Raw genomic sequence first — 72,089 nt, 5'->3', positions numbered from 1 at the left:
TGATGATGATTGTTCTAATTTATGGTCCCAGAGAACTGGTTCGTCTTGAACAGCAGTTAAAAATTTTTCCGTATTCAAATGCACATTAACTTGCCTACTTAACATGTAGCAAATTATTAAAACAAAACTAAAAACAAGGCACCTGTGTGTGGCTCGCGTGAACGCTTCGATTCAAAACAATACTCTGCTAAAAACAATACGGTGTCCGGTGGCCAGCCTGGTGACGAAGGTGTGACACACATCGGTGACTACTGAGCCACTAAAAGCAGTCAGAGACTAAAAGTTGCTCGTCTGTACTGGTTCATTTAAAACATTGCATTGCGGACACTGGTGTCCGACACCAGTTGCTTCGTCTAAAAGGGGTACTTATATCCACTGTTTTTTGTATCTCTGCTGTCCTTAGATCGTTTTCTACAGTGAGGTTGTTTTTGAACAGCACACCGGTACTTCTTTTATTCACAACTTACTGCCACGGTTGTACAATGGATAACAATAGAACATAATAATTCGGACGTTTCTTGGCCGTGTTCTGTCAGTGTGGTCGGAAAGTAATTCTGAAGCTTTCTTTACGAAGCACATTGCTAATTCTGTCTATGACAATTAAAGGTACATGGACGTGTAGAATTTGGATTTTGATGAGAAATCGTTTGAGATTGTGGACTTGGAGTAACATTCTCGGACGGTTCTTCGATGAAGATGGATAGTTTTTTTTTGAGGTTGTTAGAATAAGAAATAGTCCACTGAATGAGAGAATTTGTCAACGTTTGGGCTGGATGGTGGTGTAACTAACAGTGGAAGAAATAATGACTTGTATTAGTCGGCTTTATGTACACTGAATGATCCCATTGACCATTCGGCCTACGTGTGACGATTATATCGAGAAAGGGAAGGGGACGATATTTAAATTGATAATGCTACTCTGGCAGTGAAAGGCTTCGAATTCCTAGGGCTTTTGTTTTTTGACACTTTGGTTACCATGGTCTTATACGATTATCCTATTTGTTCATATTGTGATGCTTCTTCTTGTCTTAGGATAAAGATATATTTATTCGGTCATCCCAGCTACTAAAATGCTCGCTTCTAGCTTTCTAACTTGCTGTCTGCTAGTGTTTTTATTGCAGGTTTATCTTTTATAATTTATTTATTATTCTATTTCGGAGTTTTTGCTAAGACTAAGATTTACTCTTCTTGTTATTTCTGCACTTATATTTACGCTACACTTATTTTTTAACGCTATAGAAGCAACGAATGGACTTTATAAAGTCAACTAAAATATTAAAAAAAACATGTCAATATGCTTATGGTAAAAAACTTTGTAATTAAAAATATAACCAGTTTTTTTTTTAAATAATCATACAAATTAAACCTAAAATTCGAAACGCAATTTGCAATTAGTACAAAAAGTGCAAATAATTTCGAACTGAGTAAAAGCGAAAAATTCGAATAATTTTATTAAAAAAAAATTAATGCTACGTACCATGGATGTGGGCTGAAGTGCAGCGTGGAAAGCAAAAAGCAATTTTTAATAATAAGCTAATCTCTACAAATCTTATCATATTTTGTATTGAGGATGCCTTTTGATTGAAATCAATGCATTAAAGAAATTAGTACTTAACTGAAAACTCTAAATCTGGTTAACAAAAGTTGTACATAGAAAGAAATTAGAACACGACAGTGAACAACACAGCAAAAAGTTTTAATAAATATAGATAGCGGTTTTTATACATACAGGTGTAACATCAAATTCGTTTTTTATCTGAAAATGTAAGACACCCACCACTATCAACAGCGAATTTTTATATGATCCACTCCATAGCCATCTCTTTTCTTGTTTTTTTTTTGGTTAATATACACAGGTGTAAAAAATTCGATTCTTTGTTATATTTCTCATTGTGACATAAGACTTATGATTTGTTATATAACATACTTCCTCTGTCCAAAAATACGGTATACATTTGGATTACATTACATTTATTTACAAATTGTTCAATAATTTAAAAAATATACAAAAAATGATAAGGTACTAATGGTGTTAATAGCTTGTGTGAAACATGTTTCACTCAGCTTCGCAACGAAGCTTTTCTTTGTTAATGTGGGGAATCATGTTACGAGACCCACCTTTTCCTAACATTTTTTCTTCTAGACAAGATTGCGTATACTACGCCAAATACGAGTGTGTATCAAGCTTTTCTGTCTAATTCGTTAAATGTATTTTGTACAGATTCAATTATAGGTGAATCAGAATAGCAATATAGTGAACATACTGTGCGCGCTAGCGGATTTCAAATTATGGCACCGAACGATCAGTTGATCGAGAACCGTTTAGCTGTTTATGTGGATAGTTTCACTGTAGATAGAGTTGCCAGATGAGATTTTCTAAACTACTTTTCTACTTAGAAACTGAAATTCCAACAAATTGAAGCTCAAATCCCGTAAATTTAAAATTTTGCAGCATAATTACAATTTTTATAAATTCGATAAGACTGTAGACTGGAATACACTGTACTACATTGGTACATATTGTAGGAAAAGTGATGTTTCAATACTATATTCATTCATTAAATGATGCAAATTTAAGTTATCATTTAAAAACATAAAATCCTCACCAATTTTCCCCCCAAAAAATTCCCCAACCATTTCGACTTATAAAAATTCCCCCAGATGCTTTTAAATTACCCCAAAATTGGGAGAAAATACCCTAATCTGGCAACTCTGACTGTAGAAGCGATAAGCGACGTTGACAAGTTTTGTGTAAAATCTCAATTTTTAATAATAGTACTTTTTGTCGTTTCTCCAATGGATTCAAGGGTTGGTGTGCCTCGAAATATTTTTAGCCCTACAAAGGTGCCGCGACTAAAATAGTTTGAGAACCACTGATCTAGGGCATGAGATTCGCTTAGGCCGAGATAATCAGACAACTGAAATACAAAGGATTGGTCTCACATGGGCTGCCTTTGGTAGATCGAACAACTTTTTTAAGTCTAATATTCCAATTTGTTTAAAAAGAAAGGTTTTTAACCAATGTGTTTTACCGGTTCTTACATATGGTGTAGAAACACCAAGTCTAAATACAATAAGACAAAAAGGACAATAATTAAAATAGGAGTTACACAACACGCTATGGAAAGATCAATGTTAGGTATTACCATCAGAGATAAAGTACCAAACCTAGAAATAAGAAGAACAGGAGTCACGGATGCGGTTGAAAGAATAGCCATGGCTAAATGGGCTTGGGCTAGACATGTTGCCAGATTGACGGATGGTAGATGGACCAGAAATATTCTGGAATAGCGACCAAAACAAGAGGCTTATCGAAGTAAAGGACAGTCACCCACTTGATAGATGGATGATAAAAAGCGTATTACCACAAATTGGATGCAAGAAGCTACAGATAGAAATAGGTGGAAAATTTACGGGAGGCCGACGTTCAGCAGTGGACAAATATAGGCTAATAAGTGATCAAATAATTTGAGATTTTTGGGTTGCACTTTCAGGAGTTGCTGTGTGTATCAAACATATTGCAAAGGACGGCCGCGAAATTATAGTAGGAAATATAATTTTGTCACTTCTAATAAGGTGCGGAAAAAATCTTCAAAAATACAATTCCAAACACTTAAACAAGATCTGTTACTCCGGTAAATTATTCATTTTCATATAACTGAAAAAAAGTATCCACTGTAAATAAAATTCGTAAGAGATTTGTTGAAAATTTTGATTATAAAGGAGGCAAAGATAGTATGTTGTGTACTAAGTTTGGAATTCGGAATTTCAGATTTTGCTGAAAAAAAAAAACAGAATATAATCGAAAACTTTTGATGAAAAAACATGATATAAGACACCTACGATTACACTATTGAAGACAGATTAAACAATTTAGAAACGAAAAAAGATTTATTGTGTTTACTGATGAAACATATTTACTTCCAAGCCATAGTCGCGTAATAGTTGGAACAATGGGCTTAAAAAACCCGTCTCTAATGGCCAACGTTTAATCATTGTGGGTGCAGGGAACGAAGCAGGTTTTGTCGGCTGATCTTATGTGAGATGCAAGTCCCAAATAAAATCGGGTGATTACCATGATGATATGAATTTTGTCAACTACAAAAAGTGATTGGAAAAAAATTTTTTAAGTAATCTACCTCCCAACAGTATCATCGTAATGAACAATGCACCTTATTATAATACTCAAGAAGATAAAGCACCAACATCCGTATCAACAAAGAGTAAAATGATCGATTGGCTAAAAGCTAGAAATATTCCTTTTCCTACTAACATGTTCAGACCAGATCTGTATGCCATTATTAAATTATATAAACTGAATGCCACCAGATTTAAACCCGATAGAGCTTGTTTGGGTAGCACTCAAAACGTATGTTGGGTATGTTTGGGTAGCACTTTTAATTCTATTCAAAAATTGTCGGATGAGTTCTTCGAAATATAGAATCGCAGAAGAGTGAAAAAAAATTGTAGACAAAGTGAAAATTATTGAGGATTTCATTTCAAATGAGCCATTATTTGATGCTGCCATATAATCATGTATTATTAGTTTAGGTGAAGATTCTGATAGCGAAGATATAATTTCAGACTCAGACACAGACGACAGCGATGAGGATTTGATTTAATTCTCAATTTTATTTTTTATTATGAATCCGTGTTTTTATTGTGTACGGCAGACGATGGAAATTACCGTACTCAGGTAAGTTTAATCAGTTTTAAACCATCACAATACATTTATTTTTTCATTATCACTTTCACTGAAATAATTTTATTACCTATTGCATTAATTAGCTAATACTAAAGCTTGCTCTATTTTACTGTATTGTTAAAAGATTTATATTTACTATTTAAAACATTTTTGGATATAAATATTTTAATATACAAATCAGACGAAATTTAAAGACTGCTCAAAACATATTGTTTAGATTATTTCTATAGTATAAAGAATTTATACTACTTGAACATTTGGAAAATATTTTACGATATAAATATTTTAAGAATATTCAAAGAATACGGAAATTACAGACTGGCCACAACAGCTTGTTTATATTATTTCTATAGTATAAAGAATTTGTAGTAGGTAACCGAAAATTGTTAAACAACCATTTAAAATTTACAAATTTTAAATAATTAAATGCAATTCGTTATAAACAATGATCCATGTAAACAACATTTGAAACTGTGACAACCCTATAATTTACGCCCCAAATGAATTCAGCATCCCTTTAACGGTTTGCGTGCAGCTCAAGTCTATTCCCATTCTGGTTCACCTGTAATTTGTCTATCACTGAGTGAAGGTACATGATATGACAGCTGCATGGAATTGAAAAAACTAAGATCCAAAATAATAAAATCGAGAATTGAATTGACCAACGATTTTTTTACCCTTCTGCTAAGGCAGCATCATCTTCAGAGAAGTAGAATTTTTCATTATCGTGTTACACATAAATTGTGTAAATCCTGGAACTAATGTTTCCAGGAGCATTTTTTGCGCCATCCATGTATTTGCAATCCTAACTATATTTGGTAACTACTTTAAAAACCAAAAATGTAACTAAGAATTATTCTCATTAGTTCCACATTTATAAATAAATATATACCATATTTTCAGAGGGAATGCATAAATTTAGAGAAATCTTGTTGTACTTGTTAATATGGGTATATTAATTTGACATTTCTTAAAACAATGTGAATTTGTTGTTTTTTTACAACCAGCAACAAATTATCTGATAACTAGCAAGAAATTATTTAATGGTATTATAGTATTGATTTTAATAACCACACGGTTTTAGTGTTAAAACGTATTAATTTTTTATTTTGCTTGCAATAAAATAGTTAAAACATCGACGGGCGCTGAAAAGACAGCGGTTGCTTTAGATCAAGGAGGTCATAATCAATAATATGCGGCTGAGGCGCTTGGTGTTATCGTTGTGCGGTCCAAAGAGCCATTCAGTGGTTTAACGAAACCGAAAACTACACTAGGAAGCGAGGATTATAATAAGGACAACGACCGCACGCAATGATCGATTTTTTCTCCCGTTATGTTTTAAAAATTACGTCTTCAGTTGAGCTGGCACAATATCTGAATAAAATTCGTCGACTAGTTAGTTTATCATTCAGAAGGTCAAAGTAGTTCGTTATGACTTACAAGGTAATTTACCCTTCAAAAAGACAGTCCTTTGTCCACTGCTACCCGTAGGCCATCTTAGATCTTGCTTTTGCAAGAAAATACGAAAACTGGAATGACGCAGATAGGAGTAACGTGTTTTTGTTGAAAGAGTGCAATTTGGTTTAAGGTCCAGATAAGACGGTCGCAAAAGAGTTTGTAAAAAACAAAACGAGTGATTTGCCATTTGGGATATGGAGGAAAGAATAAACTATGATCAAGAAGGCTGAGTTATGGTTTGGATAATACGAATTCCAATGCATATACCGACTTGTTTCCTATGGAGATTATGTAAAGGGAGCAAGATGCATAATTTTAGATGAATATGTGCTACATTTTGCGCGATTCATAGAGTCCAATGTTATTTTTGAAGGACGATATTACTCGTCCGCCCTCTACTAAAATCGTCAATTAATATGAATACTGAACATCTGAAAAGACGAATTCGAACACAAGTACCCAATGCTAACAACTTGTGTTATTCTGCGGCGTTTCATATTATTAAAATATTGGAATCAACTTAAAGTTTAACATTTCTTTACATCAATGTCAAGACTTGTTCGGGCTGTTATAAGGGTCCAAGAAGGAAATATTAGATATTAAAATTAACAAATAAGATAAAGATTTAATTTCATATTCATATTTTCTTTATTTTTTCATATATCCGAATAATGCCGTATGAATTTATAAATACAGGAGTATTTTGTATGAACTGTGTTTCTGATTTATATTTAATGCTCCCTCTTACATTTATACTCGATCTAAAACTAACATCTTCAAATTTTTTTCTTATTCGCTACAAAATAGTATGGATCATATTTACGGTCAAGGAGAAATACAAAATGAAAAAACAATCAAATCATTTTTGTGATTTTTTAATGTTTGTATAAACTTTACAATCATTAGAACTGAAGAAGTGCAGAAATACTACACGAAACATTTTCTATTAAAAAATTGAAAGAGTTTTTTCATTTTTTATTTCTCTTTGACCGATATCCTCAGTTACAGTGAGATTTTTATCCCACTTGCATTCTGTATATATATATATATATATATATATATATATATATATATATATATATATATATATATATATATATATATATATATATATATATATATATATATATTTAATACCTATGATATTCGTAAAATGATTTTCAATCCAATATGCTGCATAAAAAGTATTGCTCTATTTTAAAATGGGAGTCGAAGTATTATGTAGTTTGAATTTAAGATACAGAGTTGAAAGCACTAAGCAACGATATAGCAAAACGGTCGAGTTTGTTTTTGGATGTTTCTTTTCAAGATCCATGCTTCACTGCCATAGCATGCTATTGGTCGAATTAAGGATTTATAGATTCTCTTCTTTGTATTTCGGTGGACATTTTTAGACCGAAATATATGGGAGAGGGCAAAATAAGCTCTGTTTGCCTGCGTTATTCTCTTCCGTATTTCTCCATCTTCTGGTCCATCGGCATATACTTCTACTCCCAGGTATGTAAACTTTCCAACCGTTTCAATGTCATCTTCATGTATAATGTTTTGTAGGACTATATTTCTTCTCGTCTGTATCATTATTTTTGTTTTTTTCTGTGTTAATTTCCAGACCTAGCCTTTTTTTGTTTGAATAGTGCAAGCAGAATAGTGGATACACAAATTTCAATGCAGAATCGTGAATACACTGCTCTCTGATGTATTCAGCTAGTGTGCTATGTCACGCGACTTCAATTTACAATCGACTAAAACAATTTTGTAGACTTTTTTATATTAACCATAACAACTGCTATATTTGGAAGACGTTTAGTATTATTTGTGCCTTATGACAGCGTTTAAATCAGCATATTACTTTGTAACCGTTATTTTCGACGAAGCAGAGTCCAAATAACTTGGAGCCTCTGCTTGATCAGCTTGTTCAATCAATGTTTTACAACACAAGAATTTCAGATTTTTTTATTGTTTTGAAAATTGCAAAAATAATGTCATTTTAACCTCTATGTCATGTAAAATAATGGTAACAAGATGAAAGACAGATTAATTGTAGTGATGGATTACATGGATGATGTATTAAAAATAAAATAACACTCTATGGGCTTTAGGAACGAAAAAAAAATGTTTTGGCAAAAAAATGTAAAAAGAAAATCTTCCTACCAACTGGCAAGAATTAGTCCAATTAAATCAAATAAATTCGTTATATTCTTTCTTGGATACTATGTTTTTCTCATTCGTACAAAATATGATAAGACTCAATGGCTACTAATTGAACCCCTAAATCCAGTTCGGCTGATCGTATGAGTTTAACTCAATTAACATAACACTTAAACACTCTCGACAATTACTAAAAATTCCAGTTAAAATGCAAACAAAAAATATCTAACGCTTGTATCAGCTGCTCTTCAAAATTCTTGTATAACGCTCATAAAAGACACTAGTTCTAAAAGATAAGCATATATAGGAACAAATAGACTGTATTAAGAATATTTCATATTTCATTTAAAATATTAAATTAAGGAATGTAGATTTTCACTACTCATTTTTTTTTTCTATATAGCACTGTTTGATTGTAGGTATTTTTCTAATAAATGTCACAGTTTGTTAGGTATTTTTCTAATAAATGTCACAGTTTGTAATATTTCTTTATTTAAATAATACATTAAATTAAAAGTAATATATATATAGATTTTCATAGGGGTATACTAAACATGAGGTTTATTCCTTCAAAATTCCCCATACTGAGCATTAAAAGAAACTAATCAAACCATAAAGAAAAACTCAATTTGAAAGCATACAATCTCGGATGAAATTTGCAAATAAAAATTTAAAAGATTCAAAGTTTGCTTAAAACACTTCCATAATTTTCAGCGTGATTGAACTATGCATACCTTTATGATAATCATCATCATTGGCTGTACAACCCATAGTGAGTTTTGGCCTGTTCTAGGATCAGCCTATTCCTTCCTATTTTTCACCTTGATTTTCCAATTTCGTACTCTTAACACTAGTAAGTTGTCTTCTGTCTCGTCCTTTTGTTGTCCACAAAAAGTGCTCTGGGCCTGCCTCTTCTCCTCACCTCATCAGGTCTTTGGTTATAAATGTGTTTTGACGCTTCCATCTCGTTCATTCTCTCTACGTGGCCTAGCCACCGCAGCCTCTTTATTTTGATGGATCTACCAATACTAGGTTCACTATAAAGGCGGTAAAGCTAAAAATTATAGCGCCTACGCCATGATCCATTTTCGTGCACGCCTTACTCTCTTACTCCTTCGAAAGCACATGTTCCAACCACTAGATCTTCGGGTTCTGCTTATTATTTATCACCTTCATTTACTTAGTTCTACTAGCATTAACGTGTAGCCCGAAGACATTAGAAGAAAATATAACGTACAGTGTATAAATGAATAGACACTAAATACAAAAAAAGAATGGAATAACCACATAAGCAGAATGGGGGACACCCGTGTCGTCAAAATAACAAGAGATAAGTCAATAATCAGATGTATCAGACGACCGCCCAAAAGATGGAGTGAGAATCTAGAGGTATTAATCCCCCAATGAACAAACAGAATTGCTTATAAAGAGGAAGAAGAAAAATAAGAACGTGTAGCCCCATACTTTTTGCTGTGCTGCTTCCAATGCCGTGAACGATTGGACCAGGTCCGCCTTTCTTCTTGCTATGATATCGATGTCATCCACATAGCTTTCCCTAGGGCTATATTGAATATAATGCATGATAGGCTATCTACCTGTCGAAGTACTATCTACGTCTTGATACTCCATTCTGCACTCTAAAATTACTGACTGTTAAGCGGGTTGCTTAGTAAAGGTATTAGGATATTGAATTATGCCATGGCTGTGTATAGTGCGTTTCTGTCTACACTGTCATAAGCACATCTAAAATCCACACACAAATGGTGAGTATTAATTCCATACTCATGTTTTTTCCAAAGCTTGTCTTAAAAGGGATATGTGATAGAGAGTTGATTTTTCTTTGCGAAAACCACACTGGTATTTTCCTATTATGTTTTCACAATATCCCGATAGTTGATCGTAAAGAATGTAGGCAATATTTTGTAGGTCACGTTTAGGAGGGTAATTCTTCTGTAATTATCACAAATTGTTTGATCTCCTTTCTTGTGAATAGGTACAATTAGATCTATGTTTCAGTCTTCTGGTAGTTTTACCTGCTTCTAAATCAATTCTACTATGTCAGATTTTTTGAGCCATGTTTTAAAAGCTCAGAAAGAATGCGAACTCATTCCGGAGCTTTGTTTTCTTTCAATTTTTCTATTACTTCTTCCTCTGTTGAGATACTATCTTTCTTTCTTTCTTCTTGAATCCATGCTGGATTTCTCCTTGCAACCTCATCTAACTTCTTATATTTAGTCTCTCCTCAAAAGTTTCTGCCTATCTTTCTAGTATATGGTCTTGATCACCAATGATCTATCCTGTTCTGTTTCTATTAATAATCTAGTTTTGAATTACTTTGTGTTCTGGTTAACCTTGCAGAAGTTTCGGGTTTACATTTGTGTGTTATACTCCTCTAGTTCTTGCAGTTGGTTTTTTATATGTCCCTTCTTCTTTCTTTTCAGTATTCGTTTCGTCTCGTCTCAGCTGCCTATACTCTTTCTATTTCCCTTATCATAATAAACTTGCAGTTTATTTTTTTACTTTTATTTTTACTACAAACGCTTTTTAGAGCACTTAACTGTGGCCTAGCCAATATTACAACTCAGAAATAAATAAATCGTTATGTAACAAGAGAAATACATCTGCGATTGTTATTCTCTATAGTCTATAACATTGCAAAGAAGGCATACCCTTTAATATGGCAGTCGAGATTTCATCTCCCAATTGTGAACAGTATATTTTATGTTATTTGCCGATGGTCAAAAATAATCTAAAAACAGCTCGTCTCTAAAATTTTGAATAATAGTATATCTGTACTAGTAGCCTATGCTTCTTCTTAGTTCAGGAGAAACAAGTTAACCTCTGGTACTTGCTCACAACACGCCTGTACCATACCCTATTCTTTATTTCATTAAACTCCAATGAGTCCTTGCTCCTAAATGAAGGCCACCAGTTTCTTCATTGGTAGTTTAAGGATCTCTTCTGATTCAAGTCTCAGTTGACTAGTGAATTCCTGCTTCATATCACTTAGCACTTTGTAATGGTATAGATTTTTCTTATAATTACATGTTTGAACAAATTCTCCGGATCCAGTACCATGGGCAGTATCAGATCCATCAGCGAACCATATTAAGTCCCCTTTAATGTTTAGGACTTCTTGTTCTCTGGATGTTATAATAATTGTGTTAACCTTCTCAGTGAAGATTAGTTGTGGTGTCATCATATCTGAGTTTACCTGAAAGATGTATTACTTAAGTATAGCCCCATTGGTATTTTTGTAACTATTCAATACATAATCCGGTCTTCAAGTATTGTTTGCTTTAAGTCAGAATGGTCATAAAGGCTACCGCCGAAATATATAATTCCAAATCTGTGATAGTCTCTAAATACGTCCTTTCTGTACTATTCAAAGCTCGTGTCATATTTAGAAGCGCTTCTCTTTGTACTGTGGTGGAGAGAGGTCAAAGCCACCTTTTTCCATCGAAGTGTGGTACTGATGTATATAACCAACATATTACGTTTGGTTTCAGCCCCCAGATTTTACCTACAACTCGTCTGCAGTTCCAGACGTACCCTGATGGTACGTTATTAATATGAGTGATTCAATTGAATTAGAATTCAGGGTTACTCCTAGATACTACTTGACCTCATTAGTTCTTTCTCGTGCCTCCCCAAATAATTTCGCTCACTCAGTCCAGTAAGATTCCTCTTATTAGAAAAGACTATTAGTTTAGTTTTAGAAGAATTCACAGAGAGTTTCTCTTTCAGACACCATTTCCACTTGATTCCTTGGCTGCTAAGCCCTTGAAATAGATAGTAAGCGACTATATTCTATAATGTTAGTGACAATACTCCCCTTGAGGGCACCCCTTAGTTGCCCTAAGGTTTATGGCACCTTTATATTTATCTGCGGGTATTATTCTCTTCTGAAGCATCTGAATGATCCACTTGCACGTTGTGTTGTTGATTTTCTCCTGCATTAGTGCACTATATATTGACTCGATAGAGGTATTATCAAATGCACCTTCGATGTCTAAAAATGCAGCAAGTGTGACTTCTTTCTGGTGTAAACCCCTCTCGAGGTCAGACGCCAGATTGTGCAGAGTGGTTTCACTAGATTTCTCTGGTTGATACTCCCATACCGCTGGTGCATTAGTTTTTATTAAGATTGTTTTTCTTGATGTATTCATTCACGGTAGTTTCCATGGTTTTCAACTCGAATGAAGTCAAATTTACTGGCCTCTATGATTTTGCTAAGGTGTAATTAGTTTTTCCTGGTTTAGGAATAAACGCCAACCTCGCTCTTCTTCAAGCTTTGTGAATGTACTCCAGAGCACGGCTAGCTGTAAATATTTGGATCAGGGGACTCATAATTATTTCCAGCCCCTTTTGGAGTATCCTGGGAAATATACCATCTGGTCACGCAGTTTTATATGGTTCAACCAAAGATCTACTACTCTATTAATGTTACATATATTTACTTTATGTAGAAACAAAGAATCTCCATTGTTTAGACATCTCTCCCAATTCTTCCTGATTTATATTTTTCACATTTCATCTGCAATGACTTTCTTTTAGAGTACAAATTAACTGAATTGAATTTAGCTAATTAAGCTAATTATCAGATTGAATACTAACGAAAGGAAAACAAAATATATGGAGTGCACCAAATCTAATAGACATAAGAACCTAAACATAGAGAATCATACCTATAAATGTGCCTCCAGTGTTCCCTACCTGGGCTCAATAATACATGACAGCGCTTTTAGTGCTCAAGTACTTTTATACATACATATACTTAATTAAAAGGAAATTACTGCATCGACAGTCTAAGTGAAGAAGAATCATAAAAAACAATTATTAGGCCAGTGGTCACATAGGGATGTGAAACATGGATTCTCGAATCTTTGAGAGTAAAATACTAAAAAAAATATTTAGACCTACAGATTGTACCGATAGACATTGTTAGATTTGTAGACTCACAATATCAGATTGGCTTGTCCATACACAAACCTCAAGTAAACAGAACAAGAGGACGGCCCACCCAGTAAAAGATGGCTTGATGATGTGGAAGAGAAACTTAAAACCATGAACATCACGCAGTGAACAAGGAAAGTATCAGACAAGGTAGAATCAAAGGGTTGCAGTGCCAAGAGAAGAAATAGAAGCCCTATGTTGAGTGGGCTTATTGATTTCGATTCACAACCTTATGTAAAATTTAATATTTTCACTCCGGTACATTTAAATAATTTTATACATAACTAAACATAATTTTACAATTTTACTGCTATTTTTGAAGATCTACAGCTTCTTTAACAAGAAAAAAAATTATCAACATTTTTGGTTATTGAAGTAAACACAGTTTTTAACTAATAAATGTTCCCTTATATGATTATCCTCTAAGATTCTATCAGAAAAAACAATGTTTAAGAACACAAGCTCCACTTACTTTGTCTACCTTCATAGATATCTGCACATCTTGATAAGTAATCTCTACATGCTTTATGTTCTTTGCATAGTTCCCAACCAATTTTAGAATATCAGCTGAGATGTATTCTAAAACTGCCACCAGAAATAAAGACACTGTGGAATCAACTTTGTAGAGCAAAAGTTCCTAAAACACAGATTTTTAAGTCAATTTCTGCTTAGTTATGTACCAACATCTAATATATTGCATAAAAAAAGATGGTATACTTACTTTTTGTAATAAAGAATGGATTTTATCAACAGGCAGCTGTAATACTGACTTTTTCTTTCCTCTTTCAAGTGCTTCTTGGGCTTCTTTTAGTGCCCATTTATCAATTGGTGTGGGAAAAGTACTAGTTACCCGATCTTCAACATCCTAAACAAACAAAAACCGAAATATAAATAATTTTCCTGGCCTAAAAATTCTTAAAATGTTAGAATTACCTCAATAAAACATTTAAATAATAAATAGAGTCAATTACTTATCACTTTGGTTTATTGACGAATGAACAAAAAACATGGCATAATTTTACCTGAACTGTGTGAGGACTTGGTTTGGCACACAGCATCCCAAGAAGACGCAAGCATAGGCTTTCCACATATTCTAAAGCTTCTTCTCTTGCACCTAATGAAGGGTGCACTTGCTCTAAAACCTAAAATAAAAGAAGTGTTCTATAATAATTGAAACTTTAGAATACAATATTTTTCAACTAAGTTTTGGTAAAGTATTATGACTTTGATATCACTATTTTTACCATAAGGTAATTTAAAAAAAATCTCTAGCTTCCCTACATCCCTGAAAGCTACCAGAGCTGGGTAAATCCTACTTAAAAAGTAATTAATAATTACAATTACTTTTTTGTGTAATTATAATTGTATTTTAGTACTTTTTTCTCAAAGTAAATTGTAATTGGATTAAAACCTATGAAGGAATTGTACTTCGTAATTATATTATTTAAATTATCTAATTATAATTACTTTTATAGGTACATTGATAAGTACAACTACTTTTAAAATTGTATATTCAGAATGTGGCGCAAAAATAATAAAGAAATTTCCCATATCAACTTGTGTTTGTATTACCTTTGGTTACTAGAATTAGCAACTCATCTATTTCAATTCAATTAAAATGACATTGTGTTAAACATTTCTTAGTAAGTGCTGAAATTTACTAAGTATTGCAAGATAATACCAGTAAGTCTAAGTACCTACCTTACCTTACCTATATTTTTAAGATGTATGAGATCAGTGCAGATAATTTTTTAGAAGGAAAAAGTTAATAACAACATGGAAACGGAAGAAAATATTATGCTAATAACAGGAAGAATGAATTTAACTCAATCCAGTAACAAGGGATGCAATGGGATGAATTGTAACCAGTGGGGGAATGATATTCAGTGAAACTAGACTTCCCATCAAAATAATATTAATGCAAAAGGGTTATAGGTTATTCCACGAATATACGACTGTTTTGGATTATTGCGACAACGAATATTTTACTGTGCAAGTAGAAGTATGAAGTAAATTGGTCTAATCATTATTCCAATAAAAAGGATCTACTGTTAGTATGACATCTAAACTAAAATTATTTCAGTTAATAGATGTTCAGATAGACGCAAAATTTATTGTGAAATTTAATCCGAAAATAACAAAAATTTTTGGGCAAACGCTCCTACAAATAAATACAATGACGTCTATGAAGCCAAATGTGTTCATCAGACATTTGGGTTGGGTTTCCGTGAAATGTAAACACCAAAGAGGCGTGCCGGTTTTCTTTGATATTACACTTTTGTATTACTTTATTAGGTACTACAACTGTAATAAAAAGAAATATACTATTTTTAATATAAATGAAAAGAAATTGGCAGAACGATGGTTCCGAAACCAGAAAGAGAATCTAATATTTCACTTTGTTAGTTTTAAATATTTGTTTGCTTTGAGTGGATGTACTTTAAAAGTTCCGAAAGTAACGGGTATAACATACCGGCTACTGATAGTTAAAGTACTGAGTCGTTACAGATATTAAAAAGTAACGAAAATTTACCTACAGTTCCATATATCGTCGACTGATGTTAGTTTTAAAAACCGTCTGTATAGAGGTGTCCGGTGAAGAGAGGTGTCCGTTAAGAGAGAGAGTTTAGTGTAGTGTATTTGTTTATTGAAGCCAAAAATGCCGAGACGTGTTTTAGATGTAGACAACTTTATATTTAATGTACTTTCTTATTTTACTGCTGAGAAAACCAACGGCGGCCATTTGCGACCAGTACAGTCCATACATAAATGTGTATGTGATGCACTATGTATTAGTGAAACAAAATTAAAGTCGGATTTGCAAAAAGCAAAAAAAGTGGACAAAGTGAACAAAATGCCACACAATATAAATTTCACCAACAACCAAAGACTATAGATCCTCCTAAAGGTTGCAAATTTGAAATCCGTGAGACAATATATAAAATGCGCGAAAAGAAAGAATATGTTTCTTTAGATTCAGTATATATTTGAAATTTCCAGAACAAGTCTGAAGAGTTTTAAGACAGATTAAGTTCAAAAAGGAAGACAATAGAAAGGCTTTGTGTGAAAGAGCTAGTGTCGTTCACAAAAGAATAGAATTGTTAAGAAATTATAACAAATTTAAAAAAGAATATTCTTTCTTCGTTTATTTAGACAAAACATGGATTTTTGCTAAAGGCGGTATCAAACGAATTTGGCAGGACGAGAGTATAAAATCCATAAAACACATCAATAACGGGGGAAAGAGATATATTATAGTGCATGCAGGTGGAAAACATGGTTTTATTGAGGGAGCAGATCTTGTGTTTTCATCAAAACCAAAATCAGCTGATTATCATGACAATATGAATACGGAGATGTTTATGAAATGGTTGAAAGAAAAACTGTTGCCAAGTTTACATGAACCATCCGTTATAGTACTGGATAATGTTGCGTAACATTCGGAAATTTTAAATAAGCAACCAACAAACACCTGGACCGTAGATAAAATAAAAGAATGGTTAAAGAATAAAAATATTACATTTCTTCAATACTATTTTAAGCCTCAATTACTAACGTTAGCTAAAAGTCATGCACAACCAAATATATATATATATATATATATATATATATATATATATATATATATATATATATATATATATATATATATATATATATATTATATATATAGTAGACGAAATTATACATAGCTTTGGACATCGTGTGTTATATGCAAAACATATTATGATAACCATATTGGATACAAGGGTTACAGTGACGAGTCAGTTTTGGAAACATGGCAACAAGCATTGGATATTGCCACTTCTGAAATTTGGGAAAAAAGTGTAAAAAAATGTGAAGACATAATTGAAGAATGGTGAATCCATGAAGGTGGCATCGAAGCAGTTAATCCTGTCATAATTTACCATCCGAACCTGTGAATCTGATGGTTGATGATAGTTTTAGGAGATTAGGAGAATAAGAGAATAAGTAAGTTTGTTTGTTTTTTAATACTAATTGAATATTCGACTAAATAAATTACACTATTTAATCGCTTAAATATTGTTACACTTCGTTTAAATCACTTAATTCAAAAACCAACTTGTTTACAATACTAAACTCAATGATAGTAATTATATAATTCAAAATCTGAATTACATCTATTCTATAAACTATCAACTCTATATTTATATCATGACTTCATATTTAAATCTAAGATTTATATCTGTTATAACAGTATTTTAAAAATGGGGAGAATTTACTATTGTACAATTCAGCACATTGGATCACTTAAATCAATACCTAAAACAGTCATATATTCGTGGAATGGAGTATAACATAGGTAATAAATAAAAAGATCTACAACTATAGGTATATAACTAAAGTTTTCTGAGGAACAGGAATTAGCTTTTTAGATTGTAATTTGTTCTTCTCTAAAAAATTCATTTCATGAACTTTTGTGATCCAAACTAGCTGTAACCTTTGTGATTAAATATTTATATATTTTATTTTGATTTTAAATGAATGAAGACCTTATTTTAAACAAAAATTCTCGTTTTATGGAAAGTTTTTCCAAGATTTGCCCTGTATTTTTTTGTAACATCTGCTTTGAGATAGTAAAAGAGAAAACCACTCTTTTTATGCAAAAAAATTGCCAGAAAATGTGGAAAACTGTAGAATACTCTGGACCCATAACAGTTTTTTAATATTGTTGTGAAGCTATTTTCTTGTGGCATCTTAAAGTAATTACTATTTTAATGGAAATAAGCCACAATTGAAGTTTAAAAGAAGTTTATTGACATTTTAATTTCCATTTTGGACATTATAAAGTAACTACAGACATAACTACATAAAGCTGTTGAAAGTACTAACATTAGCAATAAAGAAGTAGAGAATTGTGCAAAAAAGATTGCAGCATTAATTCAATCGCACTTGGGTCATACACTTAATCTGCCAGGCATATATAGGTGAAACTATTTGGACAGTATAAATAAAATAATTTCTGAAAAGACCAAATTACCTACTCTTTTTCAAAATATTAATACAATATTAATATTAATACATATTATTTTCCTCTAGGCTACTTTGAACTTCTCTTAATCAACTTACTTGAGATAAATAGAACAAAAAAAATGTCAAGAACTGATACTGCAGACAAACTCCTTGAGATAAGTGTAACCCTCAGTCCACCCAAAAAAAGACTGAAAATGGGACATTTTGACATTAAAACGAAGGAAATGATCACAAATGTATTTGAAACGGAAATGAAAGATTAGCAGATAAAACAGGCACTGATATTGTTTCTACATTATTTTAGAATGCATGTTTTCACTTTATTTAATAAGTATTGTTACTTTCTATCTACTTTTTAGGAGTGTGTACCCATGGTGTACAAAATATGATTCCAGAATATGAAAATACAGGAACATTGTCAACACCAAAACCAATTGAGCATCATAAAAGTATTAACTCGCTTGATGAATTTCACAATAGATAAAGTTCTGAGGATTGTTAATGCAGATCCTGTTTTGCCTAATTTCAAAAGAACATTTTTTAAATTAATAAAAAAATAAATTTCAAGTTTCTACATTGTCAACAAAACAGCATTTTGATGGGCAGGGATGAAATTGTCTTGTGGAGACGAGAATTTCTACAACAAAATAAAGTCCTACAGAATTGAAAACAGCAAAATTTATTAATTAGACAAGACTTGGCTAAATGTTGGTCACACCAAATCCAATATATAGGTAGACAATTCAGTAACATCTTATAAACAAGCGTTTTTAGATAGACTTTTTATGGGTTTATTTTACGGGTTTAAAAAATCCTGTAGGTAAATGTTATATTTGCTTTTTCACTTCAAGTAAATTTTGATATAAGCAAATTTTCAGGAAAAGGAAAGAGACTAATAATTTGTCACATTGGCAATGAAGATGGGTTTGTTCCAGAAGCACTATGGGTGTTTTAATAAAAAAAAAGTGGGGACTACCATGAACAGATGGAGTGGAAATCTTTTGCAAACTGGTTCACAAAAATAAAAAAATATCGCTTTTGAAGAGTCAATGTTAAAAAAGAAACTGTGTATATTGTTAAACAACATAAGGGACAATATATCAAATAAATCACTGATGAGATGACAAAAAGCCAAAACAAAGTAGTTTTAAGGCTGCCTCCATACAATAGTGAGCTCAATCCAATTGAACTCATCTGAGCAGAAGTAAAAAATTATGTAGCAGCAAGAAACAATGCTTCTAAATTTGCAGACATGAAAAATATTTTTTATTATGCAATTAATAATATTACTTCAACTCATCATCATCATCATTTTGGCTTTACAACCCTGTGTGGGTCCTAGCCTCCCCAAGAATTTTTCTCCAGTCGTCCCTATCCATCGCCTTCCTCCGCCAAGCACGTATTTCCATATTTCTCATGTCTTCATCGATGTTATCTAGGAATCTTGTTCTGGGTCTTCCTCTTCTTCTTTGACCAATAGGTCTATCAAGGAGCGTTTTTCTAGCTGGGTCGGTTTGCTCCATCCGCATAACATGGCCTACCCACCTCAGACGTCCTATCTTTATGTGTTTTACGATATCTGGTTCCTGGTATATCCTATAGAGTTCGAAGTTGTATCGTCTTCTCCAGACACCATTTTCATTTACCGCTCCATAGATGCGCCTTAGTATTTTTCTTTCGAAACATCCTAACATGTTTTCATTGCTTTTTGTTAAAGTCCAGGTTTCTGAACCATATGTTAGGACTGGGCGTATTATTGTTTTGTAGAGTTTTACTTTTGTATTTCTTGATATAACTATAGATTTAAAATGGAGATTAAGCCCAATATAGCATCTATTAGCCGCATCTATTACTTCAACTACATGGCATAAATGTGTGCAACATGTTAAACAAAAAGTCTAGTCCAAAATGTGGAAGTTGGACAACATAATAGGACAACCTATATCAAACCAATAATAATAAATCCAGATGAAGAAAGCAGCACATATAGCTCCTCAGACTCTGAATGATTTAAAGTATATTTTTATGTTTTCAAAAACTTATGATGATGCTACTTTATTCAAAATACTTTGTTATGCATATCTTAGTTAATAATTATTTTATTTTAGCACATTTTTCTTCAATAGAACATTAAACTTGAAGAAATTCTTACATTCTTAGTTTCAAGAAGTAAATATTTTTAAAAATCATATGATACACCTCAGTATGATCCTATTTGGCTTCATGTGACACTGTTTACAGTTGGGAATATGTAAAATGAATAAACTGTAAGTCATTCTTCAAAAACAGCTACAGAATCCATTTTTTGATATTCAGTGCTTGACTTATTTTGAAAATAGATCATTAGGATTTTAGCTAATTGTAGTCCATACTTATATTATTGTTTCTTCAACTCAATGACAAATGTCGGCTAAAAAAGGCCCTAACTACTTCTACTGTTTCTTTATTTCTAAAAGATCAAGGCCAACTCGTCTGTTGGGAACTCACAATCCATACAGTATTCTCAAACATCCGAATCCAATCACTACTTAATGATATTATAGTCACTTGGTACATTGTGAAAATGATATTCTGCTGCATGATACAAACTGTGACTAACTATAAAATTATTATTTCAGTAATATGTAAAAAACCTTTGGGACTATTATAAAGAACTCTATAAAAGATTTAAAATTTCAGTTATTTGTTCTCATTGAAACTAAACAAATAATTAACAATTCCTTGTAGATTACTCATCTCTAAATAACAATGTTATGATCAATAATAATGTAATGACTTGCTGACATGGATAATTTAACAGAGACATAAAGATTATTGCAATTTGAGAAACAAAAGCAATTCTAAGAAAAGTGAGTAATTATTACTTTTAAAAATAGGAACTGCTAGACTGGAAAAGAACAGTATCTGTTACTTAACATAAGTATTATGAGATTTTATATCAAATTATTGCTTAATGTGGGTCTATATAAATATAAAATCAGTTTATATCAATATATAATTATTATCATGTGATACCCTTGTACCTTTTTAGACAATGGATTACAATAATGATTCCATTGTTTTTTTTTATATTTCGTTGATGATTTTAGTTTCTTTTATGGTTTTTTTTATCTTACAATTGTCCTTTTCTTCTATTAATTTTATATTCCCTTTTTATTTTCTTACTTCCTCTATTTGTTTATCTCCAAATCTTTTCTAGATGTCATATGGTATCTTATATTGCAACATTGCTATATCTAAAAAATTTTGCTATTAGCTCTGTGCTCATTTTAACCATAATCCAAGTTAATAATTTCTGTTTGAGGTTTAAAATTAAGATTCTGGATATTGTTCTTTCTAAAGACTTCATTTGTTCTTTGATTTTATTTTATAAATACCTTCTTATTATATTATTAACTCTAATGGTATTATTTAATACCATTAAGAAAGGAGTTCCTGGTGAGTTTATGAAGATTGTATGAGACATGTATGGAGTTACAACTTGTGTCAGGACAGGTGTGGAAGAGTTAGATAAATTTCATTTAAGAGTAGGATTGCATCATGGCTCAGTGCTTAGTCCTTATTTATTCTCATCAGTGTTCAGATAACAGGGAAAATAGAAGGCAAACATTCCCTGGTGCTTTTCAGTAAAGGGGATTGATATTGGTATGACCCAAGATAGAAACCTATGGAGAAATGTAATTAGGGAAGCCACCATCAAATAGGGATAAAGGCAAAGGGAGCGATGATGATGTTAGTTTCCATTTTTTCCTGGATGTTATCTTGTCACTTTTATTTCAATAGTTGCCATATTTAAAAACTTTCTTTGTTTTTTGTTCTAAGTATATTCGAACCTTAATCTATATCAGTAGTTTCTGTTTAAAGTTTTAAGTTAAGATGTTACATCTTTTCCTTTGCCCTTTTGCTAAATATCTCACTTATTCTATCATTTTTTATTTTTCTTGCCATGATTCCTCCATTTCATCTAGGAAAATCAATTTCCCTTGTCAATCACTGAGTTCTCACATGTAATATTCTATTTGCTATTAATTATTAATTGTTGTAGGCCTACAAAGCCTGTTGTGTACTGTAAATAATAACTAATTATTAATTATATTGACAGTTTTATTAATACTGTTACTTCCTTGTCAATGTCTTTTAGACTATGTTCACTGAACTCAGTCCCAACTGTCTAGTAAATTTAGTAATTATTTTTGATGTTCATCAAATTTTGACTTTGACTGTAAGGCACTGTACAACCAAGCACATACACTTATAGCCACATTAATGTTGTAAGTCAGTAGGTTGACAACAAAAATACTAAACATAACTGGACACACTAAGAGAAGAACATTGAAGAAAACCGGATACTAGAAGCTTAGCCAATATATGCTGTAAAGTGAATTAACATTACTTAAACCTTGAGATCATTTTTATATAAAAAAATACATATCATTACCTGTATCAACCAAACATTAGTAAGTTAAAAGTAAGATAGGTTGAATGAAGATGACATAATGTAATGAATGATAGCTTTAATGTCAGTTAAGAATTGATGTGTCTGATACAGAAGTTTTTTGTTAATAGATTTTTGCTTAGTTTTCTGTCAAATAAAATAAGAAATATTTTCCTTTGGTGGGTAATATTCCCAAAAAAGGTTATAAAAGAAGATCTAATTTCTAATCTACAAACTTAAAAAAAAATCATGCTGCAATATTGTTTGTTTGTTATTGAAGTAAACTTGAATTACTAAGAGTACACAATCAGAGCCTAATGAAAAAAGCAAAAATCTAATGACACTGACACTTTTCATTGTTTTAAGAATACACTTGGAATAAAATATTCATTGTCAACAGATCTGGGTATGTCCTTGGATAACTAAATAGGGAAGTTACAGGATCCTATTCCTATATCTTGTTTGCAAGCAATGTACCTTTTGTATCATACTAGTAACAGCTGATTTAATTATGAGTAATTTTATCAAAAATATAAAGTCAGGGAAGTTAAGTTAATAGGAAAGTAATAGAATATAAATAAATTTGATTCATCTAATCTATGTAGGGGATATAAAAATAACAAATTGTCTTTAAATAATCAAAATTTTGAGCTCGAGATAAACATTTACCTTGATTTTTGAGCATTATTAAATATTTTCACTTTTAAAATAATTTACATTGGTCATTGATTACATTAGAATGATTACTTATTAGCAGAATATTTACTAATTATAATTAATATTTTCAGCAACAGAAATATAATCGATGTAAAAGTGAAGTTATAATCAAATAAATATCTATCAAATCTATAATTTGTTTATAAAGTGTGTACCGTTTATGTTAATAAAGTAAATCTTCTAACTCAATAGACATTCAACAAATCAATGCTTACTTTTTTTAATGCAGCAGTCAAGAGACCTTTCCATTTTGCAGCATTTTCTTCCGAATTAAAGTCGTAAATATTTTCGCCCGTAACACCAGTATTCATATTTTCTGGAAAGAAGGATTCGAAAAAAAACTGAGAACAGCACTTCTACAGAGGGCCACTCACAACATACATAATCCTCAGTTGAATACAACAAAAAAGACAAGACAAAATAAAAACAACTAAATTCGTCAATGTTTACGTCCAATCGCACTTTTGCATCATTATCTTCAATTTTCAGATGAAAATTTAACACTTTTTTGGCCGAAGGTGGACAAAATACGATCACTTGTTTTTCGCCATTTTGGTTTTCTACTTCTGTCGATGCCCTACAGTGGTGCCACGATTCATATTCTGAAAAATATTTAGTTTTTGGACACCTAAGGACCTAAATTCCTAAAATTCCTATTATAAAAAATCAGTATTTTCTATAGATTAAAAAATAAGTAAATAAATATATTCGATTTATTTTTATTAACACATCAAATTTATTTTATTTTAATAAAATTCAACAGAAAACAAAACAAATAAAAATATAACGCTTTAGAAGTTCAAAATATTAAACTTTACAAAAATAAGTAAAAGGAAACAAATACAGAAAAAATTGGGATTTGAAAAAAAATAGTTTTTAAATGAACTTTTTAACAAGAACTAGGTAACCAAAACAGGTCAAATCTATAATTGCAAAGAAAGAAAGAACTTTGATATATTATATTAATGTGAAACGTAGACATTAACAAAGAGGTAAAAGCGTAATAAATGTGCCAGAAATTATTATTTAAAAAAATACTTGGATAAATACTATACAAACAAGTTCATAAAGTTCAGATAAATATATTATTAACAATAATATGAGGTATGTAACTCAGATGATTTTAACGTACTTGCAGAATATCAAAATAAAAAGATGGTTTAACGAAATATACATATGAAAAAATCTAAGAAAAAGTAAGTAGAATATGAGAGCAGTGATGTAAAAATCGTCAGTTTTACTGTTACACTTGTAGAAATGGCAGCGTTGAGGTTCTTTCTCTCTCTTTATCGGAACGCACATGTTTATTTGTCTCTTTCTCGAGAACACAAAGCAACCACTGCGCATAGTAAACCTTCTTTTGTCTTTTCTTTACTCATTGTTATATGTATTTGATGGTCTCCTTTTTCTGGAGATGCGTATATACAAAAGGGAAATTCCTCTTGGAAATAAGTATGCGTATTGGAGCTAATCGATATGGTATTTAAGTTGTAAGAAATATCGGAAAATTTAATACGTTGTCCAAGAAACTTCAATGTCAACTTAAATATTTTTAGATATGTAATATCATGATGAATTAAAAAAAGTTTCGGTAAAGTAAAGGGGGATGTATGTAATTTCAGAATAAGTTTGAATCCTAAAAATACAAATATCTACTAAGTTGCCGCCTGTTTTAAATATTAGACACGCATAATTTTAAATATAATTTTAACTAAAACGTTAATAAAATATTTATTTTCTAAGAATCGTTATTAACATTACTAAACACTTAAGAGCGTAGGCGCAAAATTTCGCGCAAAATGCTTTTTAAATGCGTTCATTTTTTTCGAATCCTGAGAAAACTAACAAATATTTTTGAAAAATTTAAACGCAGAATGAAAGATTATATTATTACCAAGGATCGAAAGTCCCTTAGAATAAACAAAAAGTTTTTTTGAATGAGATATTTGAAATTAAAAATCACACTAAATTTTCTCTTCTTTGTCACCCCTGCAACTTATTAAAATAAACATTATAGAAGTTTCAGTGACTTTCGGCCGTCAGTAATAATGTATTATTATTAAATTAAAGTTCGGAGTAGTTTTAGGAAAAACTCTATAAATCCACAAGGAAAATGAAATTCCTATAGTTGGCTATAAACCATGAATCAAAAAATTTACACCTGGTAATATTACACCGATGATGGACTCTTTAGTCCGAAAACGTTAGATTATGTAGCCCAATAGGGTATTTTAATTATTTACCTTTTATAAAGGATTTTTTAATAAAACTATATAAATGATCTAAATATTTTTTGGGTCTTTCTCTATAAGATTCATAATTATAAGTAAGGTAAGGTGGGGTAATTGGATCATGATTTTACAACAAATCTGCGTTCGGCTCAAATTTTTAGTTACTTAATGATCAAAGTATAAGTAAATTTTAAACTATTTGTATCAGGTTTTTATACAAATAGTTTAAAATTTGTATAAAAAGATGACCTTTATTTAATACTATTTAAATGTATGAAACCTTAATTTGATTGAAAGTATTACAGTAATAATAAAATAAGTCAGTTCTTCTATAAGGCGCGGCCCCCTGCGAATGGGGGATGCTTTCTGGGTATTCTTAGCACCGATACCCAGAGGGTGTCGTTTGCGTGGAACAAAAACTGACACCTGGCAGTAGGTATAAAATGCAAACCCATGAAAATGGTGAATAATGATTTATGTTTAGAGTCGCTGCCTGGGGATCGCCAGGGCACATCTGGAGCCGGCTCTGGACGTGCCAGCATGCGGGACGTCGGTGGCAGGGTGTTGAGGAGGCGGGCCCGTGTCATACAATCAGCTACAGCACAACAACAAGAAGAACCACAAGCGGACCAAACAACAGCAGGAGCTATACTCGCTGAAGGTGCTGCGCTGGAACATCAGCGGGCGCTCACTCAAGCGGGACGACCGAGGCAGCGCATGAAATGAACTGTGTCTATAAACGAAAACATTTTGCACTTCTATTACAAGGTGACGAACCTCGGTCAAGAAACGATCGGGTATCGATAACATCTGTATGCCGAATTTTGCAGGGAGTACCCAGAGATTCAAGTATCTGAACAGAGAATAGCAGATCAATACCAGGTACTTATAAGAAATAATCTTATCCCAGAGACTAGACGCGATAACATCAAAAGCGAAGTCGAACGGGAGATTCATAACCCAGAGCTAGTTGTATATCAAATTCCTAATGAAATCCCTAATGAGCAGACTCTTGAATCTCTCATACAAGAAACTCAACCTGTTAATACGCAGCAGGACAATAACGAGTTGCATGATAACCTGGTAAGTGAAATGGCACGTGCCGTATAAGAGTTTAATGGGACTAACCCTCTTAGCAGACCACCGCTACCAAAAATAAACTCTTATAAGAAACTAGGTGCGCTGTTACAAATTGTGAACACTGAAGTCCTACTCAATTACATCGTGGAAGCTAATACATTGGAATATATGCATATGCTGATTTACTATTCAGCAACAGCAATTGCTAATGTTATGGGCATTAAGATCAGAGCAAGACGGGGTACTAATATCGAAAGGAATAATAACAGAATTTCACCTTGGGAAAAATGGCTACTAGGGAATATTGAAAGCTCCACTGACTCAGGATTTAGTATCGAAAATAACAATACTGTTGTGGCGAAGCTTAATTATCTGTTGTACATGGATGATTTGAAATTAATAGCTTCCACTCGAAACCATCTAGATCAGATGCTAAAAACTCTAGAAACTTTCTCAAATGATATCAGTATGCATTTTGGACTAGACAACTGCCGTATACTAAATATAGTCAGAGGAAAGGTTCACCCGGAGGTTTCAATATGCAAGATGGCCAAAAACATCGAGACAATGGGTGAAAATGATATGTACAAATATCTCAGAGTAAAACAAGCGCGGAAAATTTACCATAAACAAATGAAAACTGAACTAACTTCGGAGTTCGTGCGAATAGTAAGACAACTAAATCGCTCATATCTTGTATATAGTAAATAAATTTGTATATATATATATATAGTAAATAAATAGTAAAAATTTGTTTAAGGCATTAAATACGTACGCTTGTTTCGCGCTGAGCTACTCATTTAGTATTATAAAGTGGTCAAAAACGGATATAGAGGGTCTTCAGCGGAAAGTAAGAACACTTCTCACAAAGGCGCAAAAATATCATCGCGGTATCAAGGGTAAAGAGGACTTATGGATATAGTTGAGCAATTGGATAAACAAATTGCTAATTTAAGAACTTATTTTCAGGTACAGGCTGAGACATCTACTTTAGATTGAGCAATTTGCGCAGTAGATGATACAACGCCGCTTAAACTGAGGGCAACAAGAAATGCGCATAAACCACCTGACTCAGCAAGAAAAAATGCGCACCTGGATGAGTAAACCTCTGCATGGGCGACATCTCAATGAGATCAGCCAAGAATATGTCGACAATACAGCGTCGAACTATTGGTTGACATCAGGAAAGATGTTTCCTGAGACTGAGGGTTTCCTACTTGCCATTCAGGATCAGGTTATTACAACTAAAAATTACCTGAAATATATTGTTAAAGATCCTCAAGTCCAAAATGACAAATGCCGATATGGATGCCAAGCCCAAGAAACCATCCAACATCTTACCGGTGGCTGCCAGGCATTTGTCGGTACTGATTATAAAGAACGCCATGACTCAGTAGGAAAGATTATCCACCAAGAACTAGCTGACAAACTGTGACTTCTCCAAACCGACCATCTTCCTTATTATCAATACGTCCCTGACAGAATGCTTGAAAATGACAACTACAAACTATACTGGGACCGCACTGTGCTTACAGACCAACCAGTGGCGCATAATAGACCGGATCTCATAAAATTACTAGGCAAACAACACTTATTGATGTGGCGATACCCAACACCAATAATTTACGTGTTAAATATAACGAAAAGATCGCATATTACCACCAAGTACAGAGATCTAGAAATACAAATCAAGAGTTCAATCTTTTTGATACCGTAGGTATCTGGGATGAGTGAATTTTCTCCTTAGAGGGAATGTGAGCCGTATGGCTAAATCTAAATAAATAATAAAATTGTACGTACGGTGGGTCCAGTTACCTCAATTAACAGGGGTAACTGGAGCAGCCAGCCTAAAATCTCATAAGAGTTGTTAGAAATCATTGTGGGCTATCTGGGCTTGATTGCATATCTTTACACTTTTCAAGGAAACCCCAAACAAAAATTTAAAATGAGCGAATTTGAAACCAGACTCAATGTAAGGGTATCATCTCGTATGACTAACAACTTGAGCTAACAACTTGAAATGTGATGCCATTACATTAAAGAGTTTATAAACTTACATTTAAAGAGTTTATTAAAACTGAACAAATCAAAACTAATATCTTAATAGGAAGAGTCAACTCCTACCTATGTCCTTCATCTTCAACGTTGGCGCAACATCGCAGCGCCAAAACGAGGCCAGAAGTTGACGCAGAAATCTATCAAAGACTTTTTTAAAGCATGAAGATGATCCAGAACGTAAATGTTTTCCTATCTATATATTTTAACTATGTACTCTGTATACAGGTTTACATACTTCAATTGTACATAATAAACTAATTACATACGTCACAACTTTTGAATTTTTCGTCTATTTTAAGCAAATACCCGATCTCCGGGTTATTCGAGCTTTTCGGTATCCAAGGTATGCGCAAGGAATTTGAAACCAGACTCAATGTAAGGGTATCATCTCGTATAGCAGATAAGGTTTACGAACAAATTATACACAGTTTGCAGCTAACAACTTGAAATGTGATGCCATTACATTAAAGAGTTTATAAACTTACATTTAAAGAGTTTGTTAAAACTGAACAAATCAAAACTAATATCTTAATAGGAAGAGTCAACTCCTACCTATGTCCTTTATCTTCAACGTTGGCGCAACATCGCAGCGCCAAAACGAGGCCAGAAGTTGACGCAGAAATCTATCAAAGACTTTTTTAAAGCATGAAGATGATCCAGAACGTAAATGTTTTCCTATCTATATATTTTAACTATGTACTCTGTATACAGGTTTACATACTTCAATTGTACATAATAAACTAATTACATACGTCACAACTTTTGAATTTTTCGTCTATTTTAAGCAAATACCCGATCTCCGCGTTATTCGAGCTTTTCGGTATCCAAGGTATGCGCGGTCTCAATTAGCTCGGATAATCGCGAGTCTACTATACAACGTAAAAATAAAATATTTTGTACATTCTTTCCCATCAGACGACTTTTTGCTCTGAAATTAATTGTCCAAATTTTGAACATAGTTACAAAATAATATTCTTGCGTTGCGACGCCGACAGTAATATGGTATCGAAACTTTTTAAAAATATGTCATCTTAGCTGATAAAAAATACAATAAGGTTAGCATACCTACTGTTAAGGGTATTTTAATTTTTTTCCTTATTTAGTTAGGAGAAATCCATACCACAAATCTTATCGGCCTAATACGTGCTAAGACCAAACATCGTTTCTGCTGAGTGTGCGATGGATCATTCGGTTAAACAAAATTTGCCGAAAGAGCGCGGCTAATATTCAAAAGTAACGGGATAAATGGACTACTTAAGTCTGACGTCACAGTGGGCGGATATTTTAAAAACCTTTCCAAACATTTCTAATTTGTGTGTATTTGTCCCATAAGAAGTTATAAATATTGGTTTTTCTAATTGTTTGAAGAATAAATAAGGACTTTTGGTTGTGAACATTTTGTGCGATTGGTAATATTTGTTGTTTGTGAATTTGTGAGGTAAGAATATCAAAGTATTAAGATATTTTACTATGAATATTCATATTTTAAGGTATGTTATTGTGTGATTAAAACTTTAATTATTTTTTTACTTCATTCAAGGTAATTTGTTGTTGTTTGTATTAGGGTTATTTTTAAATAAATTAATAGATCATTGAATTTATTTACGAAGTTGAAAAATTTTTAAATTAATGTTTTATAATTTTTTCGTTGCCAGTGATTTTATCCTGTTAAATACTAAAGATATTCGTTTTCTCGTAGTTTAAGTTGTAATATATCATTCTGTGGAAACATTTCTATGAAATTACCATAATGAGAGTTTAAAAAAATATTTTTTGAATGTTGTAATAGTTTTTGAGTTTATATTTTAGATCTGGGCATATATTGGTTAGTAAACATGTGTTGAAGATATTCAGTATTACTGAATTTTTCACTAATGAGAACATAAACTACTATTAACTATTTAAACTACGAGAAAACGAATATATTTAGTCTTTTAATGAAAAAAATCACTAGTACCTACCTAAGAAAGATTAAAACAATAATTTAAACATTTTTTAACTTCGTAAATAAATTCAATGATTTATTGATTCAATGATAACATAACCTTAAAATGTGAACATTCGTAGTAAACATCTTAATCCGTTGATATTTTTACCTCACAAATTCACAAACAACAGATAATACCAATCGCACAGAATAAATGTCCATAACCAAAAGTTCTTATTTATTCTTAAAACAATTAAAAAGACCAATATTTCCAACTTTTTATGGAAGAAATACACACAAATTAGAAATATTTGGAAAGGTTTTTACAACCCTCGACCATTGTGACGTCAGAGCTTAGGTAGTACATTAATAACAGATAGTGCCCTCTACCGTGTAAACAAAATACCGAAATAGTTAAAGTAACGAAGTCATCACCATCATCATCATCAACCTGTATGCGTCCACTGCTGGACATAGGTCTCCCTCAACTCTTTCCATCTGTCTCTCTCTTGTGTAGCTTGCATCCAGTTATTGATAACACGCTTTAGGTCGTCAGTCCATCTAGTTAGTCGGCGTCCTCTGCTCTGTATTGCTTCTTGCCTTAGTCTTCACTCTAAAATACGTTTTGTTCATCGGTTGTCTGATAATCTGGCGACGTGTCCTGCCAATTCCATTTTAACGAAGTACAAAGTAACGAAGTAACGACATATAATTGGAGGGTTCAGAATAGAAGTGAACCAAGTCCACTTTATCTACATTTGAGCTACAGAGGTTTAAAGTTAAAATTTCATAACAAAATTACCCGTTAACATTTTTAAAAGTATATATTAAATTTAGGAAGGTCGAGGAGTAACTAAGATATTAATATTGTTTTTATTGGTAAAATTTGATGTAATAACCCCAAAAAGTGCGTTGTTAACTCGTAAATAACAAAAAGTGGACTTGGTTGACTTCTATTCTGAACTCTCTAATTCTCGGTTTGGTATTTGGCACTTGGGGTATGGGATAGTAACAAATATAAAGTAACGCGTAGTTCAAGTTTATGTGATTATTTTGGTTTTATTGTGTTTTAACCATGTAAAACATGTAGGCTTATCAAATGTAAACGTTAATTAAAAACATATTGACTCCCGTGGGACATGGTAGATAGCTCAGTTAGAGCATAGGCACGGATCGCTTAAATCGTTTTTATTATGGCTATGTTAATTCAAACTTAAAATGTACCTACTCTGTTACGTTGTTCTAAGATTTAAAGTAACGTTTAATAAATAGCAATAGGCTAATGGGTAACTGCGAGACTTGCAAGACTCTTGCTGCAAGACCAAGATCAAGACCGGGAGCGCAATAGCAAGACCAAGACCAAGACCAGGTGTATTGGCGCAAGACCAAGACCAAGACTGTTTAAGTCTCGTCTTATTCTTGCATTTGGGCCACACTAGTATCGTGTATCGTCAACTGTGAAAGAAGATACTTCAATAGGAGAAAAAACTAGGGATCACCATACTAACATAGTCAATCAGTGCAAAAAATTCCAATTTTAAGGGGAACAAGCTTTATAAAATGCTACTGTACCTAATAATAAATGCTTTTCAAAATTATGTAAATGTAAAAGGCCTAATGTATTGTGCAATTTTAAATGTCATAATGCCTTACCATGTCTTAATAAAGATTAATTTTTTATTTTAATTACACTATAAAAATTATAAACATTAAAATTAAAAAATACGTCTTATTAAACCTAACTAACCAATTATGATGTTTTAATACCTGATTGGAGTTTGATATTGGTCAAACTCCAATCTTATGAAATTAAGTTTCGACGTTTGCCTCTGACCAAATTAGTCTCTCCTAGGTTTGACGAAAATTCTTTAGTCAAAGGCCGAAAATTAGAATTTATTTAGGGTTTGACTAAGACCGTTAGTCAGACCTGAGCATTGACTAGTCATACCTAGGAGCACCGGAGTTTCGAGGTTTGACTATAACATATATACTAAATGTGGTTCACTAAGATCGTGGAGGGTTGTTGGTCAACAGTTGGAGAATAAAAGAAAGGATATCAGCCACTTTATCCTTTTTGTTGAAGACGTTTCGTGTACTAAATTCATACACATCATTAGTTCATCTTACAATATGCACCAATAATATGAGGGAAGTGAAGAAAATCGCTTTATTTATGAACCATACAGATTAAAAAGTACAAAACATTCAGTTAAGTTATCAAAAACAGAACTAAGTCAGTTTTGTAAGAGTTAAAAAAATGTTCAAAGAACAGAAATATTAAAAACTTTAGTGTAAAGGTTGCTGTTTAAAAAATATCAAGAAATTTTACAGAATCAACGGTACTGATCTAGCTCTTATTAAGAAGCAAAAGTTGAAGAGCTCCTTTATAGGATTGTTTTATCCACGAAAAGAGAGTAAATTAGAGTTGGGTGGTGTATTCTGTGATATAATATAACATACACACTATAAGGACATGGCAACATTGCCAACGCAATTTTCGTTCTGTGAAACTTAATTGACAGTTTTTGGGGCTATCTTCACCGGGACCAAATACCAAATGTCAAAAATGTCCTACAAACTGTACAAACCTAACCTTATTCGTATTTTGTATGTTTATGTTTATAAAAATAATATTCAGAAATTAAGAAAAATTTACCATGAACGGCAAAAGTGATGGTACAGTTAAAGAAGAAACGGATAACAAAAAGAAAAAATCTAGAGAATTCGATCAGGATAATGGATTTAACGAGTGGGTAAGGGAAACCATTCTTTATTTATTAAGATAATATAGACGCTTATAATAAGCGTCTATATTCTTTGATAATACTTTAATATCCCACTTGTCCCTCATCTATCATGTATGCATATTCTGTCTGTATAATTTCAGCTATCTCTGAAATAGTCACGTATCAAACATGTATATAACATGAATCATTTTAACATTTTTTAAGATTAAAATGCATTTAGGGCGGTTATATGGCAGCTAAAAGGGCCAAACTTCTGAACCAGTTTGAGGGATCCAACATTACAAAACTATCCAATATATTTGAAGGAGTATCTATCCATGTGAATGGTTTAACTAGACCTCCAATTGATGAGCTAAAGAACTTAATGGCAGCACATGGGGGAGTTTTCCACATGTACCAAGTTTCGAGCACTACCCATATTATAGCTTCCAATTTACCAAATGTCAAAGTAAGCAGAAATCTTTTAAATATATTTTTATTTGATCTTATATTTTTGTATATGTGACCCACTTGTATATGTTTTATTGTAGATTAAACATCTTGGTACTACACCCATAGTGAAACCAGCATGGATAACAGATAGTATAGACTTTGGAAAACTGTTAGATTACCGTAGATATCTTCTATATAACAATCAAAGCAAATCACAGCCAAAAATAGGTTTTCCTGTCATAGAAAAAATGTCAGCATCTGCATCAATATCTGAAAATGATTCTGTAAATATTGAAAGTAATACAGTATTTGCAGAAACTTCTTCTGTAGTAATACAGAATTCAACAGCTCAGGTTAAATCTGAAAAATTACCTTTGTCCAATCAGATTAATAGATTTCCAACAAAAACAGCTTCAGATCCTAACTTTCTTGAGGAGTTTTATAACAATTCCAGACTGCATTTGATATCAACTTTAGGTGCAGAATTCAAACATTTGGTTGGTCAAATGAGGGAATCCTCAGATGGAAAGTTTCCTGGTTTAGAAAAACTAATCTCATGTAAAGGTACTTTTCTCTTTTTACCATGGAAATTTTATGTTTCTATATGAGAAACAGCTGAACAACTGATGCCTTGGTTTATGTTGGATGAGTTGGTTTATATTTGTATATGTCACAAGTTGAAAAACCAATTCTTTCTTTAGTGTTTTAGGATTTTATATAAAATTTGGCCTCAAATAAAGTAGTTACAATAGATGGTATATTTTTGACTATAGAACAGTATTAGCAGAAATACTGATAAACAGAATCCCTTCAAATGCTTATTTCTAAATAATTATTGAGCAGTAAGTAGCTACATAACTAGTGAAAAAAAAAAAAATGAGAGGCGATATAAGAAATAATAACAAATATATCAAAATGAAAGGAGCAGTGACTGTCTCTAGTTTTGAAAAAGTGTCAGAATTTGAATACTTAGGCGTAACCATAACAAACACAGGAAAAGAAGAAAAAGAAATTGACAAAAGATTCATGAAGGGAAGGAGAGTGATAGGGTCACTAAATTCATTACTGAATGCAAAAAATGTGTCAAGAACAGCTAAACTGTGAGTCTACGAGACAGTAATCAGACCCACAGTGATGTTTGCCAGTGAAATGTGGATTATGAACCAGCAGGAAGAAAAGAAAGTAGAGATCTGGGAAAGAAAGATGCTCAGAAAAATCTTCTGAGGAATAAAGATGGCAGGGAATATTTGGAGAAGACAAACGAATAAAGAAATAATGAGGATGTATGGAAAACCAGCAATTACAGCAAAAATGCAAGCCCAAAGAGCTAGATGGCTTGGTCACATTATACAAATGCCAGAGAATCGAAATGTTAAAACAATACTGAAGGAGAGAAATGGGAAAAAAGAAGAGGAAGTCCAAAGAAGAAGTGGTTGGAAGCAGTAAAACAAGACTTGTTAGAAATAGGCATGAGAAATTGGAGAGAGAAAGCAAGGGACCGAAAAAAATGGAGGGAAATAACCAAGATTTTTAGAAGCCAGGGGCCTACAAGGCCCATACATAATTGATGTGCTCTTTGAATTCTATATCAGGATTGGTATTTGAAGATGCAAATAAAATTTAGTGTTTATTTGTACAAAATATATTTTGTATTTAAAATTTAAGCTTATCCTCATTTTTCAGTAAACATAGTGAAACATAAACCATAGAATATAAATAAAATTCTTTCTCTGTTCCATGGTAAATGCCCTTAAATCTCCTTATTGACAAGATAATCATCCTGTGTTCTCTTCCAGATGTCATAAGGAAAGCTCTATCTACCACTTCCCAACAAATAACCTGTTATTTGTTATTATGCCCAGACTCAGGAAGAACTGATAGAATTGTAGAAGAGTTCACATAAGTCAACTCTTTGTTCTTTGTTCCAAACACATTTCTCATCCAATTGTTATTTTGACAAAACCAATTTTAACTGATTTTCCATTTCTTTCTTTTTTATCCTCTATCTTATTGCTTAATGGTATTTAAAAAAGGTATTATAGCAATTAAAAAGTTGTTCCCTACACAAAATCTTATGAATCTTTCAGTTATTTCCTATGCTGAAAATTGTGTCCTTATGTTGTCTTTTTACTATTTTTTTTGGGAATAATCCATAATTTTAGTTTAAAAATTAAGTTTATTTGTTGTTTCGATTTCCACTTCGGAAATTAGACTTATTCATATTGACAATTCAGATATGTATTATATGTTTTAAAGTAGATGACTAAAATGATGTTGCCCATATTTTTGAGTTTCGTTCTTGGGATGACTTATTAAGATAGTTCATTCGATTACATGAAATCATCCTTAACTCAAGAATGTATGTCAGAAAAATCATAGCATGTGATTTGTCTTTAAAAGATAACCACATGCAATGATGACAGTAAAATTCTCCTGGTAGTGATCCCCTAGTAAATATGTTGTCTTCTTCAGTACCACTGCCAATTTTAGCATTGAATTTTTATCTCACCTCCATTAGTATGTACATTTGTCCATCGCTTTTCTAATGCCATCCTTCCTTATTTTTCTTGGGCGTACTCTTTTTCCCTTCTGCATTGGTTTCCTTCTTCTTCTTCTGACATCTTTTGCCCTCTCAGGCATCGGATGCATTGGTTTCCATTTCATCATTTTCTTTGGCCTCATGTTTCCATTCATATCTCATGCATGACCATTTCATATTAAACTATTGGCTTCAATAGTATCATCTATTATATTGTCAATACACATTCTTTCAGTTATCTTGTGATTCCTTATTTTGTCGTATAGTGTTTGCACCACTTCTCTAAAACCTCGTTTCGATTGAAAGTAAGATTGAAAAATATTTTTTAAACATTCAGTCATTTGCCAGACCTCAGCTCCGTCGCGATGCTTTGTACTATGGATTTGTATATTTTTGTTTCTTGTCTAATTTGTGTATTCTAAAGTATGTTATTTAGTTGTTTTGTTACCTATTTACCTTTTCTAATTCGTTTTCACTGCTCACGAACTTCATGAGCTGTTTTTATTAATTGTAATGCCAAGGTATTTGTATGAATCAACATTCTTAATTTCTTTTTGCCAATAGAATGATTTCATTTATGATAGAACTCTTCACTTTCTTGATCTGAAATAAAATTATTTAACAACATATAACATTTACAGTTTCAGAAGGTACAATATTAGTTCCCTCCACAGTAATAATGCATATTGACATGGATTGCTTCTTCGTTTCTGTGTCACTTCGCAATCACCCAGAATTAAAAGGAAAGCCTGTAGCTATCACCCATGCTCGAAATGGTCAGCTATCCAACGTGAGGCCAGATCAAAAATCTGCTCGAGAACAAGAATTTTCATTGTACTCCGAGAGACTGCCAGTAGGTGTCACTTCGCGGGTGGACCAAATAGATACCCAGTCCAGCATGTCAGAGATAGCCAGCTGCAGTTATGAGGCCAGAAAGTTTGGTATTAAGAATGGTACGTTTTTGGGACAGGCTATTAAAATGTGTCCTGAATTAAAGACATTGCCGTATGATTTTGAGGTAAGTTATATTTGTGATTATCAAAAGTAGATATATTAAATTCTTTATTACTCTTTTAGTTGATTTAATGTAAATTTTCCATTACGTGATCACGACATTCTGTTAAAAATATCTCCCTATGACATTTTGGAGTAATAGTACGCTCGGTATATTAATAATTTACTTAGACCTCTTATAGACCTTAATTTTTGTAGAATACCGGTCCGCGATCAATCTTCGCCGCGTCAGGTCACCGAGGGGTCACTTACGTGACCCTTTGGCTTATAGAAGACTGGTCTGTGCAAGAAAGTGTGGTCAGGCAAGCTTACGCTCGGATATGGATGTGTGTATGTTCGTTTTCTAGGAATCATCACTACCATCGGCTACACAGCCCAAGTTGAATTAATCCTCTCCATTCATTCCTATTTATAGCTGTCATTCTCTAGTTTCATGTTCTCTCAGATCCCTCTGTACTTAGTCCTTATATCATATTTTTGGTTGTCCCTTGGATCGCTTTTCCACCAAGTGTTGTTGAGTTATGATTCTTACTGGTTCAAAGGCTTCCATGCGGTCCACATTACTCATCTATCAGTCTTTCAAGGTTAATTGACTTTACCATATTTGGTTCTCTGTAATTCGTAAGCTTGGTACAATTCGAAATTGTGTTGTCTCCTCCAAATCTCATATTCACATAAACCACCACAAATATATCAAAGTATGTACCTTTCTTTTTAATATTTCTAATTGCGGTTTGTTGAATTTTATCAATACATAGGTTTCTGAACCACACCATGTGGAGGCGGGCCGCTCAAATAGAAGCTGTCCTCACAGTTTCGTAAAAGGCGACTAATTGGAGCAGCGGTCTGCTGTCCATTATCCAAGTTCCTAAATTGTCTCATTGTGATAGTAAATATTCCCAACCGACATATGACACCTACCTTCAGGATCACGCGGGAAGATAGGGGAGAGTGAGAGGTGACGAGATTGAACATTAATACATAGGGAAAGAGGGAGAGATGGATTAAGCAATCTCAGCGAAGAAGTGCGAGAATGCGTGAGAATCGTGAGTGAATGAGAGATCTGGGGGAATGCCTTGCCGACATTGTGCCCAATCTGGGTGCTCCGGCCGGTAATTCATGATTAATGAGGGTGGTTTTTAGCATATAGTACTCTAGTATTGGCTCAGGTATCATTGTGGCCACGTTAGAGAAATCCTGCATAACTGAGGCTGGAAGGCAGTTCTGCCCACCTTCTAGAACCGGGGTATGTTTCGAACATTTTGACCGCCCCCCACATAAAAGACGAAAAAAAAAAAAGGTGTCTGAATCATATGTGATCACTGGTTTGATTGGAGTTTTATAGACCCAATATTTAGTGTCACAATAAATATGCCTGATTTACCAGATTTGCCAGATAGATTCTGCGCTTAATTTCCGTAGTTAATTTGTGTTGTTGTCTCTATCTATTCGAGATATCAGGTATGTAAATTCCGAGACACTATATATTTTTCTCCCACTATTACCGTTATGCTAATTTGGGTAGGTTCTCGCCTACTATTTGTTGGCATATTTTTTTTTCTATAGTAAAATGCTGAGGCGAGCGTCACGGAACTGATGCCACAAGATGACGTCGTTACGGGTAGCGTCATAAAATAGCGGTTCTTCGGATCGATTCACTACTCTCGATCAATTCGTTTCTAGTCATCATATAATATTTACTTTAAGCAGGTTTAAATTAAAAACTGCAAGAAAAATAACCAACAAAATACAGATATTAAATGAGAAGTAAAAAATTAAAAGAATATTTGTCAAGAAAAGATTCGATTCGGAACGATTGTCAAAATTTAAAAGTCATAAACGTCATTCAATTAATAACAATATTGAATCACCTGTTAACATTTTTATGACATTTCTCGTTCTGAAATAATTTCATATAAATACAATTATTATTTTTAAACATCTTATTTAGTTTATACAATAATTAAAATTACTATCAAATGATATTTAATTGTATTTTATTATTAATTTAATATTGAGTCTGAATTTGACAGGTCCGTCAAAAGTAAGCAACATATGCTTTGTTAATACGTTACCAGGTGCCGTTAGTAGCAAACAGTAATTTATTAAAATATTGTAATACAATATAACTTGTTTGAAATATAAATAAGAAATAAATAATACAATTAATTTATTGAATTTTAAAAATACAGAAAACATGGTATATATCTTCGCGCTAGTCTACTGTACCGCGTTTTTTTCATTTAGTGGATCTTTCTGTGTAGGAGACTGACTCCAGCATTAGTCATTGTATTAACTTTATTTGCGCCGAAAGAGTTATTAGACATGTGCATGTCTTGTGCAGACAACTTGATTTATTAAATTAAATTTTTGTACTAGTTTTTGCTCGCCCTGTACAAATCGTGATATTTTTATATCCTTATATTTTCTTGATATTTGTTTTTTATGTCTGCTTTCTACTAAAGTTCCTTTTGGTATTGATTACTTAGTTAATTAGGTGAAAAATAATTGTAGGGCATCAAAGAAGTATCTCATACTTTGTACAGAACCGTAGCTTCTTATACTTTGGACATAGAAGCAGTAAGTTGCGATGAAATGTACGTGGATGTGACTAAAATTCTAAGGAAAACAGGACTGACAGTGGAAGAATGGGCGTCGCTCATCAGAAATGAAATTAGGACTATTACAGGCTGCCCTTGTTCAGCAGGTAAAGTAATGACTGTATAAGTCTTATAGTGTTGATTATAGTGCTGATTTTTCAGCATGCAAGAATTAGGTAATTTATTACTTAATTATCCTTAGATATAGGTTTCTTCTAATATTCTCTCTTGGGAGTTATTGTCGGACAAATACTAGAAAAAACCACAGACTTTGACATATACTGCCACTACATTTTCTTGAACTTTAAGGCAGCTGATGAATACAGACTCCAATTATACTCGGTTATGATCGACCTTGTGATACCAAAAGAATTGGTAGGATAAATTAAAATGGCAATGAGAAAAGTCAAATATAAAGTGCGATCTCCCAGAACCATTTAAAACCAAAAGAGGACTGTGCCGAGGCGAAGCGTTATCCTGTTCAACATTTTGAAAAAATGAGAGACTTGGGGATAACCTTAAACTGTACGGTGTACACCCTAAATCTAAAATTGTAAAAACATGAGATGAAGCAGTTTCACAAGTAAATAAGCTTTCACACGTATCATAAAGCCTAAGAAAACATCAGTCATTGGTGTAGTGTAAAAACAATACCTACAAAGAGCAATAACTTGAATATACCGATTAATGGACTTGGTTTCCGGATACAGGTACCACCAGAGTTTTTTCTAATGATAGCACAGCTTCCTAACAGGAATTATGATTGTGCATCACAACTCGAAAAATCAGCAAACAAACTGAACCTAGTTCTAGTGCTTAATGTAGAGCAAGCTAATTGTTAGCTGTTAACTTAAAACAGTGTCTTTATTGAGGGAAGATTCTCTGGAAAGACTTCCTAAGGAGATCGTACCTCTGCCGAGGCCAAATTCTAAGTCCCTGCTTTTTAGCCTGACAGTGATTCAGGCAAGCACTCGAAATCGAAGCCCTTAAGTAATAATGAACCCAATATACATCGGAATTAGGAGACTTTTTCGAAACAGACAAATCAGAAGTTTCAAGGGTGAAACACATTTATCTAGGTAATTTATTATCCGAGAAAGATTTTATCCTGATAAAAATTATAACATAAATATGCTATCAAATAAGAACCAAAATGACTATCTACAGAACACTGATTAGACCCGTAGTAACCTATGGATGTGAAACTTGTGTAATGACGAAAAAAGATGAAGCCCAACTCAGGACATTCGAGAGAAAAATACTGAGGAAAGTATATGGCCCGGTACAAGAGGAAGATGGCACATGGAGAATCAGGAGAAACGACGAGGTTAATGAGTTAAATGAAGGTTATGACATTGTAAGATTTGTGAAAAGTCAAAGACTGTCATGGCTGGGACATGTGCAGAGACAAAACGATGCAAAAACAACAAAGAAAATGTTACAATGGAAGCCCATAGGAAGACGAAAAAAAGGAAGGCCCAGAACGAGATGGTTGGATGACGTGGAAGACGACCTGAAAATAATGAACATAAGACAATGGAGAAGAAGGGCACAAGAGAGATCTGAATGGAATGACATAGCCAGACAGGCAAAGACCCATCCAGGGTTATGATGCCAAAAGAAGAAGAAGAAGATGCTATCAAATAATCGATATTAAATATATGAGAAACATATACCAGTATACTCAAGAGTTTCTAAACACAAATTGAGTACACAGTTAATAAAAAAAATTAATGCTGCAGGTGAAAAAATGCTACAACCTGTATGCTTAATGATTTTAAAATGTAAAGCTATACTGTATGATTTTCCTATAACATTGTCAGTGATTTTTCTGTAAAACTTATTTCCATATCTCTCTATATAACTTTCAAAAATACAGTGCATTATTTAAAGGATTCGGAGCAAATCGTCTGCAAGCTAGACTAGCGACTAGGAAAGCCAAACCTGAGGGACAGTTTTATTTGAAACCAGAAGAGGTAGAAAACCATATGGTCGAGTTGCCCTTGTCCGATCTACCGGGAGTAGGTAGAGCTACCCTAGCGAAGCTACAAAAACTAGGACTATTTACATGTGGCGATGTGCAGGTATGTACGAAGAAGTTTTTGCTGATATATCACTTTTCATAGACTATTGCATGACACTTATAGTTGTTGAGATGACAAACATTCTGAAGATTTATTCACAAAGAGATCGAGAAAAGCATGCTTACTTTAAATATTATTTTATATGCGATTAAACCACAATTGATTGTAATGAGAGTTTTTACATTTATTTTGAGGTTTCGATTTCCAATCCGTAAATCATTTTCAAAAATTTTTAAATTAAAAAATTGTTATAATTTAACCTGTAAGTAAATGTTGATAAATTGGCACTGAGTGGCAAAATCACAACATAAATATTAAAAAAAACATCAAATCAATATATCATAGAGCCCAAAATATCTGTTCCAACTAAAATGCATTTCAGGAAGAAAAAACCTGTTACCAAAGATTTTAACAAAAAGTGATTATCCATTATCATTTATAAACAAGAAATTTCCCAATATTGAAGAAGGGATACAACAAAGCATAAAAAAGATCCAGTAATGCTCTCAAGGAGAGATTGGAAGATAACATTTAAAACAAACAACACACTAAATATATTCTTTCCAAAACCAAACCACAACACACAGGACGGATCAAAGAAGTACATTTATAAAATAGCTTGTAAATGGAACAATTTTTATCCGGGATACAGATCGCAGATATGCAAACATGCCTGAGATAATGAACACAGACTACAAAGGAAAGATGATCAATACTCGTTAAAGAAACAGACAGCAAAAAGATTACAATCAAAGAAGCAGTACTCATCTTAGTAACTGAATAAAAATGTATAGCAAACTCATCAATAGAATATAGCAGGCTCTGGTTACCAATACTTGAAGAGGAAGGCAGCAATAAGCAAATACCAACATTAATGAGTCAATAGAAGGTCAGAGACGCATCATCTATAATTATTTACATAAGCTCTTAAAATGTTACTCAAAATATGGCTATTTGCCCATAAGATTGAGGCTAAGTCAATCAACTGTCAATATGCTGCCAATTTATAAACATATACAGGATAAATCTAATAATTTGTTAATTTAAAAATTTTTGAAAACGATATCCGCAAAGTTAAAGTTATACACTTATACTACGTATATAGTTCAGGTAAATAAGCAAAAAAAGTACCCTGTTTGTGACACAGGCCCCTCCATGCAAATGATAGTTATTTTAAGTAGTATGGATCTCTATAATAAGAATCTATATGTTTCCTGTTCGATTTTTTGGACTTAATTAGTTATTAACAAATTAAGGTCAAAAAAACGGTAAATTTTCGCTTTTTTGTTTATTAGCAAAAAGTGAAGCATTTGAAACAAATTTGAGAGTAAGAAACTTAATAAGTCATATAGAAACCTTCAAAATGGCGTTTTTTAAATGTTTCTATCCTTATTTGTTGCTTAGAAAGTTGCATAAGTCAGAAAGCTCGGTTTTTTATGAATGAATTTAGTTCATATATGGAATTTTGGGACTTGTGGTGCAGCATGCAGGTTTGTAAATTCTGCAATACGTGCAAATAAATCTCTTGTAAAGCATTTACAGAAGATAGCATAAGGGCTGTCCAATTCTACAACTAGCGTTACATCTACAAACCACTGGATGGATGGAGTGAGATATCTCACTTTGGTACGCCATTTAATATCATCCTTAGGGGTGAGATGATTATTTATAAGGTAATCATGAACCCTGATCTTACTTTAAGAAAATGCCCGAGAAGTGCTTGGTCCTGCAGCGACCACAGGGTCCACTTGTCCTGCGAGAGGTTCATCTTCAATAGTTGGTTTATTTGGACCACCATTTCCTGTTTGTAAGTCTTCTTCTTCAGTTTCAATGTCATCACCGTCGTCTGACATATTCAATATCTGAAAGATTTTCTATTATATTAATTACTATTTTAATGGGAATAAGCCACAATTGAAGTTTAAAATAAGTTTATTGGCGTTTCAATTTCCACCTTGTAAATCGTTCTCAAAATATAAACATTAATAAATTAAACAAATTTTGTTTTTTGTGACTTGTTACTTTTGTTACTGTTTGACATAAAATATGTTTTACTTTTGTTTATTTGCAATTCCACTTCTTTGGTTGCCTGTGAAAGTTAATTAAGCATTGCTTCGGCTTTGTATAAATTATAGGCAATGAGGATACTATCGTCGACAAATGGAAGGTTCTTAAACATTTTTACATCGATATTTATCTCGTTCTAATAACCGGAACCGGGGATAATACCGCTCTTTTCTCTTATCTCGGTACTACTACTTTATTATACTGTGGAATAATTTTATGGTATTTCTAGCTTACGTCACTAAAAGTTCTCCAGAACGAAATAGGCCAAAAAGCAGGCGAAACTATAAAAGAACAGTCAGTAGGAGTTGACAGCAAAGCGTTGAACTTTTACCACGAGAGAAAATCAGTATCTGCAGATGTAAATTATGGAATTAGGTTCAAAACATTACAGGAGTGTCACACGTTTCTCGAAAATCTCTCTGCCGAAGTGTACAATAGAATGAACGAAATTAATATGAGAGCCAGGTGTTTGACTTTAAAATTGTTGGTGAGAGCTCCAGAAGCCCCGGTGGTAAGTAGTACTTGACACTTTCTTCATCACATTGCTCGAAGTAGATATGTAAACAGATACTAATTTTTGTTTAGTGAGAGATGTATAAAAAAAAATCGAAAAAATTGGTTTGACAAATAATATTGTTTATTCTCTTTAAAAAAATCTTAGCGGTGGATGCCGCTATTTTGTTAAAATAAAAAACATACTTTTAATTTTAGGAAACAGCCAAGTTCCTTGGTCACGGAATCTGTGACAGCCTGACCAAGAGTACCACCTCAAATTCCGTTTTAAGCAGCCCACAGATCATTTTTAAGGAAGCCAAAATCTTATACGAAAAGCTAGGAGCCGATTTTGCCGATTTAAGAGGTGTAGGACTTCAGTTAACAAAATTAGAAAAGAATGCTCCAATTAATAAAGCCCTGACCAACTTTTTAAAGCAGCACAACCAAAATAAAGTACCGGAAAAAGCCCCGACTACTAACAAAGATGTAGAAAAGGATTCGTTATTACCCTTGGAGCAACAAGAGAAAAAACCAAAGATTGTTGCAGCTACTACTGTGAAGCAAAAAGAAACTCCAAACGCGTCTATAGGTTCTAGAAGGGGTAGACCAAGAGGAGGTAAAAATAACACTACCAGAAAAGCAGTGCCGAAGTCATCAAATGTAATGACTGTAAATCAGTATTTCGGGCACGCTAAAAGTTCCGAGAGCAACTCTAAATTAAAGCAGGTAACACTTTTCTCTTTTTTTTATCGTTGTTTTTATATAGTTGTAGAGTTATGACAACTATACAAAATATTTATTACCCCTACGAAAGCTGCGATACTAAGCTTTCCCATGCTCGGTCGTGTTCGTTAATTTTGTAATATGAGAGGGAGCTAAGGCACTAGACAGCACCCAGATATCTTAAGCCATCTACTGGTACACATCCCTTTTCTAGTTTCTCATAGGACAATAGTGAAGTAAGGACAAACAAAAAAAAACTAACAACGCAGCCTCAGTCAGATGACAACTATAGATCTGTATCCCTTTACAAAACATATTGCCGAAGATGAAAAGTAGTCAGAAAAACCCCGATAAAGCTCAACAGGACTGAAAACGTTCCATGAGCCTCTCTGCAAGAACAAAGTTAAAAAATTCAAAGTGATGTATTCTTGATAATTACTATTGTGCGTTTTATAGAGCCCCTATATTTTTCTGGTGACAGTATAGTACATTATTTTTCTGTGGTAAACCACGTTTTTTACTCCCTACTTTCCAAATGAACAATATATCCTACGCTTAGGAGAATTTGTAAATCTTCTAAATCATCTAGTTTGCTGTTTGGTAAGAAAGATTTAATTCACAATAGTATTTTATAAACCTTTTTGGGAGCACACATATATTATATTTCCAATTCTCTTTAACTCAAACACCCTAGTTCATCTTCTATATCTTAACAACTTATACGACATACAAATTTCTGCCACTGGCTTAAAAGCAAAAACAATTTCTTGCCAACGAATAGAGAGTAAGCTACTTGAGCGCACTGTGACCTTTGACATCCGCGGCTTGAACCGTACGCGTATCCACTATACTATATTACTTTTACTATTACTATATATGTATCCACTATAATTATTTTCACCATCGTTATTGTGGAATGTCGTGTGTGAATTTTTGGCTCTTTTCTTGGTGGAGCCGCAACAGATTGTCGGATCGTGACGTATGATATATCTTTAGAACGGAGAGGGGATAGCGAGTATGTTAAGATAGAAAATGAACAAAATCCTTTAATTAGCTACCAACATTAGTCGACGAAAAAGGTAAGAAGAGCCAAACAGGAAATCATGGAGGAGGTTCTGCCAGAGTATCTCATATATACCTGCCAGCACTAGAATCGACAAGATTCTTTCCAAGGATGCGGACAGGGGCGAGGCCTTCTTAAAAGACATGATGGCACCTTTGCTGAATCTAAAAAGAAAACCCTAGAGCTCTTACTACATACTACAGAACCGCTTCCCAGGAGCAATAATTATTGATCAGCAGACTCAGGCTCAAAGAGCGACCTAAACGTCCTAAGAAGTAAGACTGAGAATTTTCTGCAATACCATCAAATCGGAGAATGTAAAGTCGGCTATAAACCACTTTGCTCCATTTAAATCTCCAGAGGAGGATGGAATATTTCCTGCCCTACTACAAAAAGGATTGGACATCTTACTGCCCATCCTAACAAAAATCTTTAGAGCTATTTTAAAGCCTTTCTCCCACACTATAGTATATTGTTGTAGTTGAGACTTGTGGCTTGCGAAATGTGGCCTTATCGTCGAATCCTAAAGAGATCTTATACCGACTACGTTACCAACCGGAACGTTTTATTAAAAATACAAAAAGAAAAGAAGCTGTTAACCAAAATAAAAACAGCCAAAACAGAAACCTTGGTAATACGGGTAATACCTGGGAAAACGAGGCCCAGGAAAATGAAGGATTTCCTGGCTGAAGAATCTACGTACGTGGTTTAACATAACAACCTTAACTCTTTTCAGAGCAGCAGTGTGCAAAGTATAAATTGCCATGATGGTCGCCAACATTCAAAACGCATAGGTACTACCGCACTTCCTTGTCCTAAATTTTCCCTTCACTCTCGCATCAGCTGCGTCATTTATTATCACGGTTGCCACATCGTCCTGTGTAACGTTTCATTTTGGCAATTGGATACTTTTTCATATGACTCTTCTTGCCATCCTTCCTTTAATATTTCAATCACTTACTCGATATTTTCTTTCAATTCCATTTGTTTGTGTAGTTCTTCTACCTTTCTTCTTTTTACCACTGGATCCTATTCGACATGTATGGCCGTGTCATTTACTACGTCTACGCCTTTATACTTCGCATTATTAATACTTCGTACGTAATTTTTGTGTTACAGAATCCACATAATATAGATATGCAGGTTTTTAATCAACTTCCAGAAAATCTAAAACAAGAGATTATTAGAGAATATAATCTAGAGGAACAAGTGACTCTTTCACAAGAAAATTCACTTCCGAATTGTCAGCAAAATACTCTAATCCAAGATGCCAAGCCAGAGATACCAGAGAGAAAGACAAAAACTTCGTCTCAAGAGTCCGTGGAACAAGGTACACTCTCAGAATATTTGATTAGTTAGTTAAAGTAGGACAATTTTTTTATTTTAACAATCAGGTTTATGTTGCTTTTAAACCAAGCGGGATTAAAAGAATGTATTATTTATTATGAAATGTATTATATATGTGTACCAATATATCTTTTGTAGAATCTTCAAAGAAATCCCCATTCAACAATTTATCTTGGGATCAAATAAAACCTATAATAAAAAAATGGACGGCATCCGAAGAGAGTCCCTGTGACTTCGACACTGAAATGCTTGCGGAGCACTTCAAACAATTAGCCATTAACAGGAAAATAGAAGTATTGATGAGTGTCTTCAATTTTTTACATAGGTAAGTAAACTTGTGACGGGTAACTGTACTAGACACCAGACTGAGTAAAACGCAAGTTTAATCTAAATAAAAATATATTCAAATAAATAACAAAAATTAAATTAACTTCTATATAATATATACAATAAAAATAAAAAGACGAATCCTAGTAAATAAAATCAAGGGAGCTGCGATCAGCTATTAATACCTGCGAAAAATAAATATTGGCTTGAATGGATGAGGCAAAGGACGATATTTTGGTCAATACCCAAAAACCAGGGAAGACTACGAAATACTTAGTCTAGGTTAGAGGTGGACGATCGATCACTACTCGATATGGACAAGGAACGGAGGCGATCGATCGCAGACGGGGAACGGAAAGGACGGTTGGCATTTGATCAATACTTAAAGACCCGAGGTAGAAGCTTTTACTAAATCAGTACTCCGGAACGAATTCGGTTCTCTGTATTGGTTTTCGGCGTTTAATATTTTGGCGGTGTTCCATCTCCAGCGGGCATCGATGGCAGTGGTGGAAGTGCATCCATGCAGAGAGATGGCAAGCTGGCGATGAGATCGTTACAAACTAGCAACCATTCATCATAAAAAAATTGTCTATTTCATCGTTATTGACATGTAATCCATCACACAATAAGTCCTAACTAATAAACCGATAACTTTTAGTAAGAATTTCTCATCTCATTTATCAAGATACTCTTCTTGTAATCAATTTGATGCATTTTTTGTATAATACAATTTTTTTCTCTGTAGAAATCTTTTGAGTTCTACAACTAACCATAAGTCGATGGGAACATGATCTATTACGTATGCATATGTTGTTAAACTATTGATAATACCACCTATTGATTGTTGCGATGAAGCTGATTAGTCGAATAAAATAAGTAATGTATGTCCATGCGTTTGTTTTTAGAGTTTTTTCCGAGTTGAATTGCAGCTGGCACAATTCTTACTTTAAGATGGTGAATATAACCCAAGAAGGAATGGTTGCTCGATATGGCCGCACTCTATTAGTGAAAAGGAGATTTAATTGTTGTGGGATGTAAACGACCTACTGCTCGAAATGGCTTATAATGAAAAAAAAAGAAGAAAATTTGTACTTCCCTAAAATAAACTGTGATATATGTATTAAAATTTGATTACCATTTTTTATTAATAAAATCTGTTAACACGTTATATTTATAATTTAATACTTTTCTCAGGGAATAATGTAATTTCAAAATACTAAATATCTTTCCTGGTCAATTTCCTGAAAGTTGGGGGTTACTGTATTCACATATGTATAAACCAATTATAATTGGTTTTAGTTTTCCATAAAATTTTTAAACTCCTTTTAGAAGAGAATACAATTTTATTTAAAAGTAACTAAGAAAAACATAAAAAAATGAAAGTAAATAAGATAATTGTCTTTTTCTACATACTTTTGAAATTACTGTCAACAATTTAATAACTTTTCGACATACACAGAAATACTGCTTGAAAGAACCAAGATGCGTAAAATCCATAGACAAACACTTGACTAAGGAACGTAATAAGCTAGAAGAAGAAGCTCCCAAAAGTGTCCACTGTGGACAAAAGCATCCTGTTAATTACCGAGGCCGCTATGTGGCTAAACAAAAAGTGAAGAATCAAAGGCAAAACAAAATAAATGCTAGTAGTAACAATAAGAAAACGATAACATAAAAGATGATCAGCTAAAAGAATGAAGCAGAACCAACAGAATTACAGCTGATTCTGAATGAACTTACTTCAGCTACGAAAATCTAATAAAAATTTACATCAGACAGTTACCCGTTTTGAGTATAGTGCTTTTCTTAGACTCATCCTTACATTAATGGTTTCTCCGAACAAATGTCGAAAATGTGAGATCAATGTTGGACATTAATCGTCAAAAACATCCGGAAAGGGTTTTTCAAAATTTGAACCCAATGTTACTAAAGATCATGAGTCGGATGTTCTTTATAAAGTAAATTGTAAAAACTAATTTAACGTATATTGGGCAAACACACAAATATCTACATAGAAGGGTTGTTGTGCACAAACAGTGTATAAACAAACAGTATATAGTTTATAGCGTTTAGGCATTTAATATCAGGACTAAAATACAATACATACATACATTACATAGATTCTTTTTCTTCTTGATGTGCCTATCCGTTACGAATGTTGGCGATCATCATGGCAATCTTTATTTTATCTGCAGCAGCGCGGAAAAGCTGCACAGATGTTGTATTGACCTCGTTTTCCAAATATTTTTCCTTGCAGGATGGCTTGAAGGAGAACATATCTGGATTCATTTCGCATATGTTCGAAGAACTGTAACTTTCGAGATTTGATGGTGGTCAGTACCTCTCGGTTCTTATTCATTCTTCTGAGGACCTCCTCATTTGTGACTCGGTCAGTCCACGGGATCTTAAGTATTCTCCTATATAGCCACATCTCAAAGTGGCGTAACACTACTTTAAAATAATCTTTTTTGAAAACGATTTCAGGAGTGGAAATTGAAAGGACCAATAATTATAAAATGTAATTTTCATTAAAATAAATTGTGTCTTAATACATAAATACAATAAATAATTAAATCATCAACATCATCCTGTTTACGACACGTTAGTCCTGACAAGGGAACTTATTTTATATAGGATCAAAATAGAATGCTAACTTTGGATTCATAATATTTTTATTAAAATGTTTAGGCATAACTCTATTTTTATATAAATCTTATTTGTATATTAAATAATAAAACTACACTATATTATCTAATTTGTGCTTTAAGTCTTTGGTTTTTTCAAGAACATCATCAATGAAGGGTCTTTCGGATGGATTTACTTTCAAAATAAAGCGGATTAAATCGTGAACATCCTAAAAAAATAAAAAAAAATTACTAAACTAAAACTGATAATAGCAGTCCTTTATTGAACATATTTTATATATCTAGTCTATTTTTTGTTATTTTTATAGACATTGAATCACTTAAACTTGTTTATTATTATAGTTTGTCACGTTTCCTGTTTGTTTTGAATTATTTTCTAAATTTACTCTTTTTAAATAGTATATATTTATATTTATCCGATATAACCTTTATCAGTTTTGTCCTCAATCTTAATATATCTTCAATACTCCTTCTTAATATTTGTTATTTGATATCTCCCAGCTAAGAGCTACTTTCTTTTTCATAACTTCAATGGACCCAGATCTTTGGTTCTTTCTTCTCAATAAAAATTTCACCTAAGTGACACGATACAAGATCCAGTGAATAAAGAGTATAATCTAGCTAAGAGATATTGTAGTTGGCGAGAAACCTCTATAGACAAAGAGGGATGATCCTGCACACTATATTGATGTTTTGAATTGCTCATTCGACATGTTTGTTTCAATCAAGTTGAGATATTGAGTACATGTATAAGCGCTCTGTTGTTGAACTGTTAGAACTATTAAAACTAGTGGAAGAGGATAACTTGGAAGTATTGGCAGATATATTCAACACGGTGTACGATACAGGAATAATACCACAAGAGTGGCTGAAGTCAGCATTTATAACCATCCCTAAAAAACAAGTAGCAAAAGAGTGCTCTGATTATCGAACACTAAGCCTCATGAGTCATAATTTAAAAGTACTGCTGAAAGTAATACATAAGAGAATATATGAAAGAGGCGGATATTAGCGAGACGCAGTTCGGGTTCCGAAATGGAATGGGTACTCGAGAAGGACTATTTGCCATCAACATATTGATTCAGCGATGTCGGGATGTAAACGTTGATCTACACTTGTGCTTTGTTGACTACGAAAAAGCTTTCGATAAAGTAAGACATGAAAAACTAATATCAATACTTATGAATAAGCGCATTGACATTAAAATCATAAATATGGTGCAAACATTATATTGGAACCAAAGTCCCATAGTTCAAATTGATGGGCAACACTCAGAAGAAATGAAGATCTCTAGAGGAGTTAGACAGGGATGTGTTTTATCGCCACTTTTAACTTATATTCTGAAGAAATTTTCCAAAACACGTTCAATAATATCAAAGCGGGAGTTACCGTTAGCGGAAAATTAATTAACAACTTACGAAATGCAGACGACACTGTGATCATAGCAACGAGTATAGAGGAACTGCAACATCTTATCGAAAGCTTAAGTATGAATGGTGCTGAGATGGGAATTACTATAAACGCTAAAAAAACGAAGTACATGCTAACTACAAAAAGACCACAAAATATACATCGCCTATTGACAATCAATATTAACGTGATAGAATATGTAGAAAAATATCAGTATTTGGGAACTTTGATCAATGAAACCAATGATCATACCGCAGAAATAAACAGGCGAATAGAGATTGCCAGATCAGCATTTATAAGAAAATGAAGCCACTCCTAATGTGCAAAAATCTAAATTTGGAGATTAGTCTATGTACCATTCGCTGTTATATATTTTCAATATTATTATATGGAGCTGAGACTAGGACATTAAAAAAATGCAATTTAAAAAGAATCGAGGCTTTCGAACTCTAGTTATACCGCAGAGTATTAAAAATATCATGGACTGATAGAATTACAAATAAAGAAGTACTGGAGAGTGTTGGTAAAGAAACAGAACTAATCACCACTATACAAACCAGAAAACTGGAATACTTAGGCCACGTGATGAGGGGACCAAAATATGAAATTTTGAGACTCATAATACAGGGAAATATTGAAGAAAGATCTGTTGGCCGAAGGTAGAACTCATGGTTGAAGAATCTACGTGATTGGTATCAATGCAGATCGATTGATTTGTTTAGAGCAGCAAGTTCAAAAATAAAAATAACCATTATGATTGTCAACCTCCGTAGGGAGACGGCACTCTTAAAAGAAGAATAAGCGCTCTGTTTAAGATCGTTATTTAAAAACGACGACCAGTCAAGTACTATACGTTCCAGTAAATTTGGGTATCTTTCCAATGGCGCTACAACTCAAATCGAGCCTTAGCCTCCTCCAAACTATGCCTCCAAACTTATTGATCCCGCACCGATCTTCTCCAGATTCTCACGTCTAGCAAATTTTGCGCGTCCGCCGCCACTTCACCCTCCCACCTTTTCCGTGGCATTCCTTTTGGTCTTGTGCCCTGCATTTTACTATCAAGGGCTCTTTTCGGCAATCTTTCTGTCTCCATTCTTACTACATGACCAGCCCAGCGAAGTCTCTGAAGTTTAACGAATTCTGAGATCGGTGCCTCTTTAAACAGTTGGTAAAGTTCATAGTAAAGTAAAGTTGGGTAACATTAAATGAAAATAAACATGTCAATAAAAATATTTTTGGGAGTTTCTTGCTGATCTGTGAAAATAATAGGTGCAATATAAGGACATCTTTTGTAATTGTTATGTAAAATTGGGTGTACACATTATTTGTCAATTTGTACACTTTCAGCAAGCCCATAAATGCTTAACTGATGGTCAAGTTGAATCAGATTACCGATTTTCTGATATTTTATACCAAAACTTCTTAAATAAGTTTTAATAGTGTTTTTTCCTAGCTTAATATGACATTTTGCAAAAATTTTTCACTTAACATTTTTTTGGTGTATCAAAAAATCAACTCTCATACGAGACTGTTATTACAAGTCTATAAGTTTGTTTACAAACTTGCATTGTACTGCATTCGAAGGAGAAGGCTTCACACTAGATGTTTGTCACTCACATATCTTTTTCTATAACAGTGTCAGTCTCGTTATTTAATAGACACTTCACTTAGGATGTTCCAAGTTACAAAATTTGAACATCATATTAGTTTGGTATTACAGTGATCGTTGTTAAAAAGAATACAAAAATTGTTTGATACTTACTTCACTAAAATGTGCGTCTTGTGGAAAGGAAATAGTTCCTGATATCACAGCCAAATTTACGGAATCCCCTCTCTCATACACTATATCATAGGGGGATTTGAAGTACAACATCGCATACAATACACAACCCAAACTCTGAAAATTAACAAATAGATACATGAATGACTAATCTATGGGAAGAAACCACAATTTTAATTAAAATGCAAATTATATTATTTTACAATTACTTGGAAATAAAAAAATTCTAGAAAAATAATAGTTTAATTATATCTGCCTTGCACAGTCCCACACAATCAAAGTTCAGGTATATATGTCATATAGAGGACTTTAAAATGGTATTGCCAGTATTTTTAAAGTGCGTTCCTGACATAACTTTATAGGAGGATACTTCATCTGATTATATGAAATTAACTTTAGTTTAAGAACATCTGACAGAAAAAATAACACCTAAACAGTAAAATTTTCTTAGTTATTTCATTGTAAATCATAATGAAAAAGCAAGAAAAAATCATGATAGGGGAAAGGGGGGAATGGTGGCCGCTGGGGTAATGGTAGCCATGAAATATTTACATTTACGGCCTAATATTATTTCGCGTTAAATACCTGTTTGCCATCTAACAGTGTTTCGTTCAAACTGTACCTAAAACAATGACGATGTTTTGCCGACAACGAAGGATTTTTTGAAAATGTCATATTTTGATGGAGTTGATGTATTAGTGCAAGATTTTTAAAGGTATGTAGAACTATATAATTAAGTTTATTTAGCTGCATAATTGGTACCCATTTGTTAAATTTTTAACGTAGTTTAAGACTATACAAAAAGTTCTTGTTCTAATTTAAGTGCTTAATGATTATGAGTTGATCAGTATAAATATGTATTTTGGGGTTATAATAGCCACGCGCCTGGAGGTAATGCTAGCCGGCCACTAATTGTATTTATATAATACTGAGTATTTATTTATAAATTCTTATATTTCAGATGTCTCGAGTATATAAGAGAAAAAGTTGCAAAGCACGATGGAATGTTGAGCAACTTAGTGCAGCAATAAATGCAGTAAATAATCGCAGAAGCGTCCTTGAAGTTGAAAGAAGTTTTGCAATTCCCTGATCTACAATTCAACTACGACTAAAGCAAAATGATAACAACAGCTGCTTCTTTAGGTCGTAATTCTGTATTTACCAAAGAAGAAGAAGAAGTTTTGACATAGCAGGTCATAAAGTTATCAAAACATTTTTACGGGATAACTCCCACAGAAACAAAAAAATGTGCCTATAAATACGCTGAAGAAAAAAAATTTACATCATCCATTTTCCAAAGAAAAAGAAATTGCTGGAAGAGACTGGCTAGAGGGCTTCCTTAAAAGAAATCCAACTATTCGATTAAGAAAACCGGAGGCGACAAGTATTAACCGCATATCTGCTTTTAACAAAACTGAAGTAAGCCTATTTTTCTCTAATTTAAAATCCATATTGGATAAATATAAATTTTCGGCATCAAAAATATATAATGCAGACGAGACAGGCATAACACCCGTCCAAAACCCCGGAAAAATACTTGCTGAAAAAGGACAAAAGAGAGTCAGCTTTATTACAAGCGCAGAAAGAGGTCAAACAAAAACTATTATGTGCTGCATAAGTGTCTCAGTAACATATATTCCACCTTTGTTTATTTATGCCCGCAAAAGGATGAAACCAGAGTTAAAGAAAAATGGGCCACCTGGTGCAGTCTACTGCTGCTCGGATAATGGGATTTCCCCTACTATCCAGCCATAATAAGTATTTGGTTACATTTACTTAGTTTACTACCAATATATATATATATATATATATATATATATATATATATATATATATATATATATGTATATATATAACATAACATAACAATATCTTTATTTTTAGAAAATAATATACATTCCGTGAACATAAAATTATTTAAAAAAAACAGTGTCACAAACGAAAATATTATTTACTTATTCCTAACCGTTACATCTACAAATAGTCCTCCACAGAATATGGCTCAAGAGCTACCAGTAATTTAAATATTTGATGTTTATACAAACTTAATCTTTCCTCCCTTTTGATAGGTTCAGGCAGTTTATTAAACAATTTGATGCAGCAATAAAGAGCGTTTTTTTCTGTTATACTTAACCTGTGTATTGGAATTTTATAATTATATAGCCTGGTATTTACTATACTATTGGGCTCAAAGTTCCTAAAGAGTATTTTATTCTTATATAGAAACAGTAAGCGGTAAACAGTAATATATATATATATATATATATATATATATATATATATATATATATATATATATATATATATATATATATATATATATATATATATATGTTAGATCACTAATCACGTATTTGACTTTTTAAAAAAGAACTTTATTTGTTACAAATTAAATATTAAATAATAGTACAAAATTAAATTAATTTAAAATGACTACAATAACTGGACTGGTCGAAGTTGCAGCTAAGAGTGATTCCGGCATCTGAGAATGGTAATTTATAGGTTTGGTATGAAGTGCTGAATTGCTGTTCCCATGAATGTTGGCCAACGGTTCGTACAAAGTTCTAATGCGTGCTCAGCGGTTTCTATGGGAATGGGATGATGAAATCTGAAGTCGGCGAACTTAAGCTAGTTCAAGGTTAATATTTTCTCATATAACAGCTCCCCTTATTAGTGAAAAGTCAATGCCATTGCTTTGACTTTTACAGAGTAATTGGTGTTTCTGCTTCGCTTTCCTGTTGGACATTGGGTCTTCTTCTGAAGGAGGTTAAGCTTTGAAGTTTCTGTCTAATGGAATTTCTGCGTGGTAGTGGAGTTGGAGGCTGATCCTGGGACAGGCAGATTGCAATTTTTGGGAATATTTTGGTTCGGTATTTGCAGAAAAGGTATAAGATAACTAGGATAATAATCAGGGATAAGGTTGATATAGTGAATAAGGGTAGATGTTCCTCAATGAATGATTGGCTCATAATATGGTCCAGTTCTTCTGAATATTGGTCCAATTTGTGTTGTGCAATATTTAAGTCATCTACGTTGATTTTACTGAGTTTTAGTGGTTTCAATTTTGATAGGTGACTCTTTGTCTCAAAATGGTCACAGCATCTGTAGGGTACGTTAACTGGGTGACTTCTATACGTGATATTTGTATATTTCTCAATTTGGTCTCTAGCATGAATTCTGGTACTGCCAATGAATGCAATACATTCGGGAATTAATCTTAAGATTGAATTTGTTTTTATTATTTGTGTAGTGACGTCTTTCCTTGCACATTTGATTGTTACTGGTAATGGATCGGAAATGGTTAGTAACCATAAATTTCGGTCAATTTCTTGTACATTGTAACCTTGTGCCAAAAGCATGGACATCTGGCAAGTTTTTGGTAAGTTGCTGAGAGGTTTCAAAAGCTGGGCTTCACATATAGCATCTGTGTCTATGGGATACGGAAGAATGTCTGTACACATTCTTTGGTTTTGACTGATTTGTTTGCATTTTTCGGTGTCCATGGGTAAGACATATGAAATTGAATCATCATCTCGCGCTATGTATTTATGAACAGTTGAAAGTATATGATGAAAACCAGTTTGATTATCTAATATTGGTATTGAATATAATTGATACAAGGTGAATATTTCGGGATCAACTAACGGAATTTCGAGGACGAAAACAATTTTTGAATCAAGCTGATAAGCTTGCAGTTTTATTATGTCAATATACTGAGCTATATTTGACATATAAGTGGGTAGAGGCAATACGTTATTTTGTAATGACTGTGAGATTTCTTTTAATGCGTCCATTAAGTCTATGGGCAAAATAATAGAACTATGTAGAATTTGCAGGCGAGAGAATGTGATAGAATTTAGTATATCATTTAAATAGTTTTCTAAAAATACGTAGCTTTCCATTAAGGACTCACATAAATCTAGTATTTGTAATTGTGCTTGGTAAAAGGAGATGTCATTATTAATGTCCAGAAGTGTAGTCTCGATAGTTTTTAAGTCTTTGTTAAAAGTTTCTTCGTCTATTTGCAATTTTTGAATTGTAGTGTTGAAAGTTCTTATAACTGAAGTGGTAACAGATATTTGATTTTTTAGGAGATTTTCAATTTGAGTTTCATCGGAATTTATCTTATTTATACATTTATTAAAGTATTCGCCATCAGAGGCGTCTAAATTTCCAGTAATAGATTTCCAGATTGTTCCAATACCATTTACTAAACCGCGTTTTAGGCGTTTATTATAAGGTACTGTGTCAGAGGTTATTTCTTTATATTTTAAATTAACGGAGTTTGAGATTTGTTTTAGCAGACTAACATGTGTCTGTACTTCGGCTTGAAAGGCAAGTTTTCTCGGTGTATCCACGTTAATAAATTTTTCTAACAGGTTTTCCAAAATTCTGTCATTATTGGATATTGTAGTTTTGATAGGTAATAATTCTTTGTAAACAAGTAAAGTCCATTTGTCATTAGATATTCGTATAGTTCCTTTTTCATGAAAAAATATTCCAATTGTGTTATTAATTGGAGTGAGGAGAATTTGGGATTGGACGATAGGAAGGAGTCCATAGAATCTGTAAAGGAAAATTATTCAAAATAAGGTTTAAGTCTGTCAAAATTTACTTTAGAGGTTTGGTTAGTTTTGGGGTTAAGGATAATTGCGGAATTTGTAAAAACTTCTTGAATTTCGAAAGGTCCATTAAAAAGATTATCCGATTTTGATTTAATTTGGGATTCTTTTACGTAGACTTTGTCACCAATTTTAAAATCAGGTCTTCGTTCTGAAATATTCTCGTCAAATCTTACTTTCGCCTTTTCTTTCTGTCTTTCTGTTTTTGCTCTGGCTACTTTGTAAAAATATTCCATGCGGTTATTCAGGTCTCGAATATATTTACTCATTAGTGTTTTTTGATTGTATAGAGTTTCTGGTGGTCGGCCTTCAGTGTGCCCAAATATAAGTTCATATGGTGTGAAACCGTGGGTCTTATTCTTTGTGTTGTTATAGCATATTATTGCATAAGGAAGTATGGTGAAGGGATGATCGTTTGGGTTCTCGGCTTGATTTGCTCTAATCATTTCTGAGAGTGTGGCATGAAACCTTTCTATAGATCCATTGGATTGTGGATGGTTAACGCTAGAAAATGTTAGTTTAATGTCGTATAATTCGCATAGATCTTTGATTATAGCATTCTCGAATTCTCGACCGCAGTCACAATGAATTCTTAGTGGTGTTCCATAGTGTTGAAAAAAGAGTAGGAGTGTCTTGACTACTGTTACTGCCTTTTTGTCTTCCAAAGGATAGGCTTGCGTGAATTTTGTCAATTCGTCACGAATAGTTAAAGCGTAGTTCCTAGTAGGGTATTCGAATATGTCCATATTTATTCTTTCGAATGGTGTTTTTGGAGTTTCTGTTATGACTAGTGGTCCACTTAAGTTTTTCCTGCAAATCTTAACTTTTTGGCAAATTTCACATGCTTTTACAAATTTCTCTACATCTTTTGTTAAATTCTTCCAATTGTATTTCTGCTTTATTCTTCTGACAGTTTCGTTTATTCCTCGATGTAAGTTGTTTTTACCGCAATGGTAATGATCTAAAATTTGAGGGATTTCGTCTTCGCTGGCTGTTTTAATTATATTTTGACAGATTCTTAATTTTAATTCTTTGTCAGCAAAAATATAAGAAAATATCTCTAGGATAGGTAGTTCGAGATTATTTTCGACGCAATATATTTTTGATTCATCGAATTGATCTTTATTTGCAAAAAGTACAAGAAACAAGTGTGATATTACTCGTTCGGGATCAAACGGTAATGGTATAATAAAATATTTTCGATCTTTTACAGTTTTGCTGTGTACAATATTAATTCTTCGGTTACTATATTCCATGTTTTCTTCGAATATGTCATTCATTATGTTCTCGTGGAGTTCTTCAAGTTTATTTTGCCAAAAAAATGTAACAATATTTTTGTTGGATTTGTCTAATAAGTCCGTATTCGATGTTTCAATTTTAGAATAATCGATTATTGACTTTGTTCTATACAGTTCGATAAACTTGTCAAGTTCTTCGGACATTTTTTCTATATTTTCTTCATCGTCGTCTTCGTTTTCTTGAGTTTCCGTGTCATCTTCATTCGATGCATGTAATGAGATTTTTGATTGAAAGTTTGCACAATCCTTGAAATGGTTAATCTTTATCCTTGAGAGGGCATCTGCATTTCTGTTTATTTTTCCTGCGCGATGTTCTATTTTATAATTGTATTCTTCGAGTTTTAGGCGCCAACGCGCTAATCGGCTTCCGGGATCTTTTATCGAGAAAAGCCATGTAAGGGGTCGATGATCGGTAATCAGGGTGAATTTTCGGCCAAAAAGATATGGTCTGAAATGTTTGACTGCCCATACGATAGCTAATAGTTCTCTCTCTATAGTCGAATATTTTGTTTCGGCACCGCATAATGTTCTGGAGGCATAAGCTATGGGTAAATCTTTTCCAATAGGGCCTTGCGATAGAACAGCTCCAATCGCGAATGCACTAGCGTCAGTTGTTAGTAAAAATGGTTCCTCAAAATTGGGATATATAAGTATTGGATCTGAAGTTAAAATATTTTTGAGTTCGTTAAAGGCTTCTTTGCAATCAGAATTAAAAATAAAAGGTACGTCTTTCTGAAGTAGTTTCGTAAGGGGTTTAGAAATTTTGGCAAAATTTGGAATAAATCTTCTATAGTAACCGGCTAAGCCTAAGAATGACTTTATTTCTTTGGTGTTCTTTGGTTCCGGGAAGTTTTTGATGCAAGATATTTTAGCTGGATTTGTTTTTACACCATTTTCTGTTACAAGGTGGCCCAAATATGCTACTTCTTTTCTTAAAAATTCGCACTTGTCTGGCTGTATTTTTAAATTTGCTTTTCGTAACCTTTTAAAAACTTCTGTTAGGCGTGACATGTGATCATGAATAGTGGGTGAGTAGATAATTATGTCATCCATATACACTAAGCATCTTTCGTTTTGTATTCCTAAGAGGATGTTGTCCATTACTCTTTGGAAAGTAGATGGAGCATTCATTAGTCCGAATGGCATGCGAACAAATTCGTAATGTCCATTTTCGACGGAAAAGGCCGTTTTCTGGATGTCTTGTGGCTCGATTTCAATCTGGTGAAATCCAGACGCTAAATCTAGTGTTGTGAAGTATTGGCATCTTCCTAGTTGGTCCAATAGTTCTGATATTTGTGGTAGAGGATAACGGTCTTGTACTGTGAGTTCGTTGAGTTTTCGATAATCAATAACAACTCGCCATTTTTGTTTTCCTGACGCATCTAATTTCTTCGGTACGACCCAGACTGGACTCGACCAGGGCGAGACACTTTTCTGGATTATTCCTTCTTCTAACATTTTATTAATTTGCGTCTTTACCTCTTCCTTATGTATTTGAGGATATCTATAGGATTTAGTGAAGACAGGTTTAGCGTTGTTTGTTTCGATTTTGTGCTTGATTTCGTTTGTGAAGGTCAGTTTGTCGCCTTCGACATAAAATATATCTGCGTATTCAGTACATATATCTAGAATTAGTTCTTGTTCTTCGCAATTTAGATGATCAATTCTTAGTTGTTCTTTAATTATTCGTGTTCTATCTACTACGGGTTCTTCAAAATCATTTCCGTTGTAGGATAGGATTTTCTCCGAATTTTTGAAAGGTTCGATTGAAATGTCTGAAAATTCGATTGTCTTCGGCATAGCATTAGCATTTAGTATGGAAGTTAAGAATTCTCCATTTTCATCTACATGGACTAATGCATGAGGTAATCTAACTTTTTCTATTTCTTGAGCTGATAATATGGCATCTGTATTTGATAAGTTGCATTTTAGTTTGCATATTTGTTCGGTCCGGCTGTCAATGGTAATTCTGTTTTTTCCTTTTATTCGTTTTCTCTCTGGTCTTTCAAGATTTTTGTCTTGATCTCGATTGTTTACGATAGTATATTTTTCATTTATAGGGTTTTGATATTTTAAATTTGATTCCTGTTTAGAATCTGATTTAATTTTTATTTTAGGTTCGTTTTGTCTTATTTCTGTGGGGCGTGTCGGTGTTTTGTCTTTAGGAGGTGTGTTTGTCTCGTGTCCTACTTTGTGAAGGGTGACAGTTTTAAAATTTGTATGCAACTGTCGGGATTTAAGATCTATTACGCATTCATAATGATCTAGAAAGTCTAGGCCTATTATGCCATCGAAATTAATGTCTAAATTGAAAATAAAGACTTTGTGAGGATTATTGTCAGTGAAGGGAATTAGGACAGATTCTGTTATTAACAATTTTTGATCGGTTATACCTTGAATAGTAACGTTTTCAGGAAATCTAGTATGATAATTGCGTGCTGTGTTTTCTTTGAAAACAGTGATTCCAGCACCTGTGTCGATTAAAAGTTTAAAAGTGTTGGTAGCATCGTTAATGTAATATAAATTTTTGGAACTCATTGTATGAAATGGGGTTACATGAATGTCTGTTCGGGAAAATTGAGATCCGGATGAAAGTTGTCTAAGTTGAGTGCTTGGATTTGTTCTTGGATATTCGTAATATCCGTTGAGGGGTTCGTATGATTGGGAGGATGATTGTGATTCTGAAGTGAAAGAAAATCCTGATAATTTTGTGTGTTATTAGTTTCGTAAAAGTTATCAGTTTGTGGATTATTTTCTGTATAATAATCTGTTTCATAGTTTTCATAGTTATCGGTATTATAATAATTATCTGTATAGTAATCGTCTGTATAATAGTTAGTCGTCATTTCATAAGGGTATTCGTTTAAAACATGTGCTCTTTGGAAGTTTGGGTTTCTTTGAATAACAGATGGACGATTTTGATTTTGATTTTGAGATGAAAAGGAAGGTCTCTGTTGGTTGAAATTTGGATTATTGGACGAATATTGATTCCTATTAGGGTTCTGATTGTTTTGATAGTTGTTAGGTCCATTATTATATTGGTTTTGGTAACCGTGTGGCCTAGAAAAAGTTTGGTTTGGCTGTACGAAACGTGAAGAGCGGCATTCACTATTTAGATGACCAATGCGGCCACAATTTGTACATTTTGTAAACTGAGATGAGGGTCTTCTCATTGGTTGAGAGGGTTTAGGAATAGTTGATCTAGAATTAGATTTTTGTTCTTCAAAATATGACAATTGAAGTTCGCGTCTAATACGATTGTTTGCTTCAATGAGATCTTTTGGATTACTAGCCCTAATAATTTGTCCTAGACGAGGTTCTAAACCGGTTAAAAGTGTGTTTAGGGCCATGGTATCGATTAAGTCACATTGGGCAGTTTTTTGATCTGGGGATAAATTTGCTACTTGGATCGAGGCGTGCATTTTTGCATTCAGAACTTGTAAACGGTTAAAGAAAGTTAGAGGAGATTCGTTAGATAGTTGTCTTAGTCTTTGTAAGTCTTGTATTAAGGAGGTCAGGTCTCTACTGTCTCCGAAATGTAGATTTAGTAATTGTTTTATTTCTGTATAAGAAATTGGTTTTCTAGAATTAATAAGCTGTGCAGCTTTACCTTTAAGTTTATTTTTTACGTGAATCGTTAATAGAACGCGCTGATCGCCTGTGGCCATTTTAAAAGCACAGTCGCACGCATCTAAAAATGTAGAAAGAGAAATCGGATCGCCTTCAAATTCTGGGATAATAGAAAATATTTCCGAAAGCTTGTATGGTTCGATTTCTTGTTGAGTCTGGGAACGTGTCTCAGGCATTTTTCGAGATATTTTTAAACGAAAATGAAAAATAGAAGTATGGAGAAATATAAAATGTATCAGTATATAAGGGAGAAAAAAAAAAAAAATGTGGTGGTATATAAAGGGCAAAAATGTATCAATATAAAAATATCAAATAATATATCAACAAAAATGTATCAAATATACCAAATAAAAATATATCAAGAAAAATATACCAAAATATAGCAAGTAAAAAAAAATATGTCAATAAAATATCAGTATAAAATATTATGTAAAGAAATATCAATAATTTCAAATATTAGATAATCAACTTGTATTTTCTTTTATGTATCTTGATTAATTGACTTGCAGTATAGTCAATTTCGTAAATTATTATAACAAAATTATTAACGAGATGATTCAAAATCCACTTACATAAAGAAGAACATCGGGACGCCTTGTTCTCTCTGCTCAGCTACCAGGGGCTTCACTAGGTGTTCCTTCCGTAGATTACAGGAGTGAGGTTGTTCGGAGATGCTTTCTTCTTTAAGGGTTGTCTTGTTCTCTCTGCTCGGCTACCAGGGGCTTCACTAGGTGTTCCTTCCGTAGGTCACAGGAGTAAGGACTTCCGTAGATTCTTTGTTCCATTAAGGGATGAGAATCCGCCGCTGCCAGTGAGTATACACGTGTTCTAGCAACGTTAACCGGATCCTACTGACTGCGCCAATTGTTAGATCACTAATCACGTATTTGACTTTTTAAAAAAGAACTTTATTTGTTACAAATTAAATATTAAATAATAGTACAAAATTAAATTAATTTAAAATGACTACAATAACTGGACTGGTCGAAGTTGCAGCTAAGAGTGATTCCGGCATCTGAGAATGGTAATTTATAGGTTTGGTATGAAGTGCTGAATTGCTGTTCCCATGAATGTTGGCCAACGGTTCGTACAAAGTTCTAATGCGTGCTCAGCGGTTTCTATGGGAATGGGATGATGAAATCTGAAGTCGGCGAACTTAAGCTAGTTCAAGGTTAATATTTTCTCATATAACATATATATATATATATATATATATATATATATATATATATATATATATATATATATATATATATAAAAGGAAAAGAAGTCTTTGCTGACAACGTTAGAAAACGGAGCTTTGAGGTTTATTGGGATTTGCAACGTTGCAAATCCCAATAAACCTCAAAGCTATATATAACATTATATATATATATATATATATATATATATATATATATATATAACATTATATATATATATATATATATATATATAACATTATATATATATATATATATATATATATATATAACATTATATATATATTATATATATATATATATATGTATATATATATATATATATATATATATATATATATATATATCAAACTACAATCCTTTATAAATATATTATTTTAAAATATAAATGTTGTACCATTGATGTTATTGACTTCTAATGTTGATTTTTATTGACTTTTGAACATTAGTGGAGATAAATTTCTAATAAAGACATCCACTTAAAAGTTAAAAAAATAAAAGTTGGAATGTCACAATGTTCTACATCTGATTCTGTGTCTTGTAAATTTATAGGTTATTCAAATTACCAGAAAAATGCTTCTACTAAATTTGTGGATGAAATTGCAGTCTCCTTTAGGGGATGGTATTGAAGAATATGCAAAAATACTACAAACTTGATTTAAACACAACTTGCCTCAACATAATAATCAAAAAACTTAGGGGTAGAATGTGAAGTAGCATTAAACAAAACTGCAAACAATATAGAAAAAAGTGTCAACCCTTTATTAAAACAAAGCTATTACTAATATCGATAGTTCGGAAGAAAAGGGTTACAACTCGAAAAAACTACTTTTGCAGGAGAAGAGTTTTAAGATTTTTTTCGGAGTTTTTTTTTTATTACCTGATCATTAATTAATAAAACTTTGTGATTTTTATTTAAATAAGTAGGCTAAGTTGGGTTTAATTAAATGACATAATTGTGATTTTTCAAACTGTTTATTTATTGTTATAAAAAAATACATGCAACGGTTTTGAATTAAAAATTAGTAAATGTTTACAAGTTGTAACAATGTTAACTTAATTTATAATTATTCAATACATACCTAAAATCATTAAAAGAATTAGATTAAAGCATTACAAATTATTGTAAAAATCAAAATAATATGCATTTTTTCTTTTCGACTAATGATATCAAACCTGTTTTTTTTGCCTCCGATATACCAGGTTTTGTGGAATATGCGTTTTTTATTTTGGTTTGTTCTATACTAACAGTTTTTCTCGAACTAATAATTTCCACTTGGCAGAAATCTGTATCTTCAAAAGAATTTTTATAAAATAATGTATTTGGATTGTTTTTTTTCTAATTGGATTTCCTTAAATGACGAAGTTTTTACATTTTTATTGATATTTACAAACAAGTCAGAAGTAAATTTTTTTAAATTCATAAAATCCTTAAAACAAAAGTTCGTTTACTTTATATGTTTTTCCGGTTTTTTTTGCTGATCTCATAATGCAAGCATACTGATCAGGAGCGTAAATAGGGCTTGATTTTCTATATAGTTTTATTGCCTTTTCTATTGTCGCGTGTACACTATCAACTTCATTTTGGCTATGGCCGGAAACAAGAAATTTATGGGTGATTGAACTTATATTTAATTTTAGTATTGCATAAATATAAAGAGCTATTATAAATTTGTTTTTGTTTTGGGCTGTACAGTTGTCGGAATAAAGTATTACATTTAAATCTTCTTCATTTTGATTGCTTATATTTTCTAGAAATTTAAAAAGACAGGAACCTACTTCATTCGCTCCCCTTTGTGCCTCACCCTCATGCCACATGAAGCAAGTACCTTGGTGGTTTTTAATATCATACAAAGTAAAATTTAGTACATTAAGCTTTGAAACATAATAGAAAGCTGCAGTATCTCCTACACGACAAGGCAAAACTGCCTGCAGATCAAAAACAATTACTTTAGTATTTTATGTAGTATTTCTGTCATTATCTTTTTCTTTGCGACTTAAATCCTTTTCTTTCAAATGTTTCTGATATTTTTCTAAAATATTTTGCTGTTCAATAATAGAGGAATTTTTAAATTGCAAACAAAACACCTTTGTTAAATAAACTGGTTATTTTTGTTGAAAAACTATCAAAAGATTTTTTTATAATTAAACAAACTTTTAATAAAGATACACAAAAAAAATTAAATCATTTTATATCTGGATTTTCAACAAAAGCCTAGGTATTTAATATTTTTTTCATGCACGAAAATAGTTGCAGGTCTAAAATATTATCGTAAAAAATTACAAAAAGTATTAAGAAAAGTGATATATTTTGACATAACCCAAAGACTGAATAAACCTATCACAAAAGTTGAGTCAAAAGTGTAACATGTCCTAATTTTACAGTAACTATTTAAAAATCAATCAAGAAAAGCGCTACATTTTGACATAAAACATAGTATGTGAATAAATTAACTGAAAAAATTGGTTCAAAACAGTTACAAAACAAAATGTTGCGGCTTTGTTACAAACGCGAAATAGTTAATTTAATCGAAGATTGTAACATTCTGAGATGTATCTGTTTCGTTGTAAAATTTACATGCATTTACTACTTACTTTTTCCAACAATATCGAATGTATCTTCTTTCTCCTAAATATTTGAAACACTACACAACACTAACGGTGACAAACTGAGATACAACGATCTTGTACAAAATATTCTGCGAAAAATGCAAAAATTCCCCGTGTTACATGCGGACATCTTTTGGCTGGTAGTAAAGATTCTCTCTAAACTTCATGCGTTTCTAATAGTAGGCACCTTTTTAGTTAGTTTAATAAAATAAATTGAAAAATAAACATTTTTGAGATGTAACCCTTTTCTTCCGAACGATCGATATGTGTAGTGAAAATAAAATGTCCTGTTACAAAGAGAAAATATCCATTTCAATTAAAAATAAATCATTAGAAGACAACATATTATTTACAAAAGCAGACAAAGGTAACACTACTATTGCTATAGATAAAATAAAATATAATAACAAAACAATAGAATTTAAAAAAAAATCAAAATATAACAATAAACAAAGATCCGACAAAAAAGTATCAAAAACAAATTAAACTGGCATTAGAAAATTTAAAATCAATATTAAATTCAACAGAACAGAAATACCTCAATATTATGAAACTACAAACTCCTAAATTATACTCTTTGGATAATATTATCATCTAACATTTTTTCATGTTATGCTCCATGATAGTTGCTAAATTATATCTGATTCAGACTGCAGTTACTCACTAACTAAAACAACTATCAGCATGGCTTTGCACAGAATGCTTTTTATGTTTGTTTTGAATGCCTTACACCTCTATCTACATGATTATAGCCAAACTGAAACTTCATATACAGTTTTCTAAGTACCTCTGCAAGCATTACATAAAAGTAACATTAGGTCATAATGGGTTAAACATTATCAGACTTGAAAACAAACATGAGTTTTCAACAATTCATCATCCCATACAAGACAACATAAATTGGCAGCCTATCATAGCATGTTACATAGATTAATAGAAATTCTCATGTCAAAAAACAACTTCAAGATAGAATTGAATATCATTAGACAAATAGCAGTAAACAATGGATACAATGAACAGACCATAAACAAAATTATAAACCAAAAAGTGCATAAGAAAGCCCTGAAATTAGTCTTTCCACCAACAGAGAAAAAACCCAGTACTTTCTGCTCGATTACATATACAGGCAAGATATCAAAAATAGCCAAACACATAAAAAAGAAAGGAATAACTCCAGCTTTTAGAACAAACAACAACTTAAGCAAATATATTCAGAACAACAAGAGCCAAAAAATCTTACACAGTGGTGTATACAACCTTACATGTGGCGACTGCCCAAAAACTTACATTGGTCAAATGGGTAGAACCTCTAACAAACGGATTGCAGAACACAAAAGGGCTTGCAATAACAGAAAAACAGATTCTACTTACGCACTTCACATTATAGATCATAATAGTTCTTTTAATAACCAATTTCAAATTCTTTACATTCAAAATAAAGGCCTTAAGCTATCATTATTAGAATCTATACAGATATAATTCTGAATGACCAACTTGAGAAAAATGGTTCCTTCCCCTCAACTTATTTAGTTAAAGACTATAAAGTATTAGATGCAAAACAAAAATTGAAAAAGGCACTCTGCTGCAACAGATGTGATAGTAAATTATAATAAAATTTGTGGAAGTGTTGAAAACGAAAGTTTTCAGTGTTTTATTGCTTTACAAAATATAACTTAACCTATTAGCAATTACAGACATGTAGAAGACAAAACTCAATGAGTCTCAATGGCTTTTTATGAAAACTTTATCTAATATAGATCTCCAATAGCATGTAAACTATCTAAGTATTGTTTAATGCATAATTTCTCTGAAAAGCACATGTTAAAAGGATCTTAAAACCCACTTAAATAACTTATATTAAGGCCTATGTGACACATGATATACATCTATGGGAATGTGCTAAACAAAACAATTAACCTGTTATAAAGAACAAATTTGATTATCATTCAAATATCAGCATTATCCAGCTACTAAAAAATCTATCTTGAATGGGAAGTTACAAGTCAATACTTTTACTGATACAAACTAGAGGATAGCGTTTGGAACTGTCTAATAAATATTTTTAACTTCGGTTAGTATAGGTTAAATAAAACTTACTAATCAGTTTGTTGAAAACGAATTATAATATAAAGGATCATTTTTTGATAACTGATGTATTTTTCAGTACATATTTCTAACTGTATCTATTAGCTTCTTTACTAACTGTTAACATATCTTACCCAAATATCAACCCTCTGATCAATTACACAGTAGCTCTCAACATGGAATAGTTCAGGAGCTCTGTATGTCATAGAACATCTTTCAGCAGCCAAATCTTGCAATTTTTGGGCATCTTGAGCTCCACAAACTTGTACTTTGGCTGGAGCGCATGATCCTAAAATTAGAATACTTCCAATATTAATTTCAAAGATTTTAAAATTACTACAATCAAACATTACCTAAATCCATCAGAATAGGATCCATATGTTCTGTTAAACATATATTAGCAGTTTTTATATCTCTGTGAGCTATGGGATCTGGTGTAAAATCATGAAGGAATTTTAAAGCTTGACAAATTTCAAAAAAAATTCTCAAAACATCCTTAACATCTAAATAATTTTTATTAAAAGATCTTAAAGTGAGGTAATCATGTAAAGTACCTCTTTTGTAATAAGGAAGTACTAGAAATGCTTCTGATGTAGCATGTACCACAATATCTGCAGATCCTAGAAATAAGTTTAATTAGAAACATTATATGACTCACACAACATTCTACATTCTTATATTCTGTTTACCTTTAAAAGTGGAATCTACAAGTTCTATAATATTAGGGTGTCTAAGTTTCTTGTAATAATTTATTTCTTGCATTGCTATTTTCTGATCTTCTATACTGTGGCATGTTATTCTTTTTAGAGCGTATTTTTTTTTCGTTGTACTATTTTCAACCAGATCTACACAGGAAAATCCCCTAAAAAATATAAAAGATGTTCTTAAATTCCAGATGTTCATGTTTCATTGGTTTACCCTTCTCCTAATCGTTCTAATACCACATATCTTATTCCGTTTATACTTAGGTTTTCTTTTGCACAAATACACCCCATTTTCAATATCATACTAAGTCCCAAAGTATTCATTTCAAGTTATCTCTAAAATTATTGAATTTGCTGGCTTATAACTCATAATTTAACTACACACACAACACAGAATTAAAGTGCCTGTACAACTTAGTCGGTTAGTCGTCACCTGTGTCACTGTCACTGATTAGACATGTTGTAAATGGTCATGTTCGTCCAGAGTACATAGCCACAGTATATTGCTAAAGAATTATTCTAAAGGCCGTATGACACTATGCATTTTCTTGTATCATTTCTTATATCGTTTCTGATATAGAAAGTTATTTATGTTTTCTTGTATCGTTTCTTGCACGTACATTTGTGCTCTGTATGACACTATGCAAGTTCTTTTATCGGAAATTGTATGTGATGCGGCACATGTTTGGTCGAAATTTCGACACATATAAAAAAAAATAGAACTGCAGTACCTGAGGACCTCAAGCCAGATGCTACTGATTATTTTTTAAAATACTGTGGTTCAAAAATGAAAGAAATAAAATGTCCCAATATTAAAACTAAATTGGAAACCACAATTTTTGAACATATTCAACAGGCTGTAATGGAAGACAGAAATATGTAATAAATAATTTGGTTGTAATAATTTATTTGTTTTTTTTTTACAAATTATGCGTTTGAATGGCATGCTCTTGAAATTCTACTCTCTTATTTGAAGATATAAAATAATCTTTAAACTCATCACGAATTTTTAAAGCGGTTATGTATTGTTTTTAGTAATACATCTCCTCCTACTTTCAGTAGTTCCGATGCTATTTGATCTAATCCCTGTGATTTATTGTTTTTCAATTTGGCTACTGCTGTTCTTATCTTGGTTATTGTTGGTAGGCACTTTTCTCTGATCTCTGCTTGGTCTAATTGTATATCAAAGTTCTCCTCCAGGCCTCCAGCCGCCATTATGACAGATGTTTTACGTTTTTGCTTTTGCGGCTTTGCGCACAAATTGGCGCATTTCTTGTACAAGAAACTGCAGCGGACACAAATTCTTGTATCGTTTCTGATATAAGAACTTATACGCTTGCATGACACTATCCATTTTTTTGTTATATCAGAAACGATATAAGAAATGATACAAGAAAATGCACAGTGTCATACAGCCTTAAGCATGATTAAACTGCGACTGTGACATAGCCCACTATGATGGTATGATGTATGATTTTGGTATGATGTTCGTATTCTGGACTTTACTATAGTTTGTCATAATTATGTGAATCTACTGTGGTTACTTTTTATCCATGCCCTTGTTATGAATTATTGTACACTTAAATGCCGATGATTTTATGGCATTACCGTTGTCAATATAAACAGATTGTGTTTAATTTTTTATTAAAAAAATGCTAAACACGTAAATTAGGTTATGTATTTGTCAATCTGTGCATGTGGCTAAAATCCCAAAATGACCCCAAACCGCGTTTTTTATTCCATGGGCTATCTCATGGCCGTCTTTATTGTGTTACGGGGGCTATATATATATATATGATCTAAAGCTAAGATTAATACTATTACAGGAATTAATATTAAACTCAACAACAGTCTTCCGGGTTTATCAGTGCTTTGATGTCTTCTTCAGGGCTTCCGAGATCTGTCTCCCTAGCCCTCAGGCACTACTACACCGATCACTAACCAATACATTATTG

The 72,089-nt window shown here is 32.6% G+C and overlaps 3 protein-coding genes across 3 annotated transcripts in view; 1 reads left to right on the top strand and 2 right to left on the bottom strand.

The window, feature by feature from the left end:
- Positions 1 to 23,979, bottom strand: part of Sos (Son of sevenless guanine nucleotide exchange factor) — a 74,862-nt gene extending 50,883 nt beyond the window's left edge. Inside the window, exons 1-4 of the mRNA XM_072526955.1 lie at positions 23,630 to 23,979; positions 14,290 to 14,409; positions 13,989 to 14,132; positions 13,740 to 13,904 (exon numbers count right to left, since the gene is read on the bottom strand). Coding sequence (XP_072383056.1) covers positions 13,740 to 13,904; positions 13,989 to 14,132; positions 14,290 to 14,409; positions 23,630 to 23,725 — 525 coding nt within the window. The 5' untranslated portion in view covers positions 23,726 to 23,979. The remainder of the gene's footprint in view (positions 1 to 13,739; positions 13,905 to 13,988; positions 14,133 to 14,289; positions 14,410 to 23,629) is intronic.
- A 9,318-nt stretch (positions 23,980 to 33,297) lies between these two features.
- On the top strand, positions 33,298 to 49,316 carry Rev1 (Rev1 DNA directed polymerase). The gene is made up of 11 exons (XM_072526954.1): positions 33,298 to 33,463; positions 33,678 to 33,905; positions 33,988 to 34,453; positions 37,070 to 37,446; positions 39,957 to 40,149; positions 41,936 to 42,126; positions 44,423 to 44,704; positions 44,905 to 45,414; positions 47,594 to 47,804; positions 47,960 to 48,146; positions 49,054 to 49,316. The coding sequence occupies exons 1-11, from the start codon at positions 33,368 to 33,370 to the stop codon at positions 49,184 to 49,186; spliced, it is 2,874 nt and encodes a 957-aa protein (XP_072383055.1). The 5' UTR covers positions 33,298 to 33,367; the 3' UTR covers positions 49,187 to 49,316.
- Positions 49,317 to 50,802: 1,486 nt separating this feature from the next.
- LOC140437426 (serine/threonine-protein kinase 16) lies at positions 50,803 to 70,561 on the bottom strand. The gene is made up of 6 exons (XM_072526953.1): positions 70,349 to 70,561; positions 70,120 to 70,292; positions 69,784 to 70,050; positions 69,565 to 69,719; positions 53,966 to 54,100; positions 50,803 to 51,002 (listed from the first exon to the last, which is right to left on the bottom strand). Exons 1-6 carry the CDS (start codon positions 70,456 to 70,458, stop codon positions 50,886 to 50,888), a joined length of 957 nt encoding a protein of 318 aa, XP_072383054.1. The 5' UTR covers positions 70,459 to 70,561; the 3' UTR covers positions 50,803 to 50,885.
- Positions 70,562 to 72,089: the final 1,528 nt, after the last annotated feature.

The sequence above is a fragment of the Diabrotica undecimpunctata genome, chromosome 3, assembly GCF_040954645.1.
Source record: "Diabrotica undecimpunctata isolate CICGRU chromosome 3, icDiaUnde3, whole genome shotgun sequence".
In the NCBI taxonomy this organism is placed as follows: Eukaryota; Metazoa; Arthropoda; class Insecta; order Coleoptera; family Chrysomelidae; genus Diabrotica; species Diabrotica undecimpunctata.
Note: the sequence above shows the minus strand (reverse complement) of the source record. Positions and strands in the feature narration are given on the sequence as shown.

Excerpts from the sequence above, each read along its gene's own strand:
- Rev1 (XM_072526954.1), top strand. The coding sequence starts at position 33,368 with ATGAACGGCAAAAGTGATGGTACAGTTAAAGAAGAAACGGATAACAAA. Across the intron at positions 45,415-47,593 it reads GCAACTCTAAATTAAAGCAG|AATCCACATAATATAGATAT; the intron begins GTAACACTTTTC and ends TTTGTGTTACAG. Across the intron at positions 48,147-49,053 it reads GTCTTCAATTTTTTACATAG|AGTTTTTTCCGAGTTGAATT; the intron begins GTAAGTAAACTT and ends GTTTGTTTTTAG.
- LOC140437426 (XM_072526953.1), bottom strand. The coding sequence starts at position 70,458 with ATGAATACTTTGGGACTTAGTATGATATTGAAAATGGGGTGTATTTGT. Across the intron at positions 70,293-70,348 it reads TTAGAACGATTAGGAGAAGG|GGGATTTTCCTGTGTAGATC; the intron begins GTAAACCAATGA and ends TATATTTTTTAG. Across the intron at positions 70,051-70,119 it reads TGTAGATTCCACTTTTAAAG|GATCTGCAGATATTGTGGTA; the intron begins GTAAACAGAATA and ends ACTTATTTCTAG.